This window comes from Lithobates pipiens, unplaced genomic scaffold (assembly GCF_037356315.1).
Source record: "Lithobates pipiens isolate NorthernLeopardFrog02 unplaced genomic scaffold, aLitPip1_a1.2 Scaffold_28, whole genome shotgun sequence".
Lineage (NCBI taxonomy): Eukaryota > Metazoa > Chordata > Amphibia > Anura > Ranidae > Lithobates > Lithobates pipiens.
The window spans coordinates 80,216,129-80,288,217 of record NW_027507789.1 but is presented as its reverse complement, the minus strand read 5'-3'; the positions used below and the strand labels follow the sequence as shown (position 1 = coordinate 80,288,217).

At 44.2% G+C, this 72,089-nt stretch overlaps 5 pseudogenes; all 5 read left to right on the top strand.

Moving 5' to 3' along the window:
- Positions 1–29,760: 29,760 nt before the first annotated feature.
- Positions 29,761–29,880, top strand: LOC143936606 (5S ribosomal RNA; annotated as a pseudogene).
- A 29,624-nt stretch (positions 29,881–59,504) lies between these two features.
- Positions 59,505–59,623, top strand: LOC143937514 (5S ribosomal RNA; annotated as a pseudogene).
- A 750-nt stretch (positions 59,624–60,373) lies between these two features.
- LOC143936521 (5S ribosomal RNA) lies at positions 60,374–60,492 on the top strand (annotated as a pseudogene).
- Positions 60,493–60,834: 342 nt separating this feature from the next.
- LOC143937425 (5S ribosomal RNA) lies at positions 60,835–60,954 on the top strand (annotated as a pseudogene).
- A 568-nt stretch (positions 60,955–61,522) lies between these two features.
- On the top strand, positions 61,523–61,641 carry LOC143936528 (5S ribosomal RNA; annotated as a pseudogene).
- Positions 61,642–72,089: the final 10,448 nt, after the last annotated feature.

Sequence of the window (72,089 nt, the reverse complement as noted above, 5' to 3'; positions counted from 1 at the left end):
CCTAACACCAAAACACAAGCACAATTTTTCAAAATTAATATGCACAGTTTGAACTTCATGAAGTCGTCTTCAATACGTCTAGATGCATAAATGAATTGTGTTGCTGACATTATTATTTATTTAATTATATTTTTTTCTTTTTAAATGAAAAGCTGTACAGAAAAAAGGATCAGCTGAGTGTAGATATGTGTGTGTGTGTATATGTACAGAACACGATATATATATATAGTGTGTGTGTGTGTTTCTTGAATAATATTTCTTGTACATGCAGTATATTTACTGGTTCCTGGAGGGAGGAGTGTAATGCACAGCGGGGGAAGCTTCTCATTCGCCAGGAGCGATCGAGAGGGGATGGCCAGAAACCAACAGCCATCCCCTCATCCCGGATTGCTCCTGAAGCGAAACGGACCACCGCATCCAGCGGGAGGGGGGTCCGATCGGACCCCCCACCCACTGGAAGGCAAGCACGTACATGTACGTGCTTTCATAGTTTCATAGTTAGTTAGGTTGAAAAAGGACACCAGTCCATCCAGTTCAACCTGAGTGAGTGCCTACAATTGTCCCTATTCCTGTACATTGCACACTCACATTGGTCCCTACCCTCAAGGAGCTCACAATCCAAGGTCCCCATGCATATACTAGGGCCAATTTTGGACAGAGGCCAAATAACCTACCTGCATGTCTTTGGATTGTGGGAGGAAACCGGAGTACCCGGAGAAAACCCACACAGACACAGGGAGAACATGCAAACTCCAAGCAGGTAGTGTTGTGGTTGGGATTTGAACCAGTGACCCTTCTTATTCCTAGGTGAGAGTGCTAACCACTACACCACTGTGCTGCCCTTGTGCCTGTTGGTGCCATTGCACCGACGTACATTGCCATGCGGCGGTCCTTAAGTGGTTAAGGATGATAAAATAAATTGTCTAACATGCTATAGAAGCAGTGTCAGAGTTATGAGCTTTAATCATAACTCATTGCTTGGGTTCATCACTGAATTTTGTGGACCCAAAAATATTGCTTGACTGCTTTAGGAATGAAAAAGTATATAGCTCAATTAACTGCCTGAGTTATGAGCTTTAATCAGAACTAATATGTGCCTTTGCTTAGGATAACCTCCGCCCGTTAACCACGCAAATAAAAGGCGCTTAGCATTAAAGAATATGCTTTCTACCTGGGAGTTGTGGAATTTAAGCAGCTGTTCTAAAAGGTATTAAATCAATAAAACCGCTAAAAGGTATTAAATCAATAAAACCACTAAAAAACATTAAACAAAAATCTGCGAGGTGGATGGATAAATCAATTCACCCGTAGAAAACAGCGCATAATATTCAAATAGAAGAAAAGAAATTATATACAAATTGCGCTAGTGCAACCTATTGTTCTATGGAAAGAATATTTCTATCTTCCCAAATGTAACCATACAATCACAATATTGTCCATGAACACTGTCCATATATCTAAATTGTACTGAGTACTTAGGATAGTTTCAGGAAACGAATTGAAACAGGATATCTATTTCAGTCCATCCACAGACAATAAAATTAATAGCCAAAACAAAAACAGAATGTCCTGGTATAAATCAAGAGGAGTGTACGATGCAATCCTCCCTTAATATGAAAAAACAGTGATCACGAATTTGCTGGGGTACAATCTCAAGACTGGGGTGACCCCCCCTTAGTAATGCTCTTACCAGATATGCCTGGTTACATAGGCTCTTCGAAAATACTCCTCATCCGCTCGATTTCATCCGGTTCGTCTGCCCTAGGTAATACACGGTCGGATGTGCTTAGATACGCGGGCTCTCAGATGTTCCTCATCGGCTGGATCCCATCCACTGCATACACGATCGGATGTGCTTGGTTACACGGGCTCTCAGATGTTACTCATCGGCTGGATCCCATCCACTGCATAAGTGCCGGGTGATTCAAGATCTCCGAAAGAAGCAATTACGGGAAACAAACATAGCGTAATACTGTCTTATGAAAACACAATTTATTTAAATAAAAATGTTGCACTCACACAAAGTTAATTCTTTAAAGCATTGGTTCACTCAGCGTGCATAGTTCTTAATCACAGTCTCAGGGGAAATAATAGCATCAGCCGCTAATGGCCGTCACCACTTAGTAGTTCACGGTTAAAGCTGTGCGACTCTTCCTCCCTCCTGTCAGTTCCTCTATGCTGCGAACGTGTGCTACCACCCTGACGCGTTTCGTCGTATTGACATCATCTGAGGGTGGGGGCAATCAGTCCTGACTACACTTAAATACGTGCGGTATTAACCCTTCGTGAACATGTATAAATGTATAGCGGTTAATCTATCTATATTATGTACGTTGCTCTCTTTGACAGAATACCTGTCATAGGCTTTCATAAACGATGTTTTTAAGGGAACCATTTCATTACACAGAAAAAATTTTTTTAACAAACGAAATATTAAGAATTGGAAGAATTCAAAAAATAAATTGAAAAATATATAAGTTTAAAAAATCCCAGACATTAGATTAAAACCTCAGGAGAGATAAAAACAAAATTACAGATAAAAACCACAAACGATCTTATTACCCTCACACACTCTACCAATATGGCCATGTCGGATTTCTGATAATGTACTGATATGCTAACAATCATGATGTTTACAAAATCCGGCGCATATATCCCAATCACTTGTGTTTCTTTAAACGAGGGGATTCCCGTCACGTTGATCTAGATACTTCAAGTTTAAACGATAAACTTTATTATACAGGAGATGCATAAAGAAAAAGGATTCGCAACCTTTTATGGTCTGTCTCCTATTTTTTCTGATAATAAGGTCAAGCAACAGCCTCAACTGACACTGACTTATATTACCAAGCTCTTCATGCAGAAAGAGGCGAGCCGTCCATCACGAGCCTCCCATTAAAACCATCGCTGATACGATGAGTGGGTTATACACGGTACAATCTCTGTGATGCGACGGGAATTTTTTATGACTATTATTGGCTACTTCCAGTGCCGCTATCCTCAATCTACCTTACATGCGACGTTGTGGCTTATGTATTGTACATGTATATGTGGCATTATATATTTATGTGGCTAAGATATAATATATTTAAAATTCTAATTAAACAAACTTGCTGCCTGTCTCCGTTAATTAACTCATTATGGTAAAAATTCACATATTAAAATCTGACTTCCACGTATACTAACAACCTGCATAAAATAATGATATTTCCTATTTGTCATCTACATAATATAAAATATAAAATATAAAATATAGAATGTAAAATGCAACTAATCCCTTCTCTTAACGTCAGGGTACTATCACCTTAATGAAAAGTGCCTGTGCGACTCATAAATTCAATGTCTAGTCACCTGACACAGTAATACTAATCAAGGGTGACCAATAAGACCCCAATATTTCCGAACATGGCTGTAATAAAAATTATCATAAAAAAGTTCTATGATTAAAAGTTGGTAATAAAAGTTGGTAATTAAACAGGTTTAGTGCTAAAAGTATTAGTAGTAGAAAAGTTGTTATTCACGTAATCTGGATATTAAGCCCCCTTTAAAACAGCTTTAAAAATCACTTATAAAACAATTAACGTCTAATTCAACGTTTAACCCATTAGGAGTCAGAGTGTTCATCCGATATATCCATTGGGATTCTTTTTTGGACACTTCGCGGACCATATTTGATCCACGCCAATTAGGGTGAACTCTATCAACTCCCCAGAATTTTAGTAGAGATGGGTCTCTGTTGTGATGTTTTTTAAAATGAAGAGACACGCTGTGATCACTAAATCCGATTTCTATATTGTACATATGTTCGGATATGCGTTTCCTTAGGGTCCTTTTAGTTCTTCCCACATACATGAGCCCACATGGGCACTGTAGTACGTATACCACGTGCGTGGAGCTACATGTAATAAAATCTTTTATTACCATTAACCTGTTATTCCCTGTGGATATGAACTCGGTCATACCTCTAATTAGGCTATTTTGCTTCATACAGGGTTGGCACCTTCTACATGAAAAAAACCCGTCCCTATTCCAGAAAGTTTCTGTTTTTTTGGGGGGATTCAACACTTTCTTCACTACCTGATCTCCAAAGTTGGGGGCTTTTCTGTATATGAATGAAGGACGAGATGGTAACACCTGTCCTAACGTTTTATCTAGACATAGGACATGCCAGTGACGATTTAATATCGTTTCCACTTCTTTATACTGGGCATGGAAGTCTGAGATGAATCCCCATTCTTGACAGGGAGCCTTGTCTTGCAATTTATTTTCTAGACATTCATCTCGGGAAATTTTAGCTATTTCCGATACTGTTTTGTTCAGAGATGCTTCATTGTACCCCTTTTCTATAAAACGATTCTTAATAATATCCGATTGCGGGTAAAAATCGCTATCCAAGGTGCAGTTGCGCCGTATACGCATAATCTGGCCTTTAGGGATATTTTTAAGCCACAATGGATGATGTCCACTTTTTATAGGTAAATAACTGTTCCTATCAGTAGGCTTGAAATATGCTTTGGTGATTAAACCCGTTCCCTGTTTGATTATATCCACGTCAAGATAATGTATTTTTTCTGAACTGTGTTCGTATTCCAAACAAATATTATTCTTGTTGTTATTCAATTGGGACATGAATTCATGTAGTGAGCTTTCTGAACCTTCCCAAATAATCAGGAGGTCATCAATGAATCTTTTGTAGAATACTAAAGATGACTTATATTGCTGTTGCTGTGAGAAAATTACGCGGTCCTCCCATTCCGACATGAACAGGTTCGCGATGCTGGGAGCAAATTTAGCTCCCATGGCCACGCCCCTTTTTTGTGAGTAAAAATTCTGGTTGTACCAGAAGTAATTTTGTGATAAACAAAAATCTAAAGCTTGTCCCAAAAATACCTTTTGTTCATGGGGGATATCATTCCTCTGACTTAAAGCCCAATTCAGGGCCAAAAGGGCGTCGTCGTGTTGGATAATACTATATAGGGATGCCACGTCAGCTGTCACTAGGTGGATCTCTCCTCCTTCTCTCAATTTGATCTGACTCATTAGTTGCAATAAATTCTTAGTGTCTTTCAAATATGCTTTTGTACTTTGGACACTCATCTGTAGGAATCTATCTAAATATTGACCCAATCTTGCTGTCACAGAGCCAATACAGTTGACGATTGGTCTGGCCGGGGGTACAGTCGGATTTTTGTGTACCTTGGGCAATGTGTAGATAGTCGGTATTCTACAGTGACCGGGTACCAGAAATCTCGACTCCTTCACATTCAACACCTTGTTTTTTACTCCCAATAATACTAATTTTTCTAGATTTTGATAATACAGCACAGTGGGATCCTTTCTTAATAGCTCATACGTGTCTTTGTCAGATAGCATCTTTTCTAATTGTGATTCGTAAAAAGTTTTGTCTAAAATCACTACCCCCCCTCCCTTATCTGCAGGTCTGATTACTATATCCTTCCTCATTTCCAATGCTTTGATCCCATCCTGTAAATGATGTGGATTTAAATTCTTTTTTGGCAAAATGGTCTCTAGGTCCTTCAAAATCAGATTTTTAAATACATCAACATGCTGGTTAGCAGAGTTCAATGGGTTGAACAAAGACTTATTCTTCAACCCGCTATCTATTCCTATTGTACTAACTGGCATGGTGATTCTATTCGTAGTATTATTATTTAGAAAATATTTCTTTATATTAATTTTCCTAATATATTTATGGATGTCCATATAGACATTAAATTTATTTATGGCTTTCCTCGGCGCACATTTTAGTCCCAACTGTAGAATATTGGATTCTTTAGCTGTTAATGTGGCACTACTTAAGTTGTAGATTCCGGTTGATCCAGGTCTCGCCTTCTTTTTTTGGACTCGCCGGCCTGCTCTACAACCCCTTTTCCATCTCCTATCTGATTGATCCTTCCTGGTGCTCCTTCCCCTACTTGAGGAGGTCCTCCCCCTACAGTGTGTTGTGATTGGGGAATTTTTTGCGGAGGTTGTGGGTTGGTATAATTCTGTGGGGGATTCCACCATCCCTGCTGAGGTCTTGGGGGACCCATGTTGTACTGGGGGGCATTGCTGTAAGGAGGCTTCCTGCCCATCCCCCGCGGTCTCCATCTCCCTCTCCACCCTCCTCTCCCTAAAAAAGGACGAGGGGGGTTATCTTGAATCCTTATATTATCTCTTAGGGGTTCAAATCTATTAGATAACGGGAACCCCTGCTGATAATCTACATATCTGGATTGCGGATACGCGGTTGGTCTCTCCATATATTCTTCAGGTCTAGGGCCTCTTTGGGGGTTACCTCGCTTCCCTTTTCTTTTAAAACGTTGATCTACGTAAACCCATCTTTGCTCCTCATGCTTTGGGGTAGATTGGTTGTCGGGACAGAGGTAATTATCAGATCCCCTAATACCTGGAGTGCCCGGGATAACCTCTCTAGGGATTACGTTCTCTGTAGGTTTATTCATTAATTTGCTTTGCCATATGTAAATATTTTCATTCCTAAAATCATTTAAATCCCTATGGAATTTTTTGACTTTCTTTTTTTGGGTGTCAGTGTCAATTTTTTCCAATTTTTTGTTTATATTAGAATTAAAATCCATCCATTGTTGTGTTTCCCTGATACTCGCTAATTCATTAGATAATTCTTCTATCTGTTTCTTTAGTTTTTGCATTTTTCTCTCCTTCCTTCTCAAAACTAATTGCTGAAGTTTAAAACCCACCCCATTAAAAAAATCCAACCATTCTCTCATGGATTCCTCATCATCTAATCCGTCTTGTGGTGTTACCTCCCACCTTAAACTACGTACAATAATATTCTCTTTCAAATATTGCTCGAGGGTACATATATCCCACCAGGTTCGTACCTGCTTTTCTAATGCATTCCCAAGGGCTTGCAAGACTTCTTTATAATCATTAGTTTCCACCGATTCTCTATTTGTAGCAAAAATTGAACCAATGTCTATATGTCGGTTTGATAAAAATTCCACAGCTTCCATAGCTGCCTTATTTAGGAAATAAACTGAACAAATATGTGCCTTTGCTTAGGATAACCTCCGCCCGTTAACCACGCAAATAAAAGGCGCTTAGCATTAAAGAATATGCTTTCTACCTGGGAGTTGTGGAATTTAAGCAGCTGTTCTAAAAGGTATTAAATCAATAAAACCGCTAAAAGGTATTAAATCAATAAAACCACTAAAAAACATTAAACAAAAATCTGCGAGGTGGATGGATAAATCAATTCACCCGTAGAAAACAGCGCATAATATTCAAATAGAAGAAAAGAAATTATATACAAATTGCGCTAGTGCAACCTATTGTTCTATGGAAAGAATATTTCTATCTTCCCAAATGTAACCATACAATCACAATATTGTCCATGAACACTGTCCATATATCTAAATTGTACTGAGTACTTAGGATAGTTTCAGGAAACGAATTGAAACAGGATATCTATTTCAGTCCATCCACAGACAATAAAATTAATAGCCAAAACAAAAACAGAATGTCCTGGTATAAATCAAGAGGAGTGTACGATGCAATCCTCCCTTAATATGAAAAAACAGTGATCACGAATTTGCTGGGGTACAATCTCAAGACTGGGGTGACCCCCCCTTAGTAATGCTCTTACCAGATATGCCTGGTTACATAGGCTCTTCGAAAATACTCCTCATCCGCTCGATTTCATCCGGTTCGTCTGCCCTAGGTAATACACGGTCGGATGTGCTTAGATACGCGGGCTCTCAGATGTTCCTCATCGGCTGGATCCCATCCACTGCATACACGATCGGATGTGCTTGGTTACACGGGCTCTCAGATGTTACTCATCGGCTGGATCCCATCCACTGCATAAGTGCCGGGTGATTCAAGATCTCCGAAAGAAGCAATTACGGGAAACAAACATAGCGTAATACTGTCTTATGAAAACACAATTTATTTAAATAAAAATGTTGCACTCACACAAAGTTAATTCTTTAAAGCATTGGTTCACTCAGCGTGCATAGTTCTTAATCACAGTCTCAGGGGAAATAATAGCATCAGCCGCTAATGGCCGTCACCACTTAGTAGTTCACGGTTAAAGCTGTGCGACTCTTCCTCCCTCCTGTCAGTTCCTCTATGCTGCGAACGTGTGCTACCACCCTGACGCGTTTCGTCGTATTGACATCATCTGAGGGTGGGGGCAATCAGTCCTGACTACACTTAAATACGTGCGGATGATGTCAATACGACGAAACGCGTCAGGGTGGTAGCACACGTTCGCAGCATAGAGGAACTGACAGGAGGGAGGAAGAGTCGCACAGCTTTAACCGTGAACTACTAAGTGGTGACGGCCATTAGCGGCTGATGCTATTATTTCCCCTGAGACTGTGATTAAGAACTATGCACGCTGAGTGAACCAATGCTTTAAAGAATTAACTTTGTGTGAGTGCAACATTTTTATTTAAATAAATTGTGTTTTCATAAGACAGTATTACGCTATGTTTGTTTCCCGTAATTGCTTCTTTCGGAGATCTTGAATCACCCGGCACTTATGCAGTGGATGGGATCCAGCCGATGAGTAACATCTGAGAGCCCGTGTAACCAAGCACATCCGATCGTGTATGCAGTGGATGGGATCCAGCCGATGAGGAACATCTGAGAGCCCGCGTATCTAAGCACATCCGACCGTGTATTACCTAGGGCAGACGAACCGGATGAAATCGAGCGGATGAGGAGTATTTTCGAAGAGCCTATGTAACCAGGCATATCTGGTAAGAGCATTACTAAGGGGGGGTCACCCCAGTCTTGAGATTGTACCCCAGCAAATTCGTGATCACTGTTTTTTCATATTAAGGGAGGATTGCATCGTACACTCCTCTTGATTTATACCAGGACATTCTGTTTTTGTTTTGGCTATTAATTTTATTGTCTGTGGATGGACTGAAATAGATATCCTGTTTCAATTCGTTTCCTGAAACTATCCTAAGTACTCAGTACAATTTAGATATATGGACAGTGTTCATGGACAATATTGTGATTGTATGGTTACATTTGGGAAGATAGAAATATTCTTTCCATAGAACAATAGGTTGCACTAGCGCAATTTGTATATAATTTCTTTTCTTCTATTTGAATATTATGCGCTGTTTTCTACGGGTGAATTGATTTATCCATCCACCTCGCAGATTTTTGTTTAATGTTTTTTAGTGGTTTTATTGATTTAATACCTTTTAGCGGTTTTATTGATTTAATACCTTTTAGAACAGCTGCTTAAATTCCACAACTCCCAGGTAGAAAGCATATTCTTTAATGCTAAGCGCCTTTTATTTGCGTGGTTAACGGGCGGAGGTTATCCTAAGCAAAGGCACATATTTGTTCAGTTTATTTCCTAAATAAGGCAGCTATGGAAGCTGTGGAATTTTTATCAAACCGACATATAGACATTGGTTCAATTTTTGCTACAAATAGAGAATCGGTGGAAACTAATGATTATAAAGAAGTCTTGCAAGCCCTTGGGAATGCATTAGAAAAGCAGGTACGAACCTGGTGGGATATATGTACCCTCGAGCAATATTTGAAAGAGAATATTATTGTACGTAGTTTAAGGTGGGAGGTAACACCACAAGACGGATTAGATGATGAGGAATCCATGAGAGAATGGTTGGATTTTTTTAATGGGGTGGGTTTTAAACTTCAGCAATTAGTTTTGAGAAGGAAGGAGAGAAAAATGCAAAAACTAAAGAAACAGATAGAAGAATTATCTAATGAATTAGCGAGTATCAGGGAAACACAACAATGGATGGATTTTAATTCTAATATAAACAAAAAATTGGAAAAAATTGACACTGACACCCAAAAAAAGAAAGTCAAAAAATTCCATAGGGATTTAAATGATTTTAGGAATGAAAATATTTACATATGGCAAAGCAAATTAATGAATAAACCTACAGAGAACGTAATCCCTAGAGAGGTTATCCCGGGCACTCCAGGTATTAGGGGATCTGATAATTACCTCTGTCCCGACAACCAATCTACCCCAAAGCATGAGGAGCAAAGATGGGTTTACGTAGATCAACGTTTTAAAAGAAAAGGGAAGCGAGGTAACCCCCAAAGAGGCCCTAGACCTGAAGAATATATGGAGAGACCAACCGCGTATCCGCAATCCAGATATGTAGATTATCAGCAGGGGTTCCCGTTATCTAATAGATTTGAACCCCTAAGAGATAATATAAGGATTCAAGATAACCCCCCTCGTCCTTTTTTAGGGAGAGGAGGGTGGAGAGGGAGATGGAGACCGCGGGGGATGGGCAGGAAGCCTCCTTACAGCAATGCCCCCCAGTACAACATGGGTCCCCCAAGACCTCAGCAGGGATGGTGGAATCCCCCACAGAATTATACCAACCCACAACCTCCGCAAAAAATTCCCCAATCACAACACACTGTAGGGGGAGGACCTCCTCAAGTAGGGGAAGGAGCACCAGGAAGGATCAATCAGATAGGAGATGGAAAAGGGGTTGTAGAGCAGGCCGGCGAGTCCAAAAAAAGAAGGCGAGACCTGGATCAACCGGAATCTACAACTTAAGTAGTGCCACATTAACAGCTAAAGAATCCAATATTCTACAGTTGGGACTAAAATGTGCGCCGAGGAAAGCCATAAATAAATTTAATGTCTATATGGACATCCATAAATATATTAGGAAAATTAATATAAAGAAATATTTTCTAAATAATAATACTACGAATAGAATCACCATGCCAGTTAGTACAATAGGAATAGATAGCGGGTTGAAGAATAAGTCTTTGTTCAACCCATTGAACTCTGCTAACCAGCATGTTGATGTATTTAAAAATCTGATTTTGAAGGACCTAGAGACCATTTTGCCAAAAAAGAATTTAAATCCACATCATTTACAGGATGGGATCAAAGCATTGGAAATGAGGAAGGATATAGTAATCAGACCTGCAGATAAGGGAGGGGGGGTAGTGATTTTAGACAAAACTTTTTACGAATCACAATTAGAAAAGATGCTATCTGACAAAGACACGTATGAGCTATTAAGAAAGGATCCCACTGTGCTGTATTATCAAAATCTAGAAAAATTAGTATTATTGGGAGTAAAAAACAAGGTGTTGAATGTGAAGGAGTCGAGATTTCTGGTACCCGGTCACTGTAGAATACCGACTATCTACACATTGCCCAAGGTACACAAAAATCCGACTGTACCCCCGGCCAGACCAATCGTCAACTGTATTGGCTCTGTGACAGCAAGATTGGGTCAATATTTAGATAGATTCCTACAGATGAGTGTCCAAAGTACAAAAGCATATTTGAAAGACACTAAGAATTTATTGCAACTAATGAGTCAGATCAAATTGAGAGAAGGAGGAGAGATCCACCTAGTGACAGCTGACGTGGCATCCCTATATAGTATTATCCAACACGACGACGCCCTTTTGGCCCTGAATTGGGCTTTAAGTCAGAGGAATGATATCCCCCATGAACAAAAGGTATTTTTGGGACAAGCTTTAGATTTTTGTTTATCACAAAATTACTTCTGGTACAACCAGAATTTTTACTCACAAAAAAGGGGCGTGGCCATGGGAGCTAAATTTGCTCCCAGCATCGCGAACCTGTTCATGTCGGAATGGGAGGACCGCGTAATTTTCTCACAGCAACAGCAATATAAGTCATCTTTAGTATTCTACAAAAGATTCATTGATGACCTCCTGATTATTTGGGAAGGTTCAGAAAGCTCACTACATGAATTCATGTCCCAATTGAATAACAACAAGAATAATATTTGTTTGGAATACGAACACAGTTCAGAAAAAATACATTATCTTGACGTGGATATAATCAAACAGGGAACGGGTTTAATCACCAAAGCATATTTCAAGCCTACTGATAGGAACAGTTATTTACCTATAAAAAGTGGACATCATCCATTGTGGCTTAAAAATATCCCTAAAGGCCAGATTATGCGTATACGGCGCAACTGCACCTTGGATAGCGATTTTTACCCGCAATCGGATATTATTAAGAATCGTTTTATAGAAAAGGGGTACAATGAAGCATCTCTGAACAAAACAGTATCGGAAATAGCTAAAATTTCCCGAGATGAATGTCTAGAAAATAAATTGCAAGACAAGGCTCCCTGTCAAGAATGGGGATTCATCTCAGACTTCCATGCCCAGTATAAAGAAGTGGAAACGATATTAAATCGTCACTGGCATGTCCTATGTCTAGATAAAACGTTAGGACAGGTGTTACCATCTCGTCCTTCATTCATATACAGAAAAGCCCCCAACTTTGGAGATCAGGTAGTGAAGAAAGTGTTGAATCCCCCCAAAAAAACAGAAACTTTCTGGAATAGGGACGGGTTTTTTTCATGTAGAAGGTGCCAACCCTGTATGAAGCAAAATAGCCTAATTAGAGGTATGACCGAGTTCATATCCACAGGGAATAACAGGTTAATGGTAATAAAAGATTTTATTACATGTAGCTCCACGCACGTGGTATACGTACTACAGTGCCCATGTGGGCTCATGTATGTGGGAAGAACTAAAAGGACCCTAAGGAAACGCATATCCGAACATATGTACAATATAGAAATCGGATTTAGTGATCACAGCGTGTCTCTTCATTTTAAAAAACATCACAACAGAGACCCATCTCTACTAAAATTCTGGGGAGTTGATAGAGTTCACCCTAATTGGCGTGGATCAAATATGGTCCGCGAAGTGTCCAAAAAAGAATCCCAATGGATATATCGGATGAACACTCTGACTCCTAATGGGTTAAACGTTGAATTAGACGTTAATTGTTTTATAAGTGATTTTTAAAGCTGTTTTAAAGGGGGCTTAATATCCAGATTACGTGAATAACAACTTTTCTACTACTAATACTTTTAGCACTAAACCTGTTTAATTACCAACTTTTATTACCAACTTTTAATCATAGAACTTTTTTATGATAATTTTTATTACAGCCATGTTCGGAAATATTGGGGTCTTATTGGTCACCCTTGATTAGTATTACTGTGTCAGGTGACTAGACATTGAATTTATGAGTCGCACAGGCACTTTTCATTAAGGTGATAGTACCCTGACGTTAAGAGAAGGGATTAGTTGCATTTTACATTCTATATTTTATATTTTATATTTTATATTATGTAGATGACAAATAGGAAATATCATTATTTTATGCAGGTTGTTAGTATACGTGGAAGTCAGATTTTAATATGTGAATTTTTACCATAATGAGTTAATTAACGGAGACAGGCAGCAAGTTTGTTTAATTAGAATTTTAAATATATTATATCTTAGCCACATAAATATATAATGCCACATATACATGTACAATACATAAGCCACAACGTCGCATGTAAGGTAGATTGAGGATAGCGGCACTGGAAGTAGCCAATAATAGTCATAAAAAATTCCCGTCGCATCACAGAGATTGTACCGTGTATAACCCACTCATCGTATCAGCGATGGTTTTAATGGGAGGCTCGTGATGGACGGCTCGCCTCTTTCTGCATGAAGAGCTTGGTAATATAAGTCAGTGTCAGTTGAGGCTGTTGCTTGACCTTATTATCAGAAAAAATAGGAGACAGACCATAAAAGGTTGCGAATTCTTTTTCTTTATGCATCTCCTGTATAATAAAGTTTATCGTTTAAACTTGAAGTATCTAGATCAACGTGACGGGAATCCCCTCGTTTAAAGAAACACAAGTGATTGGGATATATGCGCCGGATTTTGTAAACATCATGATTGTTAGCATATCAGTACATTATCAGAAATCCGACATGGCCATATTGGTAGAGTGTGTGAGGGTAATAAGATCGTTTGTGGTTTTTATCTGTAATTTTGTTTTTATCTCTCCTGAGGTTTTAATCTAATGTCTGGGATTTTTTAAACTTATATATTTTTCAATTTATTTTTTGAATTCTTCCAATTCTTAATATTTCGTTTGTTAAAAAATTTTTTTCTGTGTAATGAAATGGTTCCCTTAAAAACATCGTTTATGAAAGCCTATGACAGGTATTCTGTCAAAGAGAGCAACGTACATAATATAGATAGATTAACCGCTATACATTTATACATGTTCACGAAGGGTTAATACCGCACGTATTTAAGTGTAGTCAGGACTGATTGCCCCCACCCTCAGATGATGTCAATACGACGAAACGCGTCAGGGTGGTAGCACACGTTCGCAGCATAGAGGAACTGACAGGAGGGAGGAAGAGTCGCACAGCTTTAACCGTGAACTACTAAGTGGTGACGGCCATTAGCGGCTGATGCTATTATTTCCCCTGAGACTGTGATTAAGAACTATGCACGCTGAGTGAACCAATGCTTTAAAGAATTAACTTTGTGTGAGTGCAACATTTTTATTTAAATAAATTGTGTTTTCATAAGACAGTATTACGCTATGTTTGTTTCCCGTAATTGCTTCTTTCGGAGATCTTGAATCACCCGGCACTTATGCAGTGGATGGGATCCAGCCGATGAGTAACATCTGAGAGCCCGTGTAACCAAGCACATCCGATCGTGTATGCAGTGGATGGGATCCAGCCGATGAGGAACATCTGAGAGCCCGCGTATCTAAGCACATCCGACCGTGTATTACCTAGGGCAGACGAACCGGATGAAATCGAGCGGATGAGGAGTATTTTCGAAGAGCCTATGTAACCAGGCATATCTGGTAAGAGCATTACTAAGGGGGGGTCACCCCAGTCTTGAGATTGTACCCCAGCAAATTCGTGATCACTGTTTTTTCATATTAAGGGAGGATTGCATCGTACACTCCTCTTGATTTATACCAGGACATTCTGTTTTTGTTTTGGCTATTAATTTTATTGTCTGTGGATGGACTGAAATAGATATCCTGTTTCAATTCGTTTCCTGAAACTATCCTAAGTACTCAGTACAATTTAGATATATGGACAGTGTTCATGGACAATATTGTGATTGTATGGTTACATTTGGGAAGATAGAAATATTCTTTCCATAGAACAATAGGTTGCACTAGCGCAATTTGTATATAATTTCTTTTCTTCTATTTGAATATTATGCGCTGTTTTCTACGGGTGAATTGATTTATCCATCCACCTCGCAGATTTTTGTTTAATGTTTAATCAGAACTCATTGCTTGGGTTTACCCACTGAATTTTGTGGACCCAAAAATATTGCTGGATGGAGTTAGGAATAAGAAAGAGAGCAGGGATTTCAGTCTGATCCCTCTTGGGAAAGTCTACAGAGAGCCCCCGCTCTCTGGAAGTAAAGGGCGGCTGTTGGAAGACCATCTTACATTTCAATTGTAAGCTATAATTAATCCTCTAGTCTGGTTGCTAGGTTGTTCTGAAGTAGAAGGCTGAGGGACTGGGTCAATCTCAGTTCGTGCTGGACTTGCGGAAGAGTGCTCATTCCTCTGAGAAGGCCGGGCTAGATCTGATTCAGTCTCTCTTCCAACTGCTTCTAGGGCAACATGGCAGGCAGTCCAAATGTTTGGTTATGGCCTATGAAGTGAATGGCAGATCCTATTCTAACTATTCATCCTTTCTTCCTGGGAATTCGGTGTTTTGATCTTGGAATGGTTCTTAGCTTTTCTTGGTTAGAGTATGAGGGCACCATACTACAGCCAACAAACTTTGGCCAGGCCAAAATCAACATGCCCTATTCTTGGTTCAGACTTTAGGGACTGGGTCAAGATGTCTTCTCCCCATAGGGGAAAAGGTATGACACATGCCATTCCCACACAAATAGGTTTAAACGTCCATAATTTAAACCATATGAAAGTTTTCAATGAAAACTATTCATTAATGTCCATGTATAGTGTAGCCAGTAGCAAGCAAAAACAGAGTAGGGTTCAGGCACAATGCACATAGATATCACTTGCTGCCCATTTGCTAGAGCGGGATTTAGACAGGACCCCCTCCCAAGCCCACTGTAGCATTGTTTGTATATAATGCTGTTAACTAACCGTTTGCTGCTCATTAGTATGCCCACCTTGGAGCAGTGTAGAATGCATTGCCAGTGATTTCCCCTTGCGCATATGCTCTGTGGTCCCAACAGAGCAGATTTCATAGGGAATGTAAATAGTAAATGGCTGCTCTACTAGAGCCGGCCTTTGGTTTATATGAAATTCAAATGATGTGTTGTGCAATCAAGCCCACTGAAGCATTGTTTGTTTACAATGCCATTAATTCCCCTCCAATACTCATTTATATGCCCAACTTGGAGCAGTGTAGAATGCATTGCAAATGATTTCACCTTGCGCATATGCTTTTTGTGGTCCCAACAAAGCAGCATTCATAAGCAATGCAGATAGTGATTGGCTGCTCTAGGGGAGCCAGTTATATGAAATGCAAATGATGTTTTGCACAATCAAGCCCACTGTAGCATTGGTTTTATACAATGCCATTAATTTGCCCTTTGCTGCTGATTCATACCCAGTCTGGCGCAGCATAGAATGTATTGCGCCTGATTTCCCTTTTCAGGCTCTCTGTGGTCCCAACAGAGCAGTGTTCAGATGCAATGCACATAGATTTCTTGCTGCCCATTTGTTGCAGCTAGGCTTTCGACAGGACCCCCTCCCAAGCCCATGGTAGCATTGTTTGTATACAATGCCATTCATTTGCCCTTTGCTGCTGATTCATGCCCAGCCTGGCGCAGCATAGAATGCATTGCGATTGATTTCCCGTTGGTTTCCAGCTCTTTGTGGTCCCAACAGAGGAGTATTCAGACACAATGCACATAATTGATTTATTTTTATTTTTTTGTTAGGCTTTAGTACGGTTATTAGTTAGCATTAGAACCATATTGTTTAATGTGAAAATGATGTATATTTTTACTGCTGAATGCTTTATTTTTTTAGAAGCCAGGAAAGCATTTTATTGTTTTAAAATGCCTAGCTTGTCAATATTACAATTGAGTGCAGTGTGTTTTAAAGGTTGTTAATGCAATAATTGGGGCCCAAAGCCCCGTATCATCCTCCTTGTGTTTTTTAATGTTACCAATATCTCGTTGCAGATGACTGGAATGAGCACAAGATGTATGTGTGAAATGCTTCCACATGACCATAGTTTGGTGTCTTTGGTGTTATTTTTGTGAAACAATATAAAAGGCAATCGGAAATTCTGGATCTGCAGTCATTTCTTTCTTCCTTCTGACTGGAATGATCCAGTATGGCTGGGCTGCTGTTCGATCTAAAGTAAGTGAAGGGTACACATTTTTTTTCATTTTATACATTTATTTTTCTTTAAAGATGCATTTAGCCTTTAACTCCAGGGCACGTTCATCCCATTGGTGGTCAATGGGCAGCATGTCTCCCCTTGGTGGTCAATGGGCAGCATGTCTCCCCTTGGTGGTCAATGATGGGCAGCATGTCTCCCCTTGGTGGTCAATGATGGGCAGCACGTCTCCCCTTAGTGGTCAATGATAGGCAGCACGTCTCCCCTTGGTGGTCAATGATGGGCAGCACGTCTCCCCTTGATGCTCAATGATGGGCAGCACGTCTCCCCTTGGTGGTCAATGAGGATTCACTATTGAGTTGGCCCACCCTTTTGCAGCTACAACAGCTTCAATTCTTCTGGGCAGGCTGACCACAAGGTTTAGGTGTGTGTCTTTGGGATTGTTTGACCATTCTTCCAGGGAGAGCATTTGTGAAATCAGGCACTGATGTGGACGAGTAGGCTTGGCTCGGGATTCTCTGCTCTAATTCATCCCAAAGGTGTTCTATTGGGTTGAGGTCAAGAATCTGTCCAGCCCAGTAAAGCTCCTCCATCCCAAACTCGCTCATCCATGTCTTTTATGGATTAGTGACAGGAGGGAAGTTGGGGCTACTTCCCCAGGATAGAAGGGTGAGGCATTCACACGTGGTATCAACAAAATTCCAAGCTTCCAGGAATAGGAATTTCTCCAACTTTAGACAAGGCAGAGACCCCAAAAAGAATTGGAGGAGTACTCAGGCCACGTTTCTAAAGGCAAATAGAGAAGCCTCTCCAATAATCAGGAGGGGACAAAGTCCATTTGACAAAAGGCCACTGCAGCCAGGTTGAAGAGGTTTGCGGAGGTATCGGGCAGTCGTTGCGAAGATCCGTGGGTGGTTTCTACAGTCCGTTTTACCCATTTTTGGACCTTCCAAGATGTGCCCCCACAGGACTCGTTAGTTCTAACAAAAAGTCCAACTTCACAGCAGAAAGCGGAAGCTCTGCAGAAATATCTTCACATTCTTGTAGTACAACAGGCAGTTTTACCGGTCCCTCCCTCCGAGAGATTCATGGCATTCTATTCTCCTCTCTTCCTCATCCCCAAGAAGAGTGGAGAGTGGAGACCAGTGGTGGATCTGAAGAGGTTAAATCGTTTCATACAGCTCGACTCGTTCAAGATGGAATCCTTGCAGACGATCATCCAGATGGTCCAACCAGGAGACTGGATGGTATAGGTAGACTCGCAAGATGCTTATTTCCATGTTCCCGTGTTACCAGCGTTCCAAAGATTTTTGAGAGTGGCAATAGGCTCAACACATCTCCAGTTTCAATGCCTGCCTTTTGGCCTATGCACATCACCAAGGATATTCTCAAAAGTTCTAATTTCAGCCCTGGCACCTTCGAGTCTTTCACTTTTTGGATGACAATCTACTGCTAGCGTCCGATCAAGCCCAGCTACGGGACCACAAGGAGATTCTTCTGAGGACTCTGAGAGAGTTTGGATGGTTAGTAAATACAGAGAAGAGCCTCCTAACCCCTACTCAGGTGATGATTTACCTGGGTGCTCTATTCAGCACCAAGGCTGGTACAGTGCGCCTCCCTCCCCAGAAGGTGAAGGCGATTGTTCAGAAGATGGTCTACGTCAGATCTCTCTCCCACCTGTCAGCCTCGAATTGCTTGAGTTTAATCGGGACCATGGCGGCTTGCCTTCCAATGTTACCTTGGGCTCATTGGCATCTGAGGACTTTTCAATGGGGCTTTTTGACGCAGTGGAGGAAGAAGTCCCTATGTCAGAGAATATCAATTTCAGCTTCTATGAAGAGAAGTCTCCTCTGGGGGTCAAAGGAAGACCTCATTTCAGACAGCAACGAGTGGGCAGTGCACCCATCAGAGTTCAGTTGGATCATGAGTCTGCAGAAGCCACCAGAAATAGATCTCTTTGCTTCTCCAATGAATGCGAAGCTGCCGAGATTTCCATCCCGTCTGCCTCATCCCCGTGCAGAAGCAGTAGATGCCCTCTCGAGTCCGTGGCGATGCGAGACCGCATATGCGTTTCCCCCCAGACCCTTGATCGCAAAGTTTTTAATCAGATTATCAATGGAGCCAGTCAGAGTGATAGCTATTCTGCCGTACTGGCCGAAGAGGCCGTGGTTCCCTTGGGCAGTGAACCTCAGCGTATGCCCCGCCGTTCAAGATCCCAGTGTTCCCGCAGCTTCTCTCACAGGGGAAATTGGTGCACCCAGCTCCTCACAAACTGAATCTACATCTTTGGATCTTGAGCGGCAGAATTTCCAGTCATTAGGATTCTCAGTGGGGGTGATTTCTACTCTCCTAAAGGCTAGGAAACCTTCCACGAACTTTATCTATTCTAAAATATGGGATACATTTAAAACATTTGCAGAAAGTAAGCAGTGGGACCCCACCAATCCGTCCACCTCAGTAGTTTTGGAGTTTCTGCACAATGGTTTAGATCTGCGGCTCAGTTTAACCAGTAGAGACCCATGCTATAGCCAAATGACGGCTACAGCGTGGACCTCCTTTGCTGGGACGACGTCTATTGACGTCGTCCCCTGCACGAGCAGCCTGAGGGGCGCACGCGGCGCGCTCTGTGATCGGCGAGTCTACAAGACTCGCCTGATCACGGATCCGAGCAAGGGGTCGATCCCGACCCCTTACCACGTGATCAGCTGTCAGCCAATGACAGCTGATCATGTGATACAACGGAGCCGGTAATCGGCTATTTTTCTTCCTCGCGCTGACAGCGCGAAGAGAAAAAAAAAAGAGCCGATCACCGGTGGCCGTGATCGGGACATTAGTCCTGATCACGGCCAGCTTACCAGTACCCACCTGCCCCCTGCCAGTGCCACCTCTGTAATAAAAAAGGGGCCCTCCATCAGTGCCACCCAGCAGTGCCCATAGTGCCACCCAGCAGTGCCCACAGTGCCACCCAGCAGTGCCCAGAGTGCCACACATCAGTACCCACCGTGCCACACATCAGTGCCCACAGTGCCACCCATCAGTGCCCACAATCTGCCTCAACAACGGTGCTGCACCCCAGTGCCACATATCCGTGCCCATCAGTGTCATCTACCAGTGCCCATCAGTGCCGCACATCAGTGCCCAGCAATGCCACCTATCAGTGCCCATCAGTCCCATCTATCAGTGGTACCTATTAGTGCCAACCATCCGTGCCATCTTATCTGTGCCCATCTTTGCCCATCACTGCCGCCTTATCTGTGCCCATCAGTACTGCCTTATCTGTGCCTATCGGTGCCACTTTATCTGTGCCTATCGGTGCCACTTTATCTGTGCCTATTAGTGTCGCCTTAACTATGCCTATCAGTGCCCACCAGTGCCGCCTCATCAGTGCACTTCAATGAAGGAGTAAAATGACCTGTTTGCAAAATTTTATAACAAACTATTAAACATGATTTTTTTATTTTTTTGTATCTTTTGTTGTTTGTTTAGCAAAAAATAAAACTCCCAGCTGTAATTAAATACCACCAAAAGAAAGCTCTATTTGTGGGAAAAAAATGATAAAAATTCCATTTGGGTACGGTGTTGTATGACCGCGCAATTGTCATTCAAAGTGCATCAGCGCTGAAAGCTGAAAATTGGTCTGGGCAGGAGGGGGGTTCAAAGCGGGAGTCCGCCGGGACTCCACGTTTTTTTTTTTTTTTTTAAAGCCAGCAGCTACAAATACTGCAGCTGCTGACTTTTAAAATAAGGACACTTACCTGCCCAGCGCGCCCGTGATGTCGGCACCCGAAGCCGATCTCTAGATCGTCTTGTCGGGTGCTGCCGCCGCCATCTTGGGTATGGGGATCTGGAAATGGAGCCTTTCGGCTTCATTTCCCGGTTCCCTACTGCGCATGCGCGAATCGCGCTGCGCAATAAGGATGGTCCCCGCTGCCTCTGGGATCTGTGTGTTTCCCAGCAGGCAGCGGGGCACTTGCGGAAAGGGGCGGGCACTTGCGGAAAGGGGCGTAATCTACACCCGTTTCCGCAGAGAGCTATCCCGGAAGTGGGTGCAGAATACCTGTACTGTACAGGTATCTGCACCCCCTCCCCCCTGAAAGGTGCCAATTGTGGCGCCGGAGGGGGGGAGGGTTCCGATGAGCGGAGGTCCACTTTAGGGTGGACCTCCGCTTTAAGTGCCCAGTAAGCAAGTGGTTAAAGTGGTGCTCAGGACAAAATTACACTTTTTAAATAAAAATACCCCTATAATACACAAGCTTAATGTATTCAGTAAAGTTGGTCTGTAAACTAAGGTCCGTTTTGTTAGGTTATTATAGCATTTTGAAAGTTTATAAACTAGCAGCAGACTGTGGCCATCTTAAGTGTGGGCATCTGAAGCCAGACTGTATTTCTTCCTGGATTTCAGTCTTGCAGATCTCGCACATGCTCAATGCTGCACAAGCAGTGTAATAAGTTTCAGGTCAGGTTTCCATGGCAACGGCAGTGTTAGAGGAAGTTGTCACCCATATCTATGCAAACCCCTCCTCCCTCCAGGAACCAGTAAATATACTGCATGTACAAGAAATATTATTCAAGAAACACACACACACACTATATATATATATCGTGTTCTGTACATATACACACACACACACACACACATATCTACACTCAGCTGATACTTTTTTCTGTACAGCTTTTCATTTAAAAAGAAAAAAAAATAATTAAAAAAATAATAATGTCAGCAACACAATTCATTTATGCATCTAGACGTATTGAAGACGACTTTATGAAGTTCAAACTGTGCATATTAATTTTGAAAAATTGTGCTTGTGTTTTGGTGTTAGGCCCCTTTCACACGGGATGTTTTAGTAATTATCCACCCCGTGATGATCCGCTTGCTCAGCGGGGATCGCTCTGTTGTCCCCGCTGAGCCGGAGGATAACAGGGCGGTCCCAGTACACTGTGCATGGACTGCCCTGTCAGCTCTCCGCTCTCCTCTATGGGGGATCGTCTGTCCGTGTTCATCCGATCCGCTCTGCAGACGGATAGAAAAATAGGATTTTCCTCCGTCTGCAGAATCGGACAATTGCGGAAGTGGACGATATCGGGTGTTTGCGGATGTTCATCCGCCTACTCCCACTATCCCATAGGAATGCATGCATGTCCGTACTTCATCTGTAAACGGATGGATGAAATACGCACATAATGTCCGCATGTGTGAATGGGGCCTTAGATGGGATGGTGGGAGTATTTAAAAAAACTGCTTATTTACAACTATTTGCACAAACAACTTTCTCTATGTTACATAGATAATCGGGTTAAAAATAAGAAAATATTCCCCCAGCACATCGCATCACCCCCCCCCCGTAAAATCGCATTGCCCCAGCACATTGCATCACAACGCCCCCAGCACATCGAATCGCATCTCCCCCAACACTTCTCATCGCATCGCCCAAAGCACATTGCATCACCCCGACACATCAAATCGCATCAGAAGATCGAATCGCGTCGCCCCCAACAGATTGCATCAAATCGCATCACCCAAGAACATCGCATTGAATCGCCCCAGCACATTGAATCGCATCTCTCCCAGAACATCAAATCGCAACACCCAAGCACATCGCATCGCATCTCCCCCAGAACATCGAATCGCATCACCCCCAGCACATTGCATCACCCTCAACATCTCATCGCCCCAGCAAATCGAATCGCATCTCCCCCAGCACATTGCATCTCGCAGCAAATCGAATCGCATCAGCACATCAAATCGCTTTGCCCCACCACATAGCATCAAAACGCATTGCCCAAGCACATCGCATCGCCCCAGCACATCAAATCGCATCACCCATCGCATTGAATAGCCCCCAGCAAATTGCATCGCCCAAAGCACATTGCATCACCCCAACACATCAAATCGCATCAGAACATCGAATCGCGCCGCCCCCAACACATCGCATCGAATCACATCACCCAAGCACATCGCATTGAATCGCCCCAGCACATCGAATCGCATCTCCCCCAGAACATCGAATCACATCACCCCAGCACATTGCATCACCCCAACACTTCGAATTGCATCATCACATCGAATCGCATCGCCCCAGCACATCACATTGCCCCAGCAAATCGAATCGCATCTCCCCCAGCACATTGCATCTCGCAGCACATCGAATCGCATCAGCACATCAAATCGCTTTGCCCCACCACATAGCATCAAAACACATTACCCAAGCACATCGCATCGCCCCAGCACATCAAATCGCATCACCCATCGCATCGAATTGCATCACCCAAGCACATCGCAGCCCCAGCACATCGAATTGCATCTCACCCAGAAAATTGAATCGCATCACCCCAGTACATTGTATCACCCCCAACACTTCGAATTGCATCAGCACATCGAATCGCTTAGCCCCAGCACATCTCATCGCCCCCAGCACATCACATCTCCCCAGCAAATCGATTCGCATCTCTCCCAGCACATTGCATCTCCCCCAGCACATCGAATCGCCCCAGCGCATCAAATCGCCCAAAGCACATTGCATCACCCCCAACACATCGAATCACATCAGCACATCAAATCGCTTTGCCCCACCACATCGCATCGAAACACATCACCCAAGCACATCGCATCGCCCCAGCACATCGAATCGCATCTCCCCAGAACATCGAATCGCATAACCCCCAGCACATTGCATCACCCCAGCACATCGATTCGCCCCCAGCACATCATATTGGCCCCAGCACATCGAATCGCATCTCCCCAGCACATCGCATCGCCCAAAGCACATTGCATCACCCCCAAAACATTGAATTGCATCAGCACATCGAATCGCTTCGCCCCAACACATCGAATCCCATCGCCCAATCGCATCGCATCTCCCCAGAACATCGACTCTCCCCAAAGCACATTGCATCACCCGCAACACATCGAATCGCATCGCCCACAGCACATCACATCAAATCACATCGCATCGCCCCCAGCATATTACATCACATTGCCCCCAGCACATAGAATCGCATCTCCCCCAGCACATAGAATCGCATCTCCCCCAGCACATAGAATCGCAACTCCCCCAGCACATTGAATCACCCCCAGCACAATGCATCGCCCAAAGCACATTGCATCGCCCAAAGCACATTGCATCACCCGCAACACATCGAATCGCATCGCCCCCAGCACATCACATCGAATCGCATCGCCCCAGCACATCGCATCGCCCCCAGCACATCGCACCACATTGCTCCCAGCACATAGGATCGCATCTCCCCCAGCACATCGAATCGCATCACCCTCAGCACATCGAATTGCATCTCCCCCAGCACATCGAATCACATCTCCCACGAACATCGAATCACCCCCAGCACATCTCATCGCCCAAAGCACATTGAATCACCCCCAGCACAACGCATCCCCCAAAGCACATTGCATCGCCCAAAGCACATTGCATCACCCCCAACACATCGAATTGCATCAGCACATCAAATCGCTTCACCCCAACACCTAGAATCCCATCGCCCAATCGCATCACACATCCCCAGAACTTCAAATCGCCCCCAGCACATCACATCGCATCGCCCCCAGCACATCGCAGCACATCGCATCACATCGAATCACATCAGCACATCGAATCGCTTCGCCCCAACACATCGAATCCCATCGCCCAATCGCATCTCCCCAGAATATCGAATCTCCCCAAAGCCCATTGCATCACCCACAACACCTTACATCAGAGTCCCACTTTATAGCAGAGTATCGCCCCCTTGCATCAGAGTGTGGCAGAGTGCCCCCTTACACATACACTATTGTCAAAAGTATTGGGACACCTGCCTTTACACACGAACACACACAAACTTTAATGGAATATCAGTCTTCGTCCATAGGGTTCAATATTTAGTTGCCACACTCTTTGCAGTTCTAACAGCTTCAACTATTCTGGGAAGGCTGTCTACAAGTTTTAGGAGTGTGTCTATGGGAATATTTGACCATTCTTCCAATAGTACATTTGTGAGGTCAGGCACTGATGTTGGACGAGATAGGCCCATCTCTCAGCCTTCACTCTATTTCACCCCAAAGGTATTCTATTGGGTTGAGGTCAGGACTCTGCATTCCAGTCACGTTCCTTCACCCCAAACACACTCAGCCATGTCTTTATGGATCTTGCTTTGTGCACTGGTCCAAATCACTTGGTGGAGGGGGGATTATGGTGTGGTGTTGTTTTTCAGGGGTTGGGCTTGGCCCCTAAATTCCAGTGAAGGCAACACTTAAGGTGTCAGCATACCAAGAAATGTTGGACAATTTCATGCTCTCAACTTTGTGGGAAGTTTGAGGAAGGCCCCTTTCTGTTCCAACATGACTGTGCACCAGTGTACAAAGCATAATCCATAAAAGACATGAATGAGCGAGTTTGGGGTGGAGGAGCTTTACTGGGCTGGACAGATTCTTGACCTCAACCCAATAGAACACCTTTGGGATGAATTAGAGCAGAGAATCCCGAGCCAAGCCTACTTGTCCACATCAGTGCCTGACTTCACAAATGCTCTTCCTGGAAGAATGGTCAAACATTCCCAAAGACACACACCTAAACCTTGTGGTCAGCCTGCCCAGAAGAATTTAAGCTGTTGTAGCTGCAAAAGGGTGGGCCAACTCAATAGTGAATCCTCATTGACCACCAAGGGGAGACGTGTTGCCCATCATTGAGCACCAAGGGGAGACGTGCTGTCCATCATTGACCACCAAGGGGAGACGTGCTGCCCATCATTGACCACCAAGGGGAGACGTGCTGCCCATCATTGACCACCAAAGGGAGACATGCTGCCCATCATTGACCACCAAGGGGAGACATGCTGCCCATCATTGACCACCAAGGGGAGACATGCTGCCCATTGACCACCAATGGGATTAACGTGCCCTGGAGTTGAAGGCTAAATGCATCTTTAAAGAAAAAAAAATGTATAAAATTAAGAAAAAATGTGTACCCTTCACTTACTTTAGACGATGATTTACATTTTTTTTACTCGTTATATGTTTTGAGTTACAGAGGAGGTCTAGGGCTAGAATTATTGCTCTCGCTCTAACGTTCGCAGCGATACCTCACATGTGTGGTTTGAACACCGTTTTCATATGTGAGCGGGACTTATGTATGCGTTCGCTTCTGCATGCGAGCACATGGGGACTGGGGCGCTTTAAAAAAAAAAAAAAACATTTATTGTTCATTTTACTTTATTTATTTTAGTTTGACTTTTTTTCCCCAAAAATAAATTTTTTGATCACTTTTATTCCTATTACAAGAAATGTAAACATCCCTTGTAATAAGAATATGGCATGACAGGTCCTCTTTACAGTGATATATGGGGTCAATAAGACCCCGCATCTCACCTCTAAGCTGGGAAGCCTGAAAAAAAAAAAAGATTCTGGCTTTGATCGTATTGGCGAGTCGGTAGAAGCACCGGAGGGCGGCGGGAGGGGGGGTGTCTATGGGTATCACCGACTATGGCTGGGTATGGCTGGGTATCTCCGAGTATGGCTGGGTATCTCCGAGTATGGCTGGGTCTCTCCGAGTATGGCTGGGTATCTCTGAGTATGACTGGGTATCTCCAAGTATGACTGGGTATCTCAGAGTATGACTGGATATCTCAGAGTATCAATGTGCTTTGGGCATCTCCAGGGATGTGTTCTGATCTTCTTTGTCCGTTATACTGCGGCAACTGACACACTTTTTCCTCTTTTATAGGGTCTCCTCTTTGTGGCAACCGTTACTAAGCCTCTGGACCAATCAAAGATAAGTACTCTAACAACATTTAACTGTAAATTAATTAATTAATTAATTCCCTTCTACCAGCGCCCCATACATAGTGGGCGGGGACAATTCTTGCCCCTCCCACTATTATTAATATTCCCATAGACACACTCCTAAACTTTGTAGACAGCCTTCCCAGAATAGTTGAAGCTGTTATAACTGCAAAGAGTGTGCCAACTAAATATTGAACCCTATGGACGAAGACTGATATTCCATTAAAGTTTGTGTGTGTTCGTGTGTAAAGGCAGGTGTCCCAATACTTTTGACAATATAGTGTATGTGTAAGGGGGCACTCTGCCACACTCTGATGCAAGGGGGAGATACTCTGCTATAAAGTGGGACTCTGATGTAAGGTGTTGTGGGTGATGCAATGGGCTTTGGGGCGATTCGATGTTCTGGGGAGATGCGATTGGGCGATGGGATTCGATGTGTTGGGGCGAAGCGATTCGATGTGCTGATGCGATTCGATGTGCTGCGATGTGCTGGGGGCGATGTGATGTGCTGGGGGCGATTTGATGTTCTGGGGATATGTGATGCGATTGGGCGATGGGATTCTAGGTGTTGGGGTGAAGCAATTCGATGTGCTGATTCAATTCGATGTGTTGGGGGTGATGCAATGTGCTTTGGGCGATGCAATGTGCTGGGGGTGATTCAATGTGCTGGGGAGATGTGATTCGATGTGCTGGGGGAGATGCAATTCGATGTGCTGGGGGTGATGCGATTCGATGTGCTGGTGGAGATGCGATTCTATGTGCTGGGAGCAATGTGATGCGATGTGCTGGGGGCGATGCGATGTGCTGGGGCAATGCGATTCGATGTGATGTGCTGGGGGTGATGCGATTCGATGTGTTGCGGGTGATGCAATGTACTTTGGGAGATGCGATGCGCTGGGGGTGATGTGATTCGATGTGCTGGGGGAGATGCGATTCGATGTGCTTGGGGAGATGCAATGCGATGTGATGCCATGTGCTGGGGGCGATGCGATGTGCTGGGGTGATGCGATTCGATGTGATGTGCTGGGGGCGATTCGATGTTCTGGGGAGATGTGATGCGATTGGGCGATGGGATTCGAGGTGTTGGGATGAAGCGATTCGATGTGCTGATGCGATTCGATGTGTTGGGGGTGATGCAATGTGCTTTGGGCGATGCAATGTGCTTTGGGGGATGCGTTGTGCTGGGGGTGATTCAATGTGCTGGGGGAGTTGCGATTCGATGTGCTGCGGGAGATGCGATTCTATGTGCTGGGGGAGATGCGATTCTACGTGCTGGGGGCAATGTGATGTGATATGCTGGGGGCAATGCGATGAGCTGGGGCGATGTGATTCAATGTGATGTGCTGTGGGCGATGCGATTTGATGTGTTGCGGGTGATGCAATGTGCTTTGGGGAGAGTCGATGTTCTGGGGAGATGCGTTGCGATTGGGCGATGGGATTCGATGTGTTTTGGAGTGAAGCGATTCGATGTGCTGATGCGATTCGATGTTTTGGGGGTGATGCAATGTGCTTTGGGCGATGCGATGTGCTGGGGAGATGCGATTCGATGTGCTGGGGCCAATGTGATGTGCTGGGGGCGATTCGATGTGCTGGGGTGATGCAATGTGCTGGGGGTTATGCAATTCGATGTTCTAGGGAGATGCAATTCGATGTGCTGGGGCGATGTGATGTGGTTGGGTGATGCGTTTCGATGCAATGTGGTGGGGCAAAGCGATTTGATGTGCTGATGTGATTCGATGTGTTGGGGGTGATGCAATGTGCTTTGGGCGATTTGATGCGCGGGGGCGATTCGATGTGCTGGGGGAGATGCAATGTGCTGGGGGAGATGCGATTCGATTTGCTGGGGAGATGTGATGTGCTGGGGGCGATGAGATGTGCTGGGGCTATGCGATTCGATGTGCTGATGCAATTTGAAGTGTTGGGGGTGATGCAATGTGCTGGGGTGATGCGATTCGATGTTCTGGGGGAGATCCGATTTGATGTGCTGGGGCGATTCAATGCGATGTGCTTGGGTGATGCGATTCGATGCGATGGGTGATGCGATTTGATGTGCTGGGGCGATGCGATGTGCTTGGGCAATTAGTTTTGATGCTATGTGGTGGGGCAAAGCGATTTGATGTGCTGATGTGATTCGATGTTTTGGGGGTGATGCAATGTGCTTTGGGAGATTTGATGTGCTGGGGCGATTAGATGTGCTGGGAGATGCAACGTGCTGGGGGAGATGCGATTCGATTTGCTGGGGCGATGCGATTCGATGTGATGATGCAATTCGAAGTGTTGGGGGTGATGCAATGTGCTGGGGTGATGTGATTCAATGTTCTGGGGGAGATGCGGATCGATGTGCTGGGGCGATTCAATGCGATGTGCTTGGGTGATGTGATTCGATGCGATGTGTTGGGGGCGGCGCGATTCGATGTTCTGATGCGATTTGATGTGTTGGGGTGATGCAATGTGCTTTGGGCGATGCGATGTGCTGGGGTCGATTCAATGTGCATTCTAAGGAAAGAGCAAGATCCAAAAGGCATCGGTCAGCTAGCCCTCCCAGGCAGGTAAAGATGGTAAAGAGGGAATGTAGGGAGTGATGTGCACCCCCGATGACAGATAAACTGACAGCAACTGATGACAGCATCAGAAACCTGTTTCGCTAAACCTTTAAATTCTAATGTACTTTCATCAGCTAAAACATCTACAAATTCCATATTACTTTTCTACTCACCAAATATAAAACTCGTCAGTTTTCCCGCTGTCCACCGTCTTTCAAGACTTCTGTATATCTGAAATTCTCCGGTCTTTCACAATCAATCGATCAAATTTTCTTCTAGGTTCAATATCACCCTGAATGCGCACGATCTCGTCTGATCTCGGATGCTAAGCAGGGTCGGGCCTGCTTAGTGCCTGGATGGGAGACCTCCTGGGAATACCAGGTGCCGTAGGCTTTTTTTAAATATGTTGTTAGTGTAGACGACCTGTTTTATTTTTCTGCTTGTTTGCCAAGGTTGATCATCTTGACGTTTGTCAAGAGGGTTGAGAGTGGCCAGCAAGATCGCCTATGGCTACATCACCCTGAATGCTCCCGATCTTATCTTATCTCGTCTGATCTCGAATGCTGATGTTGATGAGGACAAGGGCCTCTTCCCGACAACCCTGGCCATTGGTTGTCGGGGTCTGCGGGCGCGGGGCTTATCGGAATCTGGGAGCCCCCTTTAATAAGGGGGCCCCCGGATAGCGTCCCCCCACCCTATGTGAATGAGTATGGGGTGCAATGTACTTTTAAGATCAGCCTAACTTCCTTATCCTTTGGATTACAAATTATAAAGGACCATCATAGCTAGCAGAAGAAAAGAAGATTAAAGAATGTTTACTATTAACAAGATCTTGCAACTAGCTATTAAAGTAGGGGGAGCTCCCTTGTGGTTTCACCTTGTAAAATTGTTGTTTTGCATTCATTGTTTTGTCATTTTACGTTAGGATGACAGTACAATTATTCTAACCACCTGTTTATCATAATTACAGTAAAGTATATTTATGGTTAAATAATTCAATTGTGTGGAGTATTGTTTTCTCTCAGCAGGTGGAGCCATCGGGTGTCCTGGTAATAATACAGGTATATTATATTGTATTGTGGCGTTACCTCTCACCATTTCATTACACATTCATATTGCACCACAGCTGTGTCAAGGGGACTGAGTCAAGTCAAGGGGGGTTCATTAGTAAAGTGCAGGTGCAAATAAAACCAGCAGCTCCTTCAGGGGTTAGTGCTACATGGTAATGGGGGGAAAAAAAATCAAGCCGTTTTTGTTCAACCCACTGGTTGAGCACAAAGAAACATTCTGATGTATGGACTGAGCTTACATGAAAGAAGAACTTAATTAAAACCAGCAACAGTTGAGACAATGAACACCTTGGTCAGGTCTATGTACAGTATATCTATGCATATTGTATAGAGTACAGGGATTAAGAGCAAGCAATAAACAAAACAGAGTACAGCAGTAAGGATAACTGCCACATTCACAACAGGGTTCTCCTTTACATCCATGTCTCTAAAGTCCCACCCAGTAGTGCACCTCACCCCTATATATTGTGGACCTATACCAGTCCTTAAGGATTAGCAGACTGTACCTCACTCAACCCAATATACTGTAGTACGCTATACCTTACCAGTCCTTAGAAGGACCTTTGTGGAACTAGTAGGTTGTGATTAGCAGACTGTACCTGAGTCCCTATACTCATAAAGGACTGCTGCAGAATAGGGCAGCAGTCAGCAGTAGTGCACCTCAACCCTATATATTGTGGACCTATACCAGTCCTTAAGGATTAGCAGACTGTACCTCACTCAACCCTATATACTGTAGTACGCTATACCTTACCAGTCCTTAGAAGGACCTTTGTGCAGTGAATCTGGGATCGATAACTACAAGCATTCTTTTTTTATATGTGAAATTCTGACAATTCAGGACTCTTGAGACAATGGAGGCGAGGGAAGGTCAGGGTAGGCAAAGAAGAGGGTGCAGGAGATGATCACCAGCACCGTGATATAGAGCACTGACACCTGCACCGTGATAGAGCGATCTGACACCAGCACCGTGACATAACACATGTATGAGGTGAATCTGGGATCGACAACTACAAGCATTCTTTTTTTATATGTGAAATTCGGACAATTCAGGACTCTTGAGACAATGGAGGCGAGGGAAGGTCAGGGTAGGCAAAGAAGAGGGTGCAGGAGATGATCACCAGCACCGTGATATAGAGCACTGACACCTGCACCGTGATAGAGCGATCTGACACCAGCACCGTGACATAACACATGTATGAGGTGAATCTGGGATCGACAACTACAAGCATTCTTTTTTTATATGTGAAATTCTGACAATTCAGGACTCTTGAGACAATGGAGTCGAGGGAAGGTCAGGGTAGGCAAAGAAGAGGTGCAGGAGATGATCACCAGCACCAGCACCGTGATATAGAGCACTGACACCTGCACCGTGATAGAGTGCACTGACACCAGCACCGAGATAGAGAGCACTAACAGCAGCACTGATACCAGCAACTTGCTGCTGGGCCCCAAAAATATGACACCGCTCAACCTCTTCAAACAGGAGGGTACGGGCATATAGTACGGTGTGCTTTTTAGGTTGTGATTAGCAGACTGTACCTCACTGAACCCTTTATACTGTAGTACACTATACCTTACCAGTCCTTATAAGGACCTTTGTGGAACTAGTAGGTTGTGATTAGCAGACTGTACCTCAGTCCCTATACTGATAAAAGGACTGCTGCAGAATTGGGCAGCAGTCAGCAGTAGTGCACCTCAACCCTATATATTGTGGACCTATACCAGTCCTTAAGGATTAGCAGACTGTACCTCACTCAACCCTATATACTGTAGTACGCTATACCTTACCAGTCCTTAGAAGGACCTTTTTGCAAATAGTAGGGTGTGATTAGCAGACTGTACCTCAGTCCCTATAATCATAAAGGACTGCTGCAGAATTGGGCAGCAGTCAGCAGTAGTGCACCTCAACCTTATATATTGTGGACCTATACCAGTCCTTAAGGATTAGCAGACTGTACCTCACTCAACCCTATATACTGTAGTATGCTATACCTTACCAGTTCTTAGAAGGACCTTTGTGGAACTAGTAGGTTGTGATTAGCAGACTGTTCCTCTGTCCCTATACTCATAAAGGACTGCTACAGAATAGGGCAGCAGTCAGCAGTAGTGCACCTCTACCAGTCCTTAAGGATTAGCAGACTGTACCTCACTCAACCCTATATACTGTAGTACGCTATACCTTACCAGTCCTTAGAAGGACCTTTGTGCAAATACTAGGTTGTGATTAGCAGACTGTACCTCCGTCCCTATACTCTTAAAGGACTGCTGCAGAATAGGGCAGCAGTCAGCAGTAGTGCACCTCAACCCTATATATTGTGGACCTATACCAGTCCTTAAGGATTAGCAGACTGTACCTCACTCAACCCTATATACTGTAGTACGCTATACCTTACCAGTCCTTAGAAGGACCTTTGTGGAACTAGTAGGTTGTGATTAGTAGACTGTACCTCAGTCCCTATACTCATAAAGGACTGCTGAAGAATAGGGCAGCAGTCAGCAGTAGTGCACCTCAACCCTATATATTGTGGACCTATACCAGTCCTTAAGGATTAGCAGACTGTACCTCACTCAACCCTATATACTGTAGTATGCTATACCTTACCAGTTCTTAGAAGGACCTTTGTGGAACTAGTAGGTTGTGATTAGCAGACTGTACCTCTGTCCCTATACTCATAAAGGACTGCTACAGAATAGGGCAGCAGTCAGCAGTAGTGCACCTCTACCAGTCCTTAAGGATTAGCAGACTGTACCTCACTCAACCCTATATACTGTAGTACGCTATACCTTACCAGTCCTTAGAAGGACCTTTGTGCAAATACTAGGTTGTGATTAGCAGACTGTACCTCCGTTCCTATACTCTTAAAGGACTGCTGCAGAATAGGGCAGCAGTCAGCAGTAGTGCACCTCAACCCTATATATTGTGGACCTATACCAGTCCTTAAGGATTAGCAGACTGTACCTCACTCAACCCTATATACTGTAGTACGCTATACCTTACCAGTCCTTAGAAGGACCTTTGTGGAACTAGTAGGTTGTGATTAGTAGACTGTACCTCAGTCCCTATACTCATAAAGGACTGCTGAAGAATAGGGCAGCAGTCAGCAGTAGTGCACCTCAACCCTATATATTGTGGACCTATACCAGTCCTTAAGGATTAGCAGACTGTACCTCACTCAACCCTATATACTGTATTACGCTATACCTTACCAGTCCTTAGAAGGACCTTTTTGCAAATAGTAGGTTGTGATTAGCAGACTGTACCTCAGTCCCTATACTCATAAAGGACTGCTGCAGAATTGGGCAGCAGTCAGCAGTAGTGCACCTCAACCTTATATATTGTGGACCTATACCAGTCCTTAAGGATTAGCAGACTGTACCTCACTCAACCCTATATACTGTAGTATGCTATACCTTACCAGTTCTTAGAAGGACCTTTGTGGAACTAGTAGGTTGTGATTAGCAGACTGTACCTCTGTCCCTATACTCATAAAGGACTGCTACAGAATAGGGCAGCAGTCAGCAGTAGTGCACCTCTACCAGTCCTTAAGGATTAGCAGACTGTACCTCACTCAACCCTATATACTGTAGTACGCTATACCTTACCAGTCCTTAGAAGGACCTTTGTGCAAATACTAGGTTGTGATTAGCAGACTGTACCTCCGTCCCTATACTCTTAAAGGACTGCTGCAGAATAGGGCAGCAGTCAGCAGTAGTGCACCTCAACCCTATATATTGTGGACCTATACCAGTCCTTAAGGATTAGCAGACTGTACCTCACTCAACCCTATATACTGTAGTACGCTATACCTTACCAGTCCTTAGAAGGACCTTTGTGGAACTAGTAGGTTGTGATTAGTAGACTGTACCTCAGTCCCTATACTCATAAAGGACTGCTGAAGAATAGGGCAGCAGTCAGCAGTAGTGCACCTCAACCCTATATATTGTGGACCTATACCAGTCCTTAAGGATTAGCAGACTGTACCTCACTCAACCCTATATACTGTAGTATGCTATACCTTACCAGTTCTTAGAAGGACCTTTGTGGAACTAGTAGGTTGTGATTAGCAGACTGTACCTCTGTCCCTATACTCATAAAGGACTGCTACAGAATAGGGCAGCAGTCAGCAGTAGTGCACCTCTACCAGTCCTTAAGGATTAGCAGACTGTACCTCACTCAACCCTATATACTGTAGTACGCTATACCTTACCAGTCCTTAGAAGGACCTTTGTGCAAATACTAGGTTGTGATTAGCAGACTGTACCTCCGTCCCTATACTCTTAAAGGACTGCTGCAGAATAGGGCAGCAGTCAGCAGTAGTGCACCTCAACCCTATATATTGTGGACCTATACCAGTCCTTAAGGATTAGCAGACTGTACCTCACTCAACCCTATATACTGTAGTATGCTATACCTTACCAGTTCTTAGAAGGACCTTTGTGGAACTAGTAGGTTGTGATTAGCAGACTGTACCTCTGTCCCTATACTCATAAAGGACTGCTACAGAATAGGGCAGCAGTCAGCAGTAGTGCACCTCTACCAGTCCTTAAGGATTAGCAGACTGTACCTCACTCAACCCTATATACTGTAGTACGCTATAACTTACCAGTCCTTAGAAGGACCTTTGTGCAAATACTAGGTTGTGATTAGCAGACTGTACCTCCATCCCTATACTCTTAAAGGACTGCTGCAGAATAGGGCAGCAGTCAGCAGTAGTGCACCTCAACCCTATATATTGTGGACCTATACCAGTCCTTAAGGATTAGCAGACTGTACCTCACTCAACCCTATATACTGTAGTACGCTATACCTTACCAGTCCTTAGAAGGACCTTTGTGGAACTAGTAGGTTGTGATTAGTAGACTGTACCTCAGTCCCTATACTCATAAAGGACTGCTGAAGAATAGGGCAGCAGTCAGCAGTAGTGCACCTCAACCCTATATATTGTGGACCTATACCAGTCCTTAAGGATTAGCAGACTGTACCTCACTCAACCCTATATACTGTATTACGCTATACCTTACCAGTCCTTAGAAGGACCTTTTTGCAAATAGTAGGTTGTGATTAGCAGACTGTACCTCAGTCCCTATACTCATAAAGGACTGCTGCAGAATTGGGCAGCAGTCAGCAGTAGTGCACCTCAACCCTATATATTGTGGACCTATACCAGTCCTTAAGGATTAGCAGACTGTCCCTCACTCAACCCTATATACTGTAGTACGCTATACCTTACCAGTCCTTAGAAGGACCTTTGTGCAAATAGTAGGGTGTGATTAGCAGACTGTACCTCAGTCCCTATAATCATAAAGGACTGCTACAGAATAGGGCAGCAGTCAGCAGTAGTGCACCTCTACCAGTCCTTAAGGATTAGCAGACTGTACCTCACTCAACCCTATATACTGTAGTACGCTATACCTTACCAGTCCTTAGAAGGACCTTTGTGCAAATACTAGGTTGTGATTAGCAGACTGTACCTCCGTCCCTATACTCTTAAAGGACTGCTGCAGAATAGGGCAGCAGTCAGCAGTAGTGCACCTCAACCCTATATATTGTGGACCTATACCAGTCCTTAAGGATTAGCAGACTGTACCTCATTCAACCCTATATACTGTAGTACGCTATACCTTACCAGTCCTTAGAAGGACCTTTGTGGAACTAGTAGGTTGTGATTAGTAGACTGTACCTCAGTCCCTATACTCATAAAGGACTGCTGAAGAATAGGGCAGCAGTCAGCAGTAGTGCACCTCAACCCTATATATTGTGGACCTATACCAGTCCTTAAGGATTAGCAGACTGTACCTCACTCAACCCTATATACTGTATTACGCTATACCTTACCAGTCCTTAGAAGGACCTTTTTGCAAATAGTAGGTTGTGATTAGCAGACTGTACCTCAGTCCCTATACTCATAAAGGACTACTGCAGCAGAAGGGCAGCAGTCAAGTATAATATTCTTTCTATATTTGGAAGAAAGAATATTATACGTGTATAAGCCTATTACCATACCAGTCCTGAAAAGATCCTTTGTGGACCTAATAGTAACAGCTACTGATTAAACTGACTGTTCCTCACTGCCACACACAGCTTCCTGCCTGTCCCTATTTAACCACTTCCCGACCGCCGCACGACGATGTACGTCGACAGAATGGCACGGGCAGGCATAAGGGCTTACATGTACGTCCCTGCCTGCCCGCGGGTCGGGGGCCCGATCGGGCCCCCGCCCGGTGCCTGCGGCGGTCGGTATTCATTCGGGAGCGATCCCGGACGAGGGGACGGCCATTCATTCATGGCCACCCCCTCGCGATCGCTCCCGACGAATTAAAATGCTCCGTGACATCACTTCCTCTCCTGTAATGTAAACACAGGAGAGGAAGTGATGTAATCTCTCCTCCGTGTTGGTATTTTTCGTTCCGACACCGAGGAGAGAGGATCGGTGAGTTGCACCAACACGACACTACACAGTAGAACATGCCAGGCACACTCACACACCCCCGACCTCCCCCCCAATTACCCCTGCCCCCCAGTCACAGTGACACCAATGTAATTTTTTTATTTTTTTTTGCATTGGTGTCATTTGTGACTGTAATAACTGTTAGGGCAGTTAGGGTTAGTCCCCTTTAGTTCTAATGTACCCCCCTAACCCCCCCAATAAAGGTTTAACCCCGTGATCACCCCCCGTCGCCAGTGTCACTAAGGCTGGGTTCACATTGCAGCGGTTTATGAGAACGAATGTGATTCGCACCGCACTGCAGTGCAAATCGCATCCGATCTCTGTGCGATTCGAGTTCAGCCATACAGATAGTATGGCTGAATTCGCATCGCACCCGCCGCACCCGCCGCAAATTCGCACGGGACCCTTTTTTTGGCCCGCAGCAGAATCGGATCGCATGGGTGTTCACACCATGCGATCCGAGTTTGCAGATCGCACTGCGATATGCGAACTGATCTGGGGGTGTCAATAATATTTCACTGACACTCCCAGCAGTTCACATAGGGCAGTGTGAACTGCCGCCGGGAGGCATGCGATGCGGGAACCCGCCGCGGATTTGTGGCGTTCCCGCATCGCTCCAGTGTGAACCCAGCCTAATAAGTGATCGTTTTTCTGATCGCTGTATTAGTGTCACAGGTGACGCTAGTTAGGCAGGTAGGTATTTAGGTTCGCCGCAGCTTTTTATAGCGCCAGGGACCCCCATATACTACCGCATAAAGCCCCCTGATTGCCCCCTAGTTAACCCTTTCACCAGTGATCACCATATAACTGTTACAGGTGACGCTGGTTGGTTAGTTATTTTTTTATAGTTTCAGGGCACCCGCCATTTATTACCTAATAAAGGTTTAACCCCCTGATCACCCGGCGGGTGTCATTTGTGACTGTAATAACTGTTAGGGCAGTTAGGGTTAGCCCCCTTTAGTTCTAAGGTACCCCCCTAACCCCCCCAATAAAGGTTTAACCCCGTGATCACCCCCCGTCGCCAGTGTCACTAAGGCTGGGTTCACATTGCAGCGGTTTATGAGAACGGATGTGATTCGCACCGCACTGCAGTGCAAATCACATCCGATCTCTGTGCGATTCGAGTTCAGCCATACAGATAGTATGGCTGAATTCGTGTCGCACCCGCCGCACCCGCCGCACCCGCCGCAAACTCGCACGGGACCCTTTTTTTGGTCCGCAGCAGAATCGGATCGCATGGGTGTTCACACCATGCGATCCGAGTTTGCAGATCGCACTGCGATATGCGAACTGATCTGGGGGTGTCATTAACATTTCACTGACACTCCCAGCAGTTCGCATAGGGCAGTGTGAACTGCCGCCGGGAGGCATGTGATGCGGGAACCCGCCGCGGATTCGTGGCGTTCCCGCATCGCTCCAGTGTGAACGCAGCCTAATAAGCGATCGTTTTTCTGATCGCTGTATTAGTGTCACAGGTGACGCTAGTTAGGCAGGTTGGTATTTAGGTTCACCGCAGCTTTTTATAGCGCCAGGGACCCCCATATACTACCGCATAAAGCCCCCTGATTGCCCCCTAGTTAACCCTTTCACCAGTGATCACCATATAACTGTTACAGGTGACGCTGGTTGGTTAGTTATTTTTTTATAGTTTCAGTGCACCCGCCATTTATTACCTAGTCTCACTAGTGTACCCCTAAATTTAGGGGTGTCTACTTTCCAAAATGGGGTCATTTGGGGGGGGGGTTGTGCCATCTTGGCATTTTATGGCCTTCAAAACTGTAACGCCCTTAGAAAGCCTGAAGGCGGTGCTTGGTTTTCGGGGCCCCGTACGCGGCTAGGCTCCCAAAAAGTCCCACATATGTGGTATCCCCGTACTCAGGAGAAGCAGCAGAATTTATTTTGGGGTGTCATTTCACATATGCCCATGGCATGCGTGAGCAATATATCATTTAGTGACAACTTTGTGAAAAAAAAAAAAGTTTGTAATTTTCCCGCAACTTGTGGCAAAATATAAAATATTCCATGGACTCAACATGCCTCTCGGCAAATAGCTTGGGGTGTCTACTTTCTAAAATTGGGTCATTTGTGGGGGTTTTGTGCCATCTTGGCATTTTATGGCCTTCAAATCTGTAATAGGTAGTGAGGAGTGAAGTCAAATATTTACGCCCTTAGAAAACCTGAAGGCGGTTCTTGGTTTTCGGGGCCCCGTACGCGGCTAGGCTCCCAAAAAGTCCCACATATGTGGTATCCCCGTACTCAGGAGAAGCAGCAGAATTTATTTTGGGGTGTCATTTCACATATGCTCATAGCATGTGTGAGCAATATATCATTTAGTGACAACTTTGTGTAAAAAAAAAAATAAATTTTTTTTTTGTCATTATTCAATCGCTTGAGGCAAAAAAATAAAATATTCAATGGGCTCAACATGCCACTTATCAATTTCCTTAGGGTGTCTACTTTCCAAAATGGGGTCATTTGGGGGGGTTTTGTACTGCCCTGCCATTTTAGCACCTCAAGAAATGAGTCGTAAACTAAAAGCTGCGTAAATTCCAGAAAACGTACCTTAATTTGTAGATGTGACAACTTTTGCGCAAACCAATAAATATACAATTATTGACTTTTTTTTTACCAAAGACATGTGGCTGAATACATTTTGGCCTAAATGTATGACTAAAATTGAGTTTATTGGATTTTTCTAATAACAAAAAGTAGAAAATATCATTTTTTTTCAAAATTTTCGTTCTTTTTAAGTTTATATCGCAAAAAATAAAAATCGCAGAGGCAATCAAATACCATCAAAAGAAAGCTCTATTTGTGGGAAGAAAAGGACGCAAATTTTGTTTGGGTACAACATTGCATGACCGCGCAATTACCAGTTAAAGCAGCGCAGTGCCAAATTGTAAAAAGACCTCTGGTCATTTACCAGCAAAATGGTCCGGTCTGAAAGTGGTTAAACTGACAAAACACAGGCTCCTGCAACAATAACTTGAATAGCACTCAAAACTATATCCTTTACTACTTTACCATACCAGTCCTGAAAAGGACTTTTGTGGACCTAATAGTAACAGCTAATGATTAAACTGACTGTCCCTGCTGCACACAGCGTCCTGTCCCTCTCTCAGCCCTGACAAAAGACAATCTGCAGTAACAATGACTTGAATAGCAGTGCCTCAAACCTATATCCGTGCCACCCATCCGTGCCATCTTATCTGTGCCCATCTTTGCCCATCAGTGCCTCCTTATCTGTGCCCATCAGTACTGCCTTATCTGTGCCTATCGGTGCCACTTTATCTGTGCCTATTAGTGCCGCCTTAACTATGCCTATCAGTGCCCACCAGTGCAGCCTATCAGTGCCCACCAGTGCCGTCTCATCAGTGCACTTCAATGAAGGAGAAAAATTACCTGTTTGCAAAATTTTGTAACAAACTATTAAACATGATTTTTATTTATTTTTTTGCATTTTTTTTGTTTGTTTAGCAAAAAATAAAACTCCCAGCTGTAATTAAATACCACCAAAAGAAAGCTCTATTTGTGGAAAAAAAAATGATAAAAATTTCATTTGGGTACGGTGTTGTATGACCGCGCAATTGTCATTCAAAGTGCATCAGCGCTGAAAGCTGAAAATTGGTCTGGGCAGGAGGGGGGTTTAAGTGCCCAGTAAGCAAGTGGTTAAAGTGCTGCTCCGGACAAAATTACACTTTTTAAATAAAAATACCCCTATAATACACAAGCTTAATGTATTCAGTAAAGTTTAATGGTTAATACAGCATTTTGAAAGTTTATAAACTAGCAGCAGACTGTGGCCATCTTAAGTGTGGGCATCTGAAGCCAGACTGTATTTCTTCCTGGATTTCAGCCTTGCAGATCTCGCACATGCTCAATGCTGCACAAGCAGTGTAATAAGTTTCAGGTCAGGTTTCCATGGCAACGACAGTGTTAGAGGAAGTTGCCACCCATATCTATGCAAACCCCTCCTCCCTCCAGGAACCAGTAAATAGTTGTGATGTGCTGGGGGTGATTCGATGTGCTGGGGAGATGTGATTCGATGTGCTGGGGGAGATGCAATTCGATGTGCTGGGGGTGATGCGATTTGATGTGCTGGGGGAGATGCGATTCTATGTGCTGGGAGCAATGTGATGTGCTGGGGCGATGCGATTCGATTTGATGTGCTGGGGGCGATGCGATTCGATGTGTTGCGGGTGATGCAATGTACTTTGGGAGATGCGATGTGCTGGGGGTGATTCGATGTGCTGGGGAGATGTGATTCGATGTGCTGGGGAGATGCGATTTGATGTGCTGGGGGAGATGCAATTCGATGTGATGCCATGTGCTGGGGGCGATGCGATGTGCTGGGGTGATGCGATTCGATGTGATGTGCTGGGGGCGATTCGATGTTCTGCATTTGGGTGATGGGATTCGAGGTGTTGGGGTGAAGCGATTCGATGTGCTGATGCGATTCGATGTGTTGGGGGTGATGCTTTGGGCGATGCAATGTGCTTTGGGTGATGCGTTGTGCTGGGGGTGATTCAATGTGCTGGGGGAGTTGCGATTCGATGTGCTGGGGGAGATGCGATTCTATGTGCTGGGGGAGATGCGATTCTATGTGCTCGGGGCAATGTGATGTGATATGCTGGGGGTGATGCGATGTGCTGGGGCGATGTGATTCGATGTGATGTGCTGTGGGCGATGCGATTTGATGTGTTGCGGGTGATGCAATGTGTTTTGGGGAGAGTCGATGTTCTGGGGAGAAGCAATGCGATTGGGCGATGGGATTCGATGTGTTGGGGTGAAGCGATTCGATGTGCTGATGCGATTCGATGTTTTGGGGGTGATGCAATGTGCTTTGGGCGATGCGATGTGCTGGGGAGATGCGATTCGTTGTGCTGGGGCCAATGTGATGTGCTGGGGGCGATTCGATGTGCTGGGGTGATGCAATGTGCTGGGGGTTATGCGATTGGATGTTCTGGGGAGATGCGATTGGATGTGCTGGGGCGATGCGATGTGCTTGGGTGATGCGTTTCAATGCGATGTGGTGGGGCAAAGTGATTCGATGTGCTGATGTGATTCGATGTGTTGGGGGTGATGCAATGTGCTTTGGGGGAATTGATGCGCTGGGGGAGATGCGCTGTGCTGGGGGAGATGCGATTAGATTTGCTGGGGAGATGTGATGTGCTGAGGGCGATGAGATGTGCTGGGGCTATGCGATTCGATGTGCTGATGCAATTCGAAGTGTTGGGGGTGATGCAATGTGCTGGGGTGATGCGATTCGATGTTCTGGGGGAGATGCGATTCGATGTGCTGGGGCGATTCAATGCGATGTGCTTGGGTGATGCGATTCGATGCGATGGGTGATGCGATTTGATGTGCTGGGGCGATGCGATGTGCTTGGGCAATGCGTTTTGATGCTATGTGGTGGGGCAAAGCGATTTGATGTGCTGATGTGATTCGATGTTTTGGGGGTGATGCAATGTGCTTTCGGCGATTTGATGTGCTGGGGCGATTAGATGTGCTGGGAGATGCAATGTGCTGGGGGAGATGCGTTTCGATTTGCTGGGGCGATGCGATTCGATGATGCAATTCGAAGTGTTGGGGGTGATACAATGTGCTGGGGTGATGTGATTCGATGTTCTGGGGAGATGCAATTTGATGTGCTGGGGCGAATCAATGCGATGTGCTTGGGTGATGTGATTCGATGCGATGTGTTGGGGGCGGCGCGATTCGATGTACTGATGAGATTTGATGTGTTGGGGTGATGCAATGTGCTTTGGGCGATGCGATGTGCTGGGGGAGATGCGATTCGATGTGCTGAGGCAATGCAATGTGCTTGGGCGATGCATTTCAATGCGATATGGTGGGACAAAGCGATTCGATGTGCTGATGCGATTCGATGTGTTGTAGGTGATGCAATGTGCTTTGGGCATTTCGATGCGCTGGGGGTGATGCAATGTGCTGGGGGAGATGCAATGTGATGGAGGAGATGCGATTCGATTTGCTGGGGCGATGAGATGTGCTGGGACGATGCGATTCGATGTGCTGATGCAATTCGAAGTGTTGGGGGTGATGCAATGTGCTGGGGGTGATGCGATTCGATGTTCTGGGGGAGATGCGATGCGCTTGGGTGTTGCGATCTGATGTTCTGGGAGAGATGCGATTCAATGTGCTGGGGCGATTCAATGCGATGTGCTTGGGTAATGCAATTTGATGCAATCTTTTGGGGGCGACGCGATTCGATGTTCTGATGCAATTTGATGTGTCGGGGGTGATGCAATGTGCTTTGGGCGATGCGATGAGAAGTGTTGGGGGAGATGCGATTCGATGTGCTGGGGGCGTTGTGATGCAATGTGCTGGGGCGATGCGATTTTACGGGGAGGGGGATCGATGTGCTGGGGAATATTTTCTTATTTTTAACCCGATTATCTATGTAACATAGAGAAAGTTGTAGTTAGTAAGTAGTTTTTTTTTTAAATACTCCCACCATCCCATCTAAGGCCCCATTCACACATGCGGACATTATGTGCGTATTTCATCCATCCGTTTGCGGATGAAGTACGGGACATACATGCATTCCTATGGGATAGCGGGTGTCGGCGGATGAACATCCGCAAACACCCGATATCGTCTGCCTCCGCAATTGTCCGATTCTGCAGACAGAGGAAAGTCCTATTTTTCTATCCGTCTGCAGAGCGGATCAGATGAACACGGACAGACGATCCCCCATAGAGGAGAGCGGAGAGCTGACAGGGCGGTCCATGCACAGTGTACTGGGACCGCCCTGTTATCCTCCGGCTCAGCGGGGACAACAGAGCGATCCCCGCAGAGCAAGCGGATCATCACGGGGCGGATCATTACTGATCCATCCCGTGTGAAAGGGGCCTAACACCAAAACACAAGCACAATTTTTCAAAATTAATATGCACAGTTTGAACTTCATAAAGTCGTCTTCAATACGTCTAGATGCATAAATGAATTGTGTTGCTGACATTATTATTTTTTAATTATTTTTTTTTTCTTTTTAAATGAAAAGCTGTACAGAAAAAAGTATCAGCTGAGTGTAGATATGTGTGTGTATATATGTACAGAACACGATATATATATAGTGTGTGTGTGTTTCTTGAATAATATTCCTTGTACATGCAGTATATTTACTGGTTCCTGGAGGGAGGAGGGGTTTGCATAGATATGGGTGGCAACTTCCTCTAACACTGCCGTTGCCATGGAAACCTGACCTGAAACTTATTACACTGCTTGTGCAGCATTGAGCATGTGCGAGATCTGCAAGGCTGAAATCCAGGAAGAAATACAGTCTGGCTTCAGATGCCCACACTTAAGATGGCCACAGTCTGCTGCTAGTTTATAAACTTTCAAAATGCTGTAATAACCTAACAAAACGGACCTTAGTTTACAGACCAACTTTACTGAATACATTAAGCTTGTGTATTATAGGGGTATTTTTATTTAAAAAGTGTAATTTTGGCCTGAGCACCACTTTAACCACTTGCTTACTGGGCACTTAAACCCCCCTCCTGCCCAGACCAATTTTCAGCTTTCAGCGCTGATGCACTTTGAATGACAATTGCGCGGTCATACAACACAGTACCCAAATTACATTTTTATCATTTTTTTCCCACAAATAGAGCTTTCTTTTGGTGGTATTTAATTACAGCTGGGAGTTTTATTTTTTGCTAAACAAACCAAAAAAAGATGCAAAAAAAAAAAAACATGTTTAATAGTTTGTTATAAAATTTTGCCAACAGGTCATTTTTATCCTTAATTGAAGTGCACTGATGAGGCGGCACTGGTGGGCACTGATAGGCTGCACTGGTGGGCACTGATAGGCATAGTTAAGGCGGCACTAATAGGCACAGATAAAGTGGCACCGATAGGCACAGATAAAGTGGCACCGATAGGCACAGATAAGGCAGTACTGATGGGCACAGATAAGGCGGCACTGATGGGCACAGATATGATGGCACAGATGGGTGGCACTAATAGGTACCACTGATATATGGGACTGATGGGCACTGATAGGTGGCACTGATAGGTGGCACTGATGGGCGGCACTGATGGGCACTGGTAGATGACACTGATTGGCATGGATATGTGGCACTGGGGTGCAGCACCGTTGTTGAGGCAGATTGTGGGCACTGATGGGTGGCACTGTGGGCACTGCTGGGTGGCACTGTGGGCATTGCTGGGTGGCACTGTGGGCACTGCTGGGTGGCACTGATGGGGGGCACTTTTTTATTACAGAGGTGGCACTGGCAGGGGGCAGGTGGGTACTGGTAAGCTGGCCGTGATCGGGACTGTTGTCCCGGTCACGGCCGCTGGTGATCGGCTCTTTTTTTTCTCCTTGCGCTGTCAGCGCGAGGAGGAAAAATAGCCGATTACCGGCTCCATTGTATCACATGATCAGCTGTCATTGGCTGACAGCTGATCACGTGGTAGGGGGTCGGGATCGACCCCTTGCTTGGAACTGTGATCAGGCGAGTCTCGTAGACGCGCAGGCCGCTCGTGCACGGGACGACGTCAATAGACGTCGTCCCGGCAAAGGGGGTCCGGGCTGTAGCCGTCATTTGGCTATAGCACGGGTCTCTACTGGTTAAACTGAGCCGCAGATCTAAACCATTCTGCAGAAACTCCAAAACTACTGAGGTGGACGGAGTGGTGGGGTCCCACTGCTTACTTTCTGCAAATGTTTTAAATGTATTCCATATTTTAGAATAGATAAAGTTTGTGGAAGGTTTCCTAGCCTTCAGGAGAGTAGAAATCACCCCCACTGAGAATCCTAATGAAATTCTGCCGCTCAAGATCCAAAGATGTAGATTCAGTTTGTGAGGAGCTGGGTGCACCAATTTCCCCTGTGAGAGAAGCTGCAGGAACACTGGGATCTTGAACGGCGGGGCATACGCTGAGGTTCACTGCCCAAGGGAACCACGGCCTCTTCGGCCAGTAAGGCAGAACAGCTATCACTCTGACTGGCTCCATCGATAATCTGATTAAAAACTTTGCGATCAAGGGTCTGGCGGGAAATGCATATGCGGTCTTGCATCGCCACAGACTCGAGAGGGCATCTACTGCTTCTGCACGGGGATGAGGCAGACGGGATAGAAATCTCGGCAGCTTCGCATTCATTGGAGAAGCAAAGAGATCTATTTCTGGTGGCTTCTGCAGACTCATGATCCAACTGAACTCTGATTGGTGCACTGCCCACTCGTTGCTGTCTGGAAAACAACGTGATGGGCGATCCGCCTGCTGATTCAAACGGCCCGAAAGGTAAACTGCCTTTAAATCCAACAAATTTCTTTCCGCCCATAACATAATGGGCTCTACTTCCTTTAATAATGTGATGCTGTGCTTTCACCCCTGCCGTTATACTCAAAACATATAACCAGTAAAAATACATTTAAATCATCGCCTATGGGGATTTTTAAGTAGAGGCGTCATTACACGAGCGTGTGCAATTTTGAAGAGTGACATGTTAGGTATCTATTTACTCAGCGTAACTTCATCTTTCACATTATGCAAAAATTGGGCTAACTTTACTGTGTCTTTTTTTTTTTTAAGCACAAAACAGTTTTTTTTTCCAAAAAAAAGCATTTGAAAAATTGGTGTGCAAATACCGTGCGAGATAAAAAGTTGCAACGACCACCATTGTATTCTCCAGGGTGTTTGCTAAAAAAACATATATAATGTTTTGGGATTCTATGTAATTTTCTAGCAAATAAATGATGATTTTTACATGTAGAAGAGAAATGTCAGAATTGTCCTGGGTGCTCCAGAACGCCTGATGGCGCTCCCTGCATGTTGGGCCTCTGTATGTGGCCACACTGTGTAAAAGTCTCACACATGTGGTGTTGCTGTACTCGGGAGTAATAGCAGAATGTGTTTTGGGGTGTAATTTGTGGTATGCATATGCTGTGTGTGAGAAATAAACTGATAATATGACAATTTTGTGAGAAAAAAAAAGTTAAAAAAATCTTGATTTTGCAAAGAATTGTGGGAAAAAATGGCAACTTAAAAAAACTCATCATGCCTCTTACTACATACCTTGGAAGGTCTTCTTTCTAAAAAGGGGCCATTTGGGGGGTATTTGTACTTTTCTGGCATGTTAGGGTCTCAAGAATTCAAATAGGCCATCAGTACTTCAGGTGTGATCAATTTTCAGATATTGGCACCATAGTTTGTGGACTCTATAACTTTCACAAAGACCAAATAATATCCACCAATTTGTACTTATTTTTACCAAAGATATGCAGTAGTATAAATTTTGGCCAAAATTTATGAAGAAAGAATTACTAATCTGCTAATTTTTTATTTTTTTTTACATTCAAGAAGAAGTTTATTTGCAAATTAAGATACAAATTACATGGGTAAACAATCGACACTACAAAATCAATACAGATCTTAACAAGGCCAGAATCGTGTCAACACTGTCTTTCAAACAGCAACATAGGTGTTATATATTAAGAACCAGTTTCCTCCATTATGGGCCCATCAAGGCCCTGGAGGGTAAATCATTGTCTAACACCCCGAGTCTGAGTATATCCATTTGTTCCCAGTAGATGGTAAGAAAACAGATTGGAGAAGAGTAGCAGTCTATAGAAAAAGCAAAATTAAAGGGATAGGTAAAGAAAGAGAAGGAAAGTAAAGAGAGTGCCTATTCCAAAAGGTCCAAGAAAGTAGCACAAGAACTGTCAGTGTGGTACTGAGATGAAAGAGAACACAACCCCTAAGACACGTTTAAAAAAGCTAAAGTATCCCATCCAAGATACAGATCCAGGTCCGACCTCCGATCTCTGGACCTAAATTCCTCCTGGACTCATCTGATCCCTGAAGGTCTGGGAGTACCTAAAAACGAACCACGGAGACCAGGTCTTATGATAGCTATCCACTCGTTCATTGGATTGGGCCGCCGTATCCTCCATCTCACATATAAAGGCGACTTTAATCAACCATTCCTTCAGGGTGGGGATTGTTTTAGATTTCCAGTAAAGTGGAATGAGAGAATTGGCTGCATTTAGCATATGTCTGGAGAGTGAGTTCTTGTATTTCCTGAAGGAGGTGTTAGAAATATGTAGCAGACAACACGCGGCATCTATAGACCAAAAAACTTTCCCTGTGACACTGCGCTATCCAAAAAAGAAAGAAAGCTGCTAACACAATCACAAGGATAAAACAGTGAATAATAAAACAAATACCAAACCAAAGTGTAGCGCTTAACAAAGTTATGAATAGTCTAGTTAGTGCATCATCATACAGTTTAACCAAAACACCTTAAGTGTGACAATTCTTGAAAACTTGCATAGAAATAAAAAGTACAGTCCAAACGAATAAAAATAAATTAAAAGTCTCTATGTGAGGAGTTGATCCAGTCCAAACGTGAAATACAGGTCACCATCCACCTTCTTAAATGAGACTAGCATGCAGGCACCCTGTGATGTTCCCGTCACCTTTAGAATTAAAGGCTTACCGGATAGTATGGATCCAAACGAATCTATATTCGAAGGATCATACAAGCTTATGACTTAGAAGCCAAAATTTGCAGGTGTAGATTTTCAAGGAAGTATCAACTCAGACTCCTCATAAAGTTGTCCCAACTAGTAGTTAAATCCACATCAGTATACTCCAGCTCAAAATGTTGAACTCATACAAAGGAAAAATAAGGAGCCACAATAGTGTAAATCCGTTTAAGAGAAAAAAAATTTAATAAAAAAGTAATGAACTCACATGTAACCAAAGAAATCAAGCGCTTAATCCATAAAAACAGTGCTACAGCAGTAGTCCCGACGCGTTTCGTCCTCTACAGACGTCATCTGGGGTAGCACTACACTGTAGCATCATCACTTATATAGCAAACAGTCAATTTGGGCGAGAATTCCATCTGCCTGTGTCACCGCGTGTCGCCGCTTGACGGAGGCATCAGTGCTCTCTATGTACGACACGCCCACTGTGTTGGTGCCTCCCTGTGGTGGGTGTGGCTTTGTCGGCATAGGTGGCTGGGTATGATAATGATTGGATCCGTACCCATGCCCCTTATGCGTTTAATCATGACCCGGAAACACTACTAACGGTATTACAGAGTGGAATAAATCACAACGTCTGGCTAATTTTTACGTTGGGTATGTTTCTAATGTTTGGGCCAACCTAGTTTTCATTTATTGGTTTATTTTACACATGTTTGGGCATGGTCTGTCTGCTGATACATGCTGTAACATTGTAATGAGGCGTGGAACGCACGCCGGGCGCCATCTTAAACCGGAAATGACACGCGGTGACACAGGCAGATGGAATTCTCGCCCAAATTGACTGTTTGCTATATAAGTGATGATGCTACAGTGTAGTGCTACCCCAGATGACGTCTGTAGAGGACGAAACGCGTCGGGACTACTGCTGTAGCACTGTTTTTATGGATTAAGCGCTTGATTTCTTTGGTTACATGTGAGTTCATTACTTTTTTATTAAATTTTTTTTCTCTTAAACGGATTTACACTATTGTGGCTCCTTATTTTTCCTTTGTATGAGTTCAACATTTTGAGCTGGAGTATACTGATGTGGATTTAACTACTAGTTGGGACAACTTTATGAGGAGTCTGAGTTGATACTTCCTTGAAAATCTACACCTGCAAATTTTGGCTTCTAAGTCATAAGCTTGTATGATCCTTCGAATATAGATTCGTTTGGATCCATACTATCCGGTAAGCCTTTAATTCTAAAGGTGACGGGAACATCACAGGGTGCCTGCATGCTAGTCTCATTTAAGAAGGTGGATGGTGACCTGTATTTCACGTTTGGACTGGATCAACTCCTCACATAGAGACTTTTAATTTATTTTTATTCGTTTGGACTGTACTTTTTATTTCTATGCAAGTTTTCAAGAATTGTCACACTTAAGGTGTTTTGGTTAAACTGTATGATGATGCACTAACTAGACTATTCATAACTTTGTTAAGCGCTACACTTTGGTTTGGTAACACGCGGCATCTATCCTAAGGCTGGTCTCCGTGATCTGAACGATCAAATCCCGTACCCCTGACCAGTATGGTTGCAGTTGCTCACACTGCCACCAAATGTGGAGCAGCGTACCCTCCTCTTTATCACATCTCCAACATCTGTCGGACGAGTGTGGATACCATTTGTGGATCTTCTCTGGAGTAGCGTACCGATGAGTCAACAATTTGTAGGACGTTTCTTGCATTCTCGTGCTCAAAGAACATTTGTGTGAGAGAACGCAAGCCCTGTCCCACTGGTCATCTGAAATCGGTGTTCCCAGAGCCTGAGTCCACCGCTCCCTGAGTCTGTGGTCCTCAAGCGGACCTAGAGTTTATAGCCAGGCATATGAAAGCGCAGTGGTTCCCCCTTTAAGCACACTGATTCGAATTCCGTTAGGTCTCTTGCAAAGTGTAATCGACGTGTAGCGTCGTTGCAATAGCTTCGTAGCTGAAAGTATGTCCACCTTGGCATATGTGGCAATTCACAGTCTAGTTTAAGTTCCGAAAAATCTTTCATCAATTTGTTGAGGAAACAGTCAACCGCCAGGAGTGGCCTTCTCGGCCTCAGCGGTTTGAGGAAGGGGTTCCCCAATCCCGGGGGAAAGTCTGGGTTGTTTCGAATAGGGGTGAGGGGGCTCAGAGGAGTGGAGAATTCGGGTTGTTTGGCTAGAACATGAAATACGCTGAGGGAAGTACCAATGGTAGGGTGAGAAAGTATGGATATGGGGTATCTAGTTCGTGGGATCCAGGGCGAAAACCTGAGGGGGATTGTGCTCGCCTCTTCCTCTAGGAAAACCCAATCTTTCATTTGGGAATGGCAATGCCAGTCGATAATACGTGCAACGTGTGTAGCGTAGTAGTAGTATTTGTAGTCAGGGACGCCCAAGCCTCCCCTGTCCTTAGGTTTGGTCAGTAGGGCCTTCTTCAGTCGAGGTGGCTTGTGTGCCCAGATAAAGTTCATCTGGAGGGAATGTAGGGATTTAAAAAAGCTCATAGGTATCCTAATAGGTAAGGTACGTAGCAGGTAGAGCACCTTTGGCAGAATGACCATTTTACAGATGGCAGCCCTGCCAAACCACAAAAAGTACCCCGAGCCCCACTTCTGAAGATCCTGTGCTATGCTTTTAAGGAGGGGGGGAAGTTCTGCGCAAAGGTCAGTGAAAGTCTAGGAGTCAGCCAGATCCCCAAATATTTAATAGCTGACGCCGTCCACTTAAAGGGGCTACTGGCTTGGGCCGTTGACAACCGGGCATTGGGAAGTGAAATATTCATGGCCATCGATTTAGAATAGTTTATTTTGAAGTTAGATATATAACCAAAATGAGCGAATTCATTTAAAAGAGAGGGAATAGAAATATGAGGATCTGTCAAAAAGAACAATAGATCGTCGGCATAAGCCGCTACTTTGAAGACCTTCCCATTTAATTGGAAACCCTTGATTGAGGAATCCATGAGGGTGTGTCTTATGAATGGTTCTAGGGCGATGATAAAAAGTAGGGGCGACAATGGACACCCCTGTCTAGTACCGTTTTTAATAAACACTATGTCTGAAAGTGACCCATTTACCTTAAGCCTGGCCGAAGGATTCTGGTACAATGCCGAAATCCATGCCATCATGCCAGGGCCCAAACCAGTGCATTTGCATGTCTCTAACATGTAATCCCAAGCTACTCGATCGAAGGCCTTCTCCGCGTCAGTCGACAGGAGAAAGCCCTCGATCTTTCGCTGGTGTGCTAAATGGATCAAATTCAGGGACTTCGTCACGTTATCTCTTGCCTCCCTACCAGGCATGAATCCGGCCTGAACGGGTCCAATCAGATCATGAAGTAGGGGTCTCAACCTGTTGGCCAGAACTTTTGCTATAAGTTTGACGTCAATATTCAGGAGGGAGATGGGCCTATAGCTGGAGCAGCTGAGCGGATCCTTCCCCTCCTTAGGTAGGATAGTAATAAAAGCAGACAAAAAGTCATTAGAAGTCGAACCCTGAGTTGTCAACGAATTCATAGCGTCTTTGAAAGGGGTAAGTAAAATGTCCATGAATGTCTTATAGTAGATGGCGCTAAGCCCGTCAGGCCCAGGACTTTTGCCCGTTTTCAACTCCCTAATAATCTTGATTTCCGCATCATCGAAGGGCCTGTCTAGCTGAATACAGTCCCCCTCATCTAGCTTGGGAAGGTCCGCTGCGTCTAGGTAGGCCTGTATCGCCTGAGCCCGATCACCCTGTATATCTGATGGTTTGTGCATAGTCGGGAGGTTATAGAGGGCCGTGTAATAATTTTGGAAATGTCGGGCAATCTTCTCAGTTTCACTGTCAATTCGTCCACCCATAGCAGTAATGCCCTTAATGTGGTTGTGGGTTGTCCGGGTTTTCAGGGCTCTCGCCAAGATCTTGCCCGTTTTATCCCCGTGCTCATAGTATATTTTCTTCTTAAAAAATAAAAATCTCCTGGTGGTATTATCTAATATCTGTTTTAGAGTTTTCCTGGCTTCAAGTAATGCCCCCGCTGAGTCAACAGCAAGGGAGCGTTTATGTAGCGATTCTAATGATCGAATTTTTGTGGTCAGATCCATAATCATTTTGTCTCTCTCCCTTTTTTTACGGGTGCCCATACGTATCAGCTCACCCCTAATATGACATTTGTGGGTTTCCCAAATCACAAGGGGGCTCATCCCGGGTGTATTATTCAGCTTAAAAAATTCAGTCAAGGAGGAAACTAGATCAGGGAGCAAGGTGGGATCCGTCAGTAGAGATGAGTTTAATCTCCACATATTATGTTTGGTAGGGGTGCTCATCAAGTCCAATGATACGGAGATTGGGGCATGATCTGAAATAGTTTGCAGACCGATGTGAGCAGCGCTCAGCAGTGGTAGGTCCCTCTGTGTGATGAAGATATAATCTGTTCGTGAGTGGTGGTTGTGTGGGATAGAGAAGAAGGAATAGTCCCTTCCCTCCGGGTTCAGGTGGCGCCAGGTATCGACCAAGTTCATAGATTGTAAGAGCTTCTTAATGCTTTTAAGGACTTTGTAAGTGATAGTAGTCTTACCATTGGAGGTGTCTTCAGTTGGTATGAGGGGGATGTTAAAATCCCCGCCTAAAATCAATCTACCCGAGCTGAAGCACAGCAGCTCGGTGGTTAGTTTCCGACAAAAAGTAAGCTGGGCTGAATTGGGAAAGTACACGTTAGCTAGTGTCAGGGGGGCCCCCCTGCATGTCCCTTTTAGGAAGAGAAATCTCCCATCTGGGTCAACTAGTTTGTCGGTTACCTCAAAGGCAGCATCCCTGCCTACCAGTATCGAGACCCCTTTTGACTTGGTCCCGGGACTGGTAGCGTGATGCGCCTCAGTGAAGTACGAGTCAGTGAGCATTGGTACGTGGCCTGTCTTAAAATGGGTCTCTTGTAGAAATATAAAACTAGGCCTACCTTTTTTAAGTTCTCTCATTAAGGTGGATCTCTTTTCAGGGATGTTAAGCCCCTTAACATTGTGGGAGATCACCGTAGGATTACGACCCAAATCGGAATATGCCATGGTTCAGACTCAGGGAGGTGCGGAGTTCAGTACCTGCAATTATAGTCCCAGCAATACACACAAAAACAAAAAGGTAGATTTTTAGTTGCAATCAGTAGAGAACAATAAATCTTCACCAACACATGCGTCGTGATAAGGCAAAAGGGAGAGCTAAAGAGCAGCAAAGAGAATGAGAGAAATGAGAAAGAAATAAAGAAGGAGTTGTAGGTTACACCCCCTTTAGACGGACTGACCGTCCCGGGGGTTAATTTTAGTGCACGTGAACAGGTCCTAAAAGAACCCGTCTGGAACACTATTGAGGGGTCCGGGGAGGCTCTCCCCGGAGACAGCAACACTCACCGTGCGAAGCACCTCAGGTTATCTAACCAGGTGCCCGCACCGTGAGAAGAAATAACAAACAGTACCGAACTATCACTAAATCAACAGTGGGTACTCAACTTATTCAAGTAGGAACCGTCGTGCGCGGCCCTAGAAAGCATATGAAAAGTATTAAACGGTCTGTTATAACGACGCACGTTTAAAGCAAACCAATGACTAATAAATAGCAATGAGCATGCTTGACAGATTACGAGCATAATATCTGAGCATATTTAACCTTTTAGGACAGTAGGCACACCACCCGCCAAAATCTGAACAGAGGAAATCAACCCCTTATAAGCAACCCCCACCACCATCATAGAATGACCCACGGGGTACTCTCATCCCACGATCACTTCGGAGTCCATGTCTCTCCCCGGTCCAGACCATACAAACAAAACCACATATGTTCGGGACTCAGGGAATCAGCAATTCTCCAGCAGAGTATTAGTCCCACAATTAACAACTGCCAAAACACTCGAACTATAGCTCCAATGAGTTATGGTCAAAATCCCAAAAGCTGTCTTTGTACACTGTGCTTCCATAAGGCTCCATGTCGGGAGTATGTGAACAAACATGTAGAAGCACTCCACCCCAGACGGCAGTGGAGCAGCGTGGTCGTGGTAAGTAAGCGATGGTCGAGTGGAAAGAGAATTGCGTTAACAAAGCAAAATAGCAAAAAAGACAAAAAAGGAAAAAAAAAAGAAAAGCAAAAAGGGGATCCCAAAATTGCAGGCGGGTATAGGTGCGTCATATGCTTTAGGCTTTCATCAGGTTCCTAGAAGAGTGTGGACGACTTCGGGGTGTTCCCCTTGGCGGTGTTTCATTGCGTCCCTGTCTCTGCCTCTTGGTGAGATGTTTCTCTGGCGAAGCCATCGGAGAAAAAGGTGGGGTTCTATCCTTAGGTGGCAATGAAAACTCCTGATACCAATCAGGTAAGGTAATCAGCTCGATCTGGAGGGCCGCACAGAACTCTGGAAGGTCCGCAGGCGTGCGTAGAATGTGTTGCTTACCACCGTGGGTAACTAACAGGGCGAAAGGGAAACGCCATGAGTAACGCAGGTCTTTCTCTCTCAGTTGGTCCAGAAGAGGACGCAGGGCCCTTCGGTTTTTCAAAGTAATTTGGGATAGATCCTGAAAAAGTTTAATGTTCTCCCCATTGAATACAATCTGATCATTCCTGCATGCCCTGGACATTATATCCTCTTAAAGAGTAAAGCTCTGTAAGCAGCAAATTATATCCCGGGGAGGTAATGTGTCAGGACCTCTGGCTCTGAGCGCCCTATGCGCCCTCACAAAGTCCATAGCGGTATCTTCTGGCCGTTCAAGAAGGGTGTTGAAAACTCTGCAGAACTGGGGTGATTTGGTCTGCCGCGACAGACTCCGGTATGCCTCGCACCCTGATATTATTACGCCTCCCCCTATTGTCTAAATCCTCTAAATGTCTATTCATTTCAATGAAATGGAGGGAGTGTGCGGTGACAGCCTTGTCTAGTCTGCTTATGGACTTGTCCTTCAGTTTCCCTGCAGTCTCCACGACCGCCATTTTCTCCTGCAGAACCAGGAAACTGGTCTTCAGATCCATAATGGCTGCAGAAAACGAAGCCTTAATGTCAGCCGCAAAGCCTGACATGTCCTCATAGGTGAGTGGGTGAGTAGTGCGAACACTGCGCCTACAGTTGTCCTCCGCGGCTGACTGCGAATCCTCGCTGTAGTCCTCGTCCGCATGGACCGGAGCCATCTTGCCTTCCTCCGATACCTTCAGTGCTGAGGCCTGTGTTTTAAAGATATCCGAGATGTCGCGTCCAGAATTAGCTGCCGCTGAACGGCGGGGACGGGTCTGATGCTGGTGCCTATTCTGCTTGCTCATTTTGTTTAGTTCGCCGGTGAAAACAGACGAGCTGGGGCCACTAACCGACGGAGCTCTCTTTCTAGGCTGCCATGTCCGTTGCACGCCAAGCCACGCCCCCGATCTGCTAAATTTTATAACAGAAACAAATAAAAATTCATTTTTTTACAGAATTTTCTGTATTTTTTCTTTTATAGCACAAAAACTAAAAAACCGAGCAGTGATTAAATACCACCAAAAGAAAGCTCTATTTGTGTGAAAAAAAGGAAAAAAATGTCATATAGGTCCAGTGTTGCATGACTGAGTAATTGTCATTCAAAATGCGAGAGCACCGAAAGCTGAAAATTGGTCTGGTTATTAAGGGTGTTTAAGTGCCCAGTGGTCAAGTGGTTAACCACTCTTTTGATCAACTCTGTAACTTGTTCCACCTCTGCCTTTTCGCGATCCGTGCAGGCTTGAAAACAGTCTTTACAGATCAGTTTATCAGCCCAACTTGGGCGTGTGCGTACGTTGTGATGACCAGATGTCTGATTAGATGTTCTCTTGTGTATAGGGCTGAAATGAAAGTAATAGTGCAAGGCACTCTTTTAGTCTGGGATAAACACAAAAAAAACTGAAAAAAAAAACCATGAGGTACAAACCCTTACCTAAGAAAGCAAGGGTATTGGTCTAGCAGCGGCTGACTCAATTTTATATATATATATATATATATATATATATATATCACAGTTGCCAACTGTCCCGAATTTCCCGGGACATTCCCGGGATTAGGACATTTGTCCCGAATTAATTTTGTCCTGGGAAATGTCCCGGGAAATTTGTTTTTTCCCGGGAAATTGAATTTCCCGTTTTTTTGCCGCCGGCAGCTAGAGGTCTATGGGAGGACATTGTCTCCGCCGGCCGCCATTTTTAAGAAGACCAGAAGTTGGTCTACACCTGTGGCGCCGCCCACCCCCGCTGCCAGTGTGTGTCAGTGTAAAGTGCAGTGGGTGACGCCACAGTTAAATGTCTCCGCACGGCAACAGCGGCATGTCGGGGGCGGGGGCCAGTCAGATGTCGGGGGCCAGTCATGGTATGTGGATGTTGGGGGCCAGTCTGTGGATGTCGGGGGCCAGTCTGTGAATGTGGGGGCCAGTCTGTGGATGTTAGGGGCCAGTCTGTGGATGTGGGGGCTAGTCTGTGGATGTCGGGGGCCAGTCTGTGGATGTCGGGGGCCACCAGATGTAAGGAGGGGCTCCGCTGATGGACACAGATGTGAGGAAGGTACCTCTGATGGGGCACCTGATGTAAGGACAGACTCCGCTTGGGATACCTGATGGCATCTGGTGGCAGTCAACATGGCTAGTGACGCGCTCATGGCTCCCACTGATTCTGCATTATGGTGAGTTGAATGATTTCATTTCATGTTACAATGTAATAATAGAAATAATGCGCTTCAATCATTCTGACACCATAACAATCATGGCGCCGGGATGATTGAAGGGCCAACACCAGGTATTTGGAGTATCTTTATCTGCTGATTGTCAAACTCTGGAAAACACATATTGCTATTGTGGTGTAGGATCGGGGGGCTGCTGTCCCTCCTTTCCCTCTCCCCCCCGTTCCCTCTCCATCCCCCTCCTTTCCCTCTCCATCCAGCATTCATCTCAGACTCTAACCACACCCATTTGAGCCGCGCCCTATGTAAGCCACGTCCACTATTTATGTAAACCACACCCCCGTTTGCATGCCCCACCCCCTAATTATACCACGGCTCCGCCTACTGCCAAAAAAAAGTGTCCCGATTTTTTTTACAATGTTGGAAACTATGAGATATATATATATATATATATATATATATATATATATATAAAAGCAGAACCGAATTCCAATATAGGAAGTGGCTGCTGCCCCAAAAGACCCCCAGAAGTGGCTCCCCTCTTATAAGCACTAGTTAGCAACCCAAGACCAGGGACTGCATCTCGGAGAGGCCAGAACCCAGACGGAAAACTGCCCAGGGCAGAGGTAAGATACGTCCAAACACTATCCATTAGGTATGAGGAAAAAAAGGAGAATGCTGGGGAGGTAGGGTTGTCATTTTTATAAGCTATTAACTATCCTGAGGGGAGGACAGGTATGCTGCCATGGTCGCACCAGGAAAGTTTTATTTGTGAGGAAAAAATAAAAAAATAAAGGAAAAGGACAATATTTGGGCACGACGTCGCTCTTACTGTATGCAAATTTGCGTTCGTGGCTTGAAGGTGTTACTTTTTTTTTTTTAGAACGGTTGGCTTTTTAGTGATAACAACCAAGGCGGCTAAAAGCCGTTCGAGAGGGGACATCCAAACCCCCCTCCAGCCGCTCTTCCTGTCCCACTGGTAGACCTGAGCCACCAGTCGGCATGTCCGCCCCCCAAGCTGAGACCTGAACAAAGCCAGATTTGGTTTGTATCGGGTCTCCGATGTAAAATCCCAACAGCACCGATTTATTAAAAAAAATAACAGTATTCAGAATCGCTGATTTTGGCGATCTGAATACTTGTAAGTGCAAAAGGAGGGTCTTTTAGACCCCTTATACCTCCATAAAGAGTACCATTCACATGCCTATTACTGTCACATTCCTTGTGACAGCAATAAAAGTGATCAGATTTTTTATTTTATTTTTAAAGGGACAATGCAAAAAAAGAAAAAAAAATAAGATTTTTTTTTTAAAGCACCTCCCTCCCATCATAGCATCACCTTACCAATCCTTAGAAGGACCTTTGAAGGACCTTTGTGCAAATAGTAGGTTGTGATTAGCAGACTGTACCTCAGTTCCTATAATCATAAAGGACTACTGCAGCAGAAGGGCAGCAGTCAAGTATAATATTCTTTCTATATTTGGAAGAAAGAATATTATACGTGTACAAGCCATACCAGTCCATACCAGTCCTGAAAAGAACCTTTGTGGACCTAACAGTAACAGCTACTGATTAAACTGACTGTCCCTCACTGCCACACACAGCTTCCTGCCTGTCCCTATTTAAACTGACAAAACACAGGCTCCTGCAACAATAACTTGAATAGCACTCAAAACTATATCCTGTACTACTTTACCATATCAGTTCTGAAAAGGACTTTTGTGGACCTAATAGTAACAGCTAATGATTAAACTGACTGTCCCTGCTGCACACAGCATCCTGTCCCTCTCTCAGCCCTGACAAAAGACAATCTGCAGCAACAATGACTTGAATAGCAGTGCCTCAAACCTATATCCTGAACTACACCTATACCATACCAGTCCTTAATAGAACTTTTGTGGACCTAATAGCTAGTGATTTGGGTCACTGCAGTCTCTCCCTGCTCCACACAGCAACCTCTCCCTATAGTGACAGAAGAAAGAATGTAAAATGGCCACCGGATCGGGTCTATTAATAAGTTAGGGGGAATGTCCAAGTGTCCATGTGCTGTAATGTCTCAATTGGCTGTCCTGTACCCCATGATGGATGTGTCATCATAGGTCAAAGTTCTTTTACACAGTAAACACGTAAGTCCGCCGGGCGAACAGCGGCAATAGTCGGCCGAACGGGTGGACCGCGAACAGCCGAAATTCGCCGCGACACGACCGCTGGGTGAACAGTTCGGCCATCCCTACTGGTTAGTACCTTGATGGGAGACCACTTGGGAATACCAGGTGCCGTAGGCTTTTTGTTTAATATGTTGTTGGCGTCAACGACCTGTTTTATTTTTCTGCTTGTTTACCGAGGTGACCATCTTGGCGTTTGTCAAGAGGGTTTAGAGTGACCAGCAAGTTTGCCTAAGGCCACATCACCCTGCATGCGCCCAATCTCGTCTGATCTCGGATGCTAAGCAGGGTCGGGCCTTGTTAGTACCTGAATGGGTGCCCGCCTGGGAATATCAGGTGCCGTAGGCTTTTTTTTAATATGTTGTTGACGTCGACAACCTGCTTTATTTTTCTGCTTGTTTGCCGAGGTGACCATCTTGGCGTTTGTCAAAAGGGTTGAGAGTTGCCACCAAGATGGCCTACTGCTACATCACTCTGAATGCGCCTGATCTCGGATGCTAAGCAGGGTCAGGACTGGTTAGTACCTGGATGGGAGACTGCCTGGAAATACCTGGTTCCGTAGGCTTTTTTTAATATGTTGTTGGCATCGACGACCTGTTTAATTTTTCTGCTTGTTTGCCGAGGTGACCATCTTGGCGTTTGTCAAGAGGGTTGAGAGTGGCCAGCAAGTTCCCCTACGGCCACATCACCCTGAATGAGCCTGATAACATATGATATCAGATGCTAAGCAGGGTCGGGCCTGGTTAGTACCTGGATGGGAGACCGCCTCGGAATACTAGGTTCCATAGATTTTTTTTTTATATGTTGTTGGCGTCGACGATGTCTTGTTTTTCTGCTTGTTTGCAGAGGTGACCATCTTTGCATTTGTCAAGAGGGTTGAGAGTGGCCAGCAAGATCACTTTTGGTCACATCACCCTGCATGTGCCCAATCTCGTCTGTTCTCGGATGCTAAGCAGGATCAGGCCTTGGATATACCATGTGCCATAGGCTTCTTTTTAATATGTTGTTGGCGTCGACGACCTGTTTTATTTTTCTGCTTGTTTGCCGAGCTGACCATCTTGCCGTTTGTCAAGAGGGTTGAGAGTGGCCAGCAAGATCTCTTACAGCCACATCACCCTGAATGCACCCAATCTCGTCTGATCTCGTATACTAAGCAGGGACGGGCCTGGTTAGTACCTGGATGGGAGACTGCTTGGGAATACCAGGTGCTGTAGCCTTTTTTTAATATGTTGTTGGCATCGACGACCTGTTTTATTTTTCTGCTTGTTTGCCGAGGTGACGATCTTGGCGTTTGTCAAGAGGATTGAGAGTGGCCAGCAAGATCGCCTACGGCCACATCACCCTGAATGTTCCCGATCTTGTCTTATCTCGTCTGATCTCGGATGCTAAGCAGGGTCAGGCCTGATTAGTACCTGGATGGGAAACCGCCTGGTAATAACAGGTGCCATAGTTTTTTTTTTAATATGTTGTTGGCGTCGACAAAGTTTTATTTTTCTGCTTGTTTGCCGAGGTGAATATCTTAGCGTTTGTCAAGAGGGTTGAGAGTGACCAGCAAGATCGCCTAAGGCCATATCACCCTGAATGCGCACAATCTCGTCTGATCTTGGATGCTAAGCAGGGTCGGGCCTGCTTAGGTGCCTGGATGGGAGACCTCCTGGGAATACCAGGTGCTGTAGGCTTTTTTTTTATATGTTGTTGGTGTAGACGACCTGTTTTATTTTTCTGCTTGTTTGCCGAGGTGATCATCTTGACGTTTGTCAAGAGGGTTGAGAGTGGCCAGCAAGATCGCCTACAGCTACATCACCCTGAATGCTCCCGATCTTATCTTATCTCGTCTGATCTCGAATGCTAAGCAGTGTCGGGCCTGGTTAGTACCTGGATGGGAGACAGCTTGGGAATACCAAGTGCCGTAGGCTTTTTTTTTATTATGTTGTTGGCGTCGACAACCTGTTATATTTTTCTACTAATTTGCTGTGTGACCATCTTGGTGTTTGTCAAGAGGGTTGAGAGTGACCAGCAAGGTCGCCTACAGCCACATCACCCTGAATGCTCTTGATCTGATCTCGGATGCAAAGCAGGGTCGGGTTTGGTTAGTACCTGGATGGGAGACCACCTGCGAATAACAGGTGCCATAGGCTTTTTTGTAATATGTTGTTTGTGTAGACGACCAGATTTAATTTTTCTGCTTGTTTGCCGAGGTGATCATCTTGACGTTTGTCAAGAGGGTTGAGAGTGGACAGCAAGATTGCTTACAGCCACATCACCCTGAATGCGCTCTGTTTCGTTTGATTTTGGAAGCTAAGCAGTGTCGGGCCTGGTTAGTACCTGGATGGGAGACCGTCAGGGAATAACAGGTGCTGTAGGCTTTTTTTAATATGTTGTTGGCGTCGACGACCTGTTTTCTTTTTCTGCTTGTTTGCCAAGGTGACCATCTTGGCCTTTGTCAAGAGGGTTGAGACAGATAATGAAGAACCCCTAAGGCCTCATCACCCTGAATGCGCCCAATCTCTGTCTGATTTTGGATGATAAGCAGGGTCGGGCCTGGTTAGTACCTGGGTTGGAGACTGCTTGGGAGTACCAGGTGCCATAACCTTTTTTTTGTTGTTGGCGTCGACGAACTGTTTTATTTTTCTTCTTGTTTGCCGAGGTGACCATCTTGGCGTTTGTCAAGAGGGTTGAGAGTGGTCAGCAAAATCGCCTTCGGCCTCATCACCCTGAATGTGCCCAATCTCCTCTGATCTCGGATGCTAAGCAGGTTTGTGAAAGGTTATGTTAAGCATCCATCTTGTTTCTGTCAGCCATCTTAATATTCACAAACTTCCATTTTACAATATGTACAGTTTGAACACCCCTTTAACTTCTCAGATAACTGTCTCAACATGAGATTCTTCTAACTCATGTGTTCTCACACACTTATCTATAACCTTCACACTGTTTCTCAGCATTCTTTTAGCTACAGAAGGAATTATGTATCTTTTTCTTATATTAATTCAGCTAGCTTAGAACAAAGAACAATAGCGTTTTGTCTTGACCAGCTGTAATCGTCTTGTTGTCTACTGCGCATGTCTTATTCTGTATGATGTGAAATTTACTATATCAATCGCTTTGTAATAACTCAATACAATTAGTTCTTGAAGGACGCCATGGTGTGTGTGTGGTTTTATTTGTCCTTCGAGAATTGATTCCAGATATATCTGAATTTATACAATACATAGGATCTAAGGTCTGAGAGGTTGAAGGGACCACCCTAGACACAGGATTAACCCTTTCAGAACTGGGGGCTTGTCCCGGGATGGATGTTTATTTACCCTTAACGGACGTGGAAAGCTACTTTTAACGCTCGGTAAGTGAATTCTATTCTTATTGAGTGAAATTGACTTGCCGGAGTCCGGGTGTCAGGTGTGTGACTTGGCTTCCATCCCACAGAGATTGCTGTTGGGTTATAGAACCTCTCATAAGTATACATAAGTTGACCGGTCATGACCTTGGGGGTCATATAGTGTTTTGGGGACACTTGTAAAGATCTTGGCGATCTTAGAAGAATAGGTTTTGGGGACCTTAGAAAAATTTACAGTACTCTAGAGTTTTAGTTCTGTTTGGGACAGAACTGGTGACTGATGATCAATGTATTGTGTAAACTTTGTGTATGATTGTATAATTGCTTTTGCTTTAAAAGTATAACGCTGAAAGAATTGCGCTGAGTGTGTATATGTGGACTGCTATTTTGTTTCCAGAACCAAAAGGCATACTTGGTGAGTAGTATTCCCGGAGGTTATAAAGTTACAATTTGGGTAAAGCTATTTTGGAAAAGGTAAACAGATTCATGTACATTGCAAAGTTAATTTCATAGGTGATTTAAATTTGTCTGAAACAAAACAGCAGCTCCATGAGCAAAATTGTGTGTTTATTGTATCTGAAATACTCTTGAACTTGTTCCAAATTTATTCTGTTACAGTCTTGAAGTGATTGTAGCTGTATTAGTACAAAAAAGTATCACGGACCGTACCATATTTTTTGTTAAAGGAATCTAAGTTGAGGTATTGTCTAATTGTCTGATTCACACCGTTGTCTGATTGTCTGCACCGCTAGGTGGCAGTCAAGCATGATAAATTGTTTTGTTTTCATAGGAAAATTAAATGTACGGAGCAATACCTAGTTAACCCTTAGATGGATCATATGGCAGGATGGACAGAAAGCCGGTTTGGGTATTCTGACAATTTTGGATCCATTATTGATCCAGACTTTCCTGAGTAATCTCAAACCCCATTTAGTGGTCCCAGTCAAACAAATGATTACTGAATGGTCCCAGCTTTTCCTTTTGTCTCAGGTGATTTCTTTTTTTTTATAATACTTTATTTCTCTGCAGGAATACATGACAAAGATCACAAAAAAATAAATAAATAAATAATAATTACATAGATCAACTTATCAAATCAATTTACAAAACAAAAACTTATTAATTTAACCAATGATACACATTGCATTCCTGCGAATTTTCCTTTTTCTTTTCCTCTTTTTTTCCCCTTCTAAACAACTAACAATATTACAAAAACGATTCCCCTCAACAACCCTCTGCTCCAAGGCCTTAGATCCCGTGAGGGACTTATAGAACCGAGGAGAGAGAGAGGGGAAAAAAAAAAAACCCCCAGGGAATCCCAAATGGAACAAATAAAAATATGTTGCCCCTGCCGACAGAGGGACCTGTGCCACATCACTTACTAGCTATTCCTCTAGTTCCTCTCCAATTAGCCCTTTCCCTTCCTCTGATTGTAAAAATGACTCCCATGGAGCCCAGACTTGCAGTAGACATTCCCTTTCCTCCAAAGACATAGGGATCAATTTTTCCATGATCCCAATTCTTCTTACTTTATTTAACCAATTAGAGATTCGGGGTGTCCCTGATTCTTTCCAACATATGGTGATGCAGCTTTTAGCTCCATTCACCAAATGGCATAGCATTGAGTTCTTGTATCTCTCTAAAGGAATTTGTGAGCATTGTAGTAAGAAAAAAGCTGGGTCTTCCGGAATCTGGTAGTCAGTAAATAATTGAGAGATTCTCTGAACTTCTAGCCAAAACTGTCTAATTACTGGACAAAACCAGAAAATATGGGCTATGGTGCCTCTCTCCCTACACCCCCTCCAACACCTATCCGACATTTCTGAAGAGAATTTATTCATTCGAGACGGGGTGTAATACCAACGCATTAGTACTTTGTAATTTAATTCCTGTATCTTAGTACATCTAGATGATTTAAAAGTTAAATGTATTATTTTCTGCCGTTGGGATGGTGTAAAAGTTTGTTCGAGGTCCCTTTCCCACTTATCTAGACTCGCTATACCAAAATCCTCAGGAGGTGCTGTTAGTAACGCATATATCTTAGAGATAATATGGGAGAGAGGTTCACTCTCCCCACAGTACTTCTCAAACTTAGTAAGGGGTCGACCATACCCTTTGGCGGGTCCCAATGTTTCAAGAAAGTGTTTAACTTGTAACGCCTGCCAGAAGGGCAATTCGTATTGTCCTCCTAGTCGCGTTAATATTTCTATTGATGGCCACTTACCAAACCTCAGAAAGTGTGAAGCCTGGAAACATCCTTTCTTTTTTAATTTCCCAAATATTCCTGATTCCAAACCAGGAGGGAAATTTGGGTTCCCTAGAATAGGAAACAGGGGGGTTTCTGGTGATGAAAATTTGGGGATCCGAGTAAATTTAGCACCCATACGAAGGGTAGGTCCTATTAAGGGATGTACTTTTAATATAGAAGGTAACGCTGCATAGCACCATATAGCTCTATCTAAGGGGATAGAGCTGATATGTTGTTCCAAGGTAATCCATCTTTTACTATCTCTATGGCGGCACCAGTCAATAACTCTACCTAACTGGGTAGCTTGATAATATTTATATAAATCAGGAGCCGCTATACCACCCACCTCTTTAGATAGCGTTAACAAATTCCTATTAATTCTTGGCCGTTTACTTGCCCATATAAACTTTGCAAACGCTATTCGAGTTTTACTAAAGAAGGCGGGTGGAATCGAGATAGGTAACGCCTGGAACAAATAGAGAAATTTTGGCACTATATTCATTTTCAAAATGTTACATCTCCCGAACCAGGAATGTGAGGCTTTACTCCATTCATCTAACAATATGCTAACTTCCCTTAGTAAGGGTGGAAAATTTAGGGCATATACATCTATTAAATTGGGTGGAATCTGTAGCCCTAAATAATTCAAAGCCGTCGTTGTCCATTTAAATTTAAAATTATTCTCCAAGTTTCTTTGGGTGGAATGCTCCAGGGATACCCCCATTGCCTCCGACTTGCTATAGTTTATTTTAAAGTTCGACAGAGCACCATAACACTCCACCTCCCTTAATAAATTAGGGAGCAATATTTGTGGACTGGAAAGTGAAAATAAAAGATCATCCGCGTAGGCTGAGAGTTTATATTCCTGATCCCCCAAGGGGATACCTTTAATATCTGGGTTCTGTCGAATTCTATTTAATAAAGGCTCCAATGTCAGCGCAAACAAAATAGGAGACAAAGGGCAGCCCTGGCGCGTCCCATTGGATATTAAAAAATTTTCTGAATTTATTCCATTAGCCTTCACCAAGGCTTGTGGCGTTGAATATATTCCTGCTATCCAGTCCAGCATTCGATCCCCCAGGCCGATCTGTTTTAGTACTCCTAGCATAAAGGGCCAGCTAACCCTATCAAAAGCCTTCTCTGCATCTGTATTCACAAAGATACTCGGCAACTTCCTCTGATTTACATATTGAACTAAATTCAAAACTTTAATAGTGCTATCTCTAGCTTCCCGTGTGGGGACAAATCCCACTTGGTCCCAATGAACCAGCTGCGTCATAAATGGTTCTAGGCGAGCCGCGAGTATCTTTGTGAATATTTTGTAATCCGTATTCAGTAATGATATTGGACGGTAACTACTGCAAACTGATGGATCTTTTCCTTCCTTTGGGATCAGTACAATATGTGCTCTCAATGCTTCTACGGGGGGTAAAGCAAATTGTCCTAATGCATTAAATGTCTTGACCATATAAGGAGCTAGTAATGGGAAAAAACTTTTAAAGTATTGCAGAGAGAATCCATCTGGGCCAGGTGCCTTCCCATGCCGCATCATCTTCATCACTGTAGATACCTCCTCTATTGTTATTGGTAACTCAAGTTTTCTTCGTGTCGGAGACGACAGTCTCGTTAAATGTGAGGATTCAAGATATTCTTCTAGTGATGAAGAAGACTGGGAAGGCACCGGGAGATTATATAATGAAGTATAATATTTTCTAAATTCCTCTACAATATCCTTCGGTATTGAGGATTTTAGACCTCCTTTTGTTTTAATATAAGGTATATATGAATGAAGTTGTTGTTTTTTTAGTTTTCTGGCCAACAGCCTGCCACATTTATCTCCCGAATCATATATTAACCTCTGCCCTTGCTGTAGTGCCGCCATTGCCTTATACCGCAAGAGGTCAGAGAGTTGTCTTCTTAAATGTGCTAATTCTATTCCCATTTCCGTCCCCATTGTCATCTTATGTTGTAACTCTATTTCCCTTATCCTTTCCAATAAGTGACCCGTCTGTTCTTCTCTGGCTCTCTTTATTCGGGATCCATGTTTTATTAAAATTCCTCTAATTACTGCCTTATGGGCTTCCCAGACTATCCCTACATCAATCTCTCCATTGTCATTAATTTGGAAATATGAGTCGATTTCTTTAACCACATCTTCTCGTATTTCAGGGTACTGCAGCAGGCTTTCATTTAACCGCCAGTTCCATTGTGTCTTATATGTAGCACCCTTCAAAAAGATCTTAATTATAACTGGTGCGTGATCGGACCAGGTTATATTACCTATCTGAGTGTCCTGTACTAACGAGAGAATTTGCTGTGGCAATAAAAAGAAATCGATTCGTGAATATCGTTGATGGGGGTTCGAGAAATATGTAAAATCCCTCTCTTCTGCATGAAAGGCCCTCCATGCGTCAACCAGTTGGGATTCATCTAATTTCCGAAGGATATTTTTCCTAATTCTCCCAGAGACAGAGGATGTCCCATTAGAGGTGTCTAACTTAGGATCTAGTGGGACATTAAAGTCCCCCCCTATGATCAATATTCCCTCCCTAAATACCATTAATTTGGATAGAACTTTGTTCAAAAAACTATCTTGATGTACATTTGGGAGATAAATTGTTGCAAGAGTCACCTTAACATTTCCTATAGACCCTTTAAGGAATAAATATCTTCCCCCTGGGTCTTGACATCTATCCAACAGAGACCACATAATACGGTTAGAAATTAAAATAGCAACTCCCTTGGTTTTAGCCTGTTGATTAAAGGCATGATATACGTTTGGAAAATGTCTACTTTGGAGATAGGGAAGTTTTCCTTCCTTCAAATGTATTTCTTGCACCATGCCAATATCAGTTTTGAGACGTTTTAAATCATTTAATAGCATTTTACGTTTTTCAGGAATATTAAGTCCTCTAGCGTTCAGTGATGTGACACATAATCCCTCCATCTTCTCCAAGATGGGGGCTGCACTAAGGGTAGATTAAAAAAAAAAAAAAAAAAAAAAGGGGGGGGAACAAAACAACACCTATCTAGGGGTACACAATTACCCGTAGGCGTTGGATATGGGGGCAGTGGCTAGCAAGTGCAGGGTTGGTGGAGCACTACTTCCCCTCCAGAGAAACTCTTTATATTAGCATCCATAAAGACAGCAACTATAATTTATTTTCAATTAATCCCACATTCCCTCCCCACCCCTTTAATAACACGTAACACACAATAACCTGGTCTCCCGCATCCCCACCCTACATTTCCCTTTCAAGTCAACCTATAATGTCCCAGCCAAAACCAATAACTATATCATACCTTGGGGAGAGGAGAAAAAAAAAAAAAAAACATCCCTCCCCCTCCCCCACCCCATCTCCTATATAAACTATAACCAAAACAGCACACTTATATTCCTTGTATCATGCATATTACTCATTGCAGGTCCCCCCCTTCTGTGGGGACATAACAGAAAGAAGTTAAATAACTAAATAAATAACTAAATAAATAAATAAATAAATAAATAAGAAGGGGGAAATGGGGAAATCCCTCATTTCCCTCAACGTCCAAACCACACACCAAAAGTGACCATAAATGTGAGATATAACACCTTACTTCTAACATCTTAGAATCTCGTAGATTTATTACAACCTCTTAACTTAGAACCTGACCCTTCACCCCTAAGTGTGTATGTGTTGCAACATATTTCTGGCCTATGCCATATTGCCCCACCTCCACGCTCTACTACTCTCCCTTACCCTTTATCCCCCTACCCCCTAACTACTTATCCCCAAGACCAACCCACATGGTCTACTCCCTAAGTGTATGATCTATCCACCTCCAAGTGAGAACAGTGCACCTATTTATAATATTTGTGAACCTCAGTTTATTCCTTCATAGTACCCCCCCCCAACTAATTTATATATAACCCTTAAAATAATCTAATATACTTTTAAATCGATGTGTATGTGTATTTATATATTTAAATCTATTCCATTACTCCCAAAAAAAAAAAAAAAGAAAAGGAGGGAACATTTAAATATTAACTATTCAAATAATCCCTCGTTATGTTACCCACATGGACCTAACATCTCAAGTAATACGCTTTTAAGTTAAGAGAAAGAAAAAAAAAAAAAGGGGGGGAGGGAAGGGCTCTGGGGAGGCAGGAAATGGTATGTAAAAAAAAAAAAAAAGGAGGGGAGAAGAGGGGGGAGTGAGGGAGTGAGGGAAAATCACATATATATTGTTTTATATCATAGCATCATATATATATATATTATGAAAAATGCATACATTTATCCTTAATTCATACTTGCCAAAGCCCTATACTCAGGGAGAGGGGGGGGGGGGGTGATGAATAATACATACATATCCCAATTCCCTTATAACACAATGTCCCTGGGCAGGGAGCCTACTTCCACTATTTGTTGTGATTTAGCTTCTTTACTTCCCAGTAAGGTGGTTTCACCCACTGTCCTTGAGGCTCCCTCTTTCAGCTGTCTTTTCTTTATTGGCTGAAGCCAGTCCTGCACCTCACAGCAATCAGTACCCAAAAAAGAAAATAGGGCCGGTAAATCCTTTGGAGACATAAGCAGGAAGGAGGCTGACCCCCTTCTAACCGTCAGGGATATTGGATACCCCCATCGGTAAGTGCCCCCTGATAACTTTATCTTCTCCAATAGTGGGCGCAATTGCGCCCTTCTCTGTAGGGTGGCACGTGATAAGTCCGGTAAAATACTGATTTGGCTCCTTCATATAGTAACGGGCCTATTTCCCATGCTTTCCGACTAATCATCTCCTTGTGTGCATATCTGTGTAGGTGTCCAATTACGTCTCTAGGTCTGGACGGGTCTATCGAACGTGGGCCTGGGGCTCTGTGGAGCCTGTCAAATTCAATTTCTTTTGGAGCAGTGCTAATCCCTAATTTTTGACATATGTTAACCACAGTTCCATATAGTTGATCCTCCTGAATATTTTCTGGGATACCTCTAAATCTGAGGTTATTCCTCCTGCTCCGATCTTCAGCAGCCTCCAATTTTAATTGTATTAAAGATGCCTGAGCTATCTGCTCTGTTTCCAATTTAGATACCCTCTCCTCCAGGCTATTAACCGCAGATGTGTCCACGTTTACCCTATCTGTCAGGGCTTGTACCTCGGACCGTACTAACTGCATTTCCCTTCTGTGTCCCTCTTCCAAATGGGATACCAAGGCCTCCATTTCTAAGCGGGTTGGGAGTGCCTGCATAATTGTTCTCAAGGCTTCTATCTCTTGACGAGTTGGTAAAGCCTGTATTACTGACCTAAAGTCCATATCTTCTGTGAACGGGTCCAACGCACCCCAACCTACCTCCATCCCTCCTTCCACATTCTCTTGTACCTGTACTATGTTTGGGGTTAACGGAAGACTCATCCTGGGTGCCGCCCTCGGGATCTCGATTCCAGCCGTCTCCCTAGTTTCAAGCATAGACGCCCGAGCTGTAACCGCTCTGGTTTGCGGGAAGAAGCTTTTAATCTCCTGCTGAGTAAAGTCCTTTTGTGCATACGAATCCTTTTGTGCAGCTTTTACCTCTCTCTTTTTCCTTGCGACACGCATCCCCCAGCAGGAGGGCTGGATACAAATATTATTATAATATATATATAATTATTATTATTGGTGATTATTGGTGATTATTGGTGATCAATAGATTAATACAGTCCCAGCTTCACCTACAGGCAATCCGCAGCGTCTCTTTTCTACTTTTACTTCCACCACCGCTTTCACTTTCATTTCCCTGTACACACCCCCCCCCTTCACTTCATTTTCCTTGCAATATCCATTTACAACAGTCTTATTCACATCGGGGGTTAGTACAGCAGGGGTGAAGCGTTTCACAGACTACATGCTGCGAATGATCCAGATAAGATCTATCGAAGGGCCAGAGGATAGGAGGTAAGAGAAGGGAAGGGTGGACAAACGGGATGGGGCGGATGGGATGAGATATAGGATGATATACACCTTCCTGGTTAATAGATAACTTTCAGTAGCTTTTCAGTAGCTTTTCAATAAATTACCGGTCTTCAGCTGCCAATCCGACATTACATTCCAACATCACATTCCGTGTAGCTTCACATACTCCACTCACTACACACGCCGCTGTGCGCCATCCCCCACCTCCGCCCCCACTTCCTCTTTCACCTCTCGGCTGCTTCTCCGCTCCTCTGTCTCACCCTCGCCTTCTCCGGTTACAAGCTTGGCTGCATTAGCTTGCACTGACCTGTATTTAGCCTGTATCAGCCTCGGTCACACCAGTAATACTGCGGAAATGCTACGGGAATAGCCGAAAATAGCTGCCTTTGAGTTGTGAACGCTGGAGGGGATACCGGAGTGCTCCGCTAAGATCTCACTACTCCAACACTGCCATCACCATGCCACGCCCCCCGGGAAGGTGTGATCGTCTCAGGTGATTTCACTGACAGTCCAATGGTTGCTATTTCAATAAATGGGAGACTCCTCCCCTATCTCGTTGATAGCGGGGCCACTAGGAGTACTATTTGTGAAGATCATTTCAGAGGCAAATGGGAACCAGCGGAACCCTCTTTGGGAATTAATGGGATACTGACAAAAACATATAGGACTCCACCCCTACCAATAGAAGATGATGAAGGGTACACCATATGCACACATTCTTTCAGGATAATACCAAGGTGTCCTGTAAATTTGTTGGGAAGAGACTTGTTTGGGCCACTAGGAATCACAATTAGAACCAACTCAGAAGGAGGTCTAGACATTTCCTCAGATAAAATCACTATAGTAGCATGCAAACCAGGTTTATTGATGCTGTCACAACAAAATAGTGAAGAAGATTTTGAGGATTTAGACCCCCAGGTCTGGTCTACATCAGATCTGGATGTAGGACTTGTTTCATGCACACCATACAAGGCCACTCTCAAAGAAGGTGCATTTCCTATCTATCATAAACAGTATCCACTTTCTAAAGAAAAGATGGATGGCATAGTGCCAATGGTGAAGAAGTTTCTGCAGGATGGAATCCTGGAGGAAATTATTTCTCCATACAACACACCTGTTAACCCTGTAAAGAAGCCGGATGGCTCCTTCAGATTTGTACAGGACTTGAGGGCCATAAATGACCTCATAGTCCCAATAGCACCCATTGTACCTGATGTTCCATCTCCACTGTCCTCCATTCCAGCAACAGCCAAATGTTTTACTGTAATTGATTTAAAGAATGCTTTTTTCTCTGTCCTTG